This window comes from Oncorhynchus gorbuscha, linkage group LG10 (genome assembly GCF_021184085.1).
Source record: "Oncorhynchus gorbuscha isolate QuinsamMale2020 ecotype Even-year linkage group LG10, OgorEven_v1.0, whole genome shotgun sequence".
In the NCBI taxonomy this organism is placed as follows: Eukaryota; Metazoa; Chordata; class Actinopteri; order Salmoniformes; family Salmonidae; genus Oncorhynchus; species Oncorhynchus gorbuscha.
The window spans coordinates 84,212,565-84,284,653 of NC_060182.1; the positions used below are offsets into that span (position 1 = coordinate 84,212,565).

The 72,089-nt window shown below is 42.9% G+C and overlaps 1 pseudogene; it reads right to left on the bottom strand.

The window, feature by feature from the left end:
• Positions 1-13,982: 13,982 nt before the first annotated feature.
• Positions 13,983-38,848, bottom strand: LOC124046959 (annotated as a pseudogene).
• Between the last annotated feature and the right edge of the window lie 33,241 nt (positions 38,849-72,089).

The window sequence follows — 72,089 nt, forward strand, 5'->3', positions numbered from 1 at the left end:
GTCAACACAATCCCTCCGTCGATCTGTCGTGAGGCTAGGGCGCGGTGGGGGCCGTTCCGCCTCTCGCTGCGTCCTCTGCGCGCTCTCTGGGCCCCATCTCTCCCCACCCTGCCTGTCTGCACCCCCTCCTTCCCTCAGCGCCTGTCATCTGCTTCCGAAAGCTGGCATGGCCCAGCCGGGAGAGAGAGCGAGAGAATTATTTTCTTGTCGCACCACCCCCTTCCCTCTCTTTCTCCTCCTCTTCCTCCAAATATTTTCCTTGGTACTTATCTGTGGCATATTAATGAATCTGCCCTGCCATTCCAAAGCAAAAACTAACTTCAGTGGGAGAATGAAGGAGGAATCTCTCACTCTGTACACTGTTCTCCCCTCACTCTGGAATCTGCTCTCCTCTCCTCTCACTCTGGGCTCTGATCACCTCTTACTCCGGGCTATGATCTCCTCTCACTCTGGGCTCCGATCTCCTCTCACTTTGGGCTCTGATCGCCTTTCACTTTGGGCTCTGATCTCCTCTCTCTTTGGGCTATGATCTCCTCTCTCTTTGGGCTCTGATCTCCTCTCTCTTTGGGCTCTGATCTCCTCTCTCGTTGGGCTCTGATCTCCTCTCTCTTTGGGCTCTGATCTCCTCTCTCTTTGGGCTCTGATCTCCTCTCTCTTTGGGCTATGATCTCCTCTCTCTTTGGGCTCTGATCTCCTCTCTCTTTGGGCTCTGATCTCCTTTCACTTTGGGCTCTGATCTCCTCTCTCTTTGGGCTATGATCTCCTCTCTCTTTGGGTTCTGATCTTCTCTCTCTTTGGGCTCTGATCTCCTCTCTCTTTGGGCTCTGATCTCCTCTCACTCTGGGCTCTGCTCTCCTCTCACTCTGGGCTCTGCACACCTCTCCTCACACACAGTAATGAAAGAAAGCAGATTTTTGGCTTTGCCAGAGGAGGATGTTTGGAGCAGCAGAGCTATGTGTGTCTGTGTGTGTGTCTGTGTGTGTGTTGATCATGTAAGGTGGGAGTTTGCACACCTGGGATTTAATAAATCCTCTTAAATGTAAAGTCCCCATATTTGGGGACCCTACTAGATGTTTTTCATTCAATTCAGTCTGGTATGAAACCTGTGGCCCCTATCTGCAAAAGCAGAGTGTCTGTGGGAAACTCAGTATCTTGGCTATTGATATGTGCCTTCAAATCTTTGGTATGACTTACTACCATATATGGGCATACACATATATAAGGGCAGGCTGAGCCTCATTTCAAGATGGCTGCTACTTACATTCCGGTTAGTGTTGTGAAGTATAAACTAAATAAACACAGAATATGTTGATATACACCGATACACGGGACTCCTCAAATGAGGATATCTTATTTGTCTGCCTGTGACCTACCGTTATTGATCACCAGCCCCAAAAGTCAAAATGCTTATTTTACACAACGTTTTCACCAAACAGCAAACGTGTTACAAGGTAAGCTTCAATTTGGACTGTGTTTGAGGTATAGCTACATGGGGGGTATCAGATGACTACTTATGTTGGTAGGAACAAATCTAGCATATTGCCAATGTTATCTGAGGATGAATTAATTAATGGCAACATCACAATTCAACCAAATGACTATATCTTTGCGCATCAAGAATATGATGTTGCCTGCTTTCGCACTGTAGGCATCCATATCCCCGGTATGTCCCCCAACACCAGCACAATGTTTCAGAGAGGTTGGAGTTGTAGAAATACTTTTTTATCGTGAACTATAACTTTTAGGCACATCCAGTGTGCAAAAACAGTGCAATTATCCCATTCGGACACTTTGGAGAGGTTGAAAGGACACTTGAATGTACCCTGGATACCCCATAACACCACCATGTTGGAGTGAGGTTGATATGGTAGAAATTGTGTTTTTATACTGAACAACATTTAGGAATTTAAAATCTGTAATAGCACTGGAATGATCTAATTTACAGACATATGCCACTTTGGAGAGTTTTAGGGACACTTGCAAACGTCCCATGACCACACCTGACACCACGTACTAAAACATCTGCCCATTTCTAGTTAGGTCCACTTATCCCATTTGTCTCTGATGTTGTTCACATGTTGTGAAAGACATCTGATGTGTTTCCAGCTCTAGTCATCAATCATTTATTTATAGCTTATCAATGAAAGATGACTTTCAAAATAAAATAAATATATTTTTTTGTGTGTGCTTGATCTTGTATATTCTGAACTATGTAACTCCTTCATTTCATCATAATGGCTCAGATAATCACTCGTCTTTCCAAATATACCATGTTTTTGCATGTCAGAACCATGTAATTACATATGAATAGCAGTTACTTTTGGATATGTCTATTTATGTGGAAATCTACATTTCGCCATTACATTTAAGTGGATAAATATACTGTAGCACCTGAGGAAAATGTAAAGTCAAGCATGTTTTCACAGGATAGTGAGTGAGTGTGCATTTGAGGGTAGGAAATGCTGTAAATGTTCAGGTGTCAATTCTTTGGAGAGGGAGGTTCATTTATAAACTCACCTAAAAGACAAAATGACAACAGACAAAGCTAAGAATAAAAACAATGTGAAACAGTATAGCTGTGTTCAAATCAAAGTTTATTGGTCGCCTTCACAGATTTGCAGATGTTATTGCAGGTTCAGTGTAATGCGTGTGTTTCTGCCACAGTGCAGTAATACCAAGCAAAGAAAATACAATTCACTAAAATACACATAATAGAGAAAAATAAAGAAATTAAGAAATATCAGAACAAGCAATGTCAGAGACAGGAATATAAATATATACAAATATAATGGTGTGTATATGAATAGAAAGTGTGTGTAGTTACGTATTTAGAATGAGCCATGACTAGAATACAGTATATACATATAAAGTGGGTAAAACAGCATGTACTCATTATTAAAGTGACCAGTGTTTAATGACTATGTATACAGTGACTTTATTTCAGTCAGTTTGACACCTTTTATACATTTGTATAAATTAGTCAAGCTTGCTCTTCGTCAATCAAAGCAAAGTAAATAGACTATAGGCTACCACTTCCACAAAAATGTCTACTGGCCAAGATGGTGTAGTTCTTAAATGCATTGGGTTCATGCATGGCCTGTAGGTTGGAATGATTTCTCTCTATATTCAGCTATTAAAAAGGCTACATTTTGTTATTACCATATGTATAAAAAGCTGTGGAATATGATCTAGCAATGCAAGTCATTACTCTATTCTTCAGAATTGCATTGTATTAATTGCATTCATTTCTTGTTTCTAAAGTATGTCATTTTGAGAAGATTTGAAGATAGGACACTGCCCCTTTTAGGTGGTGGACCAGAGCCCAGAGTGAGAGGAATGCAGAGTCCAGCTGTTCCATCCCCGTTGAGGGAGGAGCAGATGTTTTATACAGTACAAGTCAAAAGTTTGGACACACCTACTCATTGCAGGGTTTTTCTTTATTTTTTAAAACTATTTTCTACATTGTAGAATAATAGTGAAGATATCAAAACTATGAAATAACACATGTGGAATCATACATTAACCAAAAAAAGTGTTAAACAAATCAAAATAGCCACTCTTTGCTTGATGACAGCACTGCACACTCTTGGCATTCTCTCAACCAGCTTCATGAGGTTGTCACTTGGAATGCATTTAAATTAATTTAATTAATGAAATTAATTAATTTAAGTGTGCCTTGTTAAAAGTTAATCTGTGGAATTTATTTCCTTCTTAATGATTTTGAGCCAATCAGTTGTGTTGTGACAAAGTAGTGTTGGTATACAGAAGATAGCCCTATTTGGTAAAAGACCAAGTGTATATTATGGCAAGAACAGCTCAAATAAGCAAAGAGAAACAACAGTCCATCGTTAATTTAAGACATGAAGGTCAGTCAAAGTTTCTTCAAGTGCAGTCGCAAAAACCATCAAGCGCTATGATGAAACTGCCTCCCATGAGGACCACCACATGAAAGGAAGACCCATAGTTACCTCTGCTGCAGAGAATAAGTTCATTAGAGTTACCAGCCTCAGAAATTGCATCCCAATAAATGCTTTACAGAGTTCAAGTAGCAGACACATCTCAACATCAACTGTGTGAATCAGGCATTCACAGTCAAATTGCTGTGAAGAAACCACTACTAAAGAACACCAATAATATGCTGAACACACTGCTCGTGTTGCAAAATAAATTTACACATACATGTCATTCAATCATTGCACCCACACAGCCTGTGCATGTCAGCGAGCGTCTCAATGGCCAGGTGCTAAAATAGATTTGGTTCTATTTGTGATGCTCAATGCACTGCAAGTCCGGCTTCTCCTCATTGGTTTTTAGGAGCATATATCCACGTGGGTGATTGAAAGATGAACTGAGGTCCACACTCCAGTTGGTAGTGGTAATGCACCTGAATTTGGTTGCCAACCGCCATATAAAGTCCAAAATAAGAAGTAGAAGCCTGAAGAAAGGAGAAGAGATGACTAGAAACTAATTCGGTTTACCGTTTTATCTGTGGATGAATTGTCGGAGTAGAGGACTTTGTGCATTTCAGGTAAAATAACAACCCAATGTTTATATCCCAGGACAAATGAGCTAGCAATAGCAAGCAAGCTAGCTAGCTAAATTGCCATAAATGTTTAATGCTTTTTGACCGGTCCCCAAATTAATATGGTACAGAGTTTGCGTGTTCTGAGTCTGCGTGTCCTGAGCACGTCTGGTGTGGGTGGACGAAATCAACTTGCACGTGATGGCACACACGGACGCATGTGCGCATGCGGTCTGGTCAGCACGCAAGAAGAAGAGACGTGCTTGGCCCAAGAAACACAAGCAATAGACATTAGACCGGTGGAAATCTGTCCTTTGGTCTGATGAGTCCAAATGTGAGATTTTTGGTTCCAACCACTGTGTCTTTCTGAGAAGCAGAGTAGGTGAAAGGATGATCTCTGCATGTGTGGTTCACACTATGAATCATGGAGGAAGAGGTGTGACGGTGTGGGGGTGCTTATCTGGTGACACTGTCTGTGATTTGCATAGAATTCAAGGCACACTTAACCAGCATGACTCCCACAGCATTCTTCAGTGATACGCCATCTCATCTGGTTTGTGCTTAGTGTTACTATCATTTGTTTTTCAACAGGACAATGACCCAAAACACCTCCAGGCTGTGTAAGGGCTATTTGACCAAGAAAGAGAGTGATGGAGTGCTGCATCAGATGACCTGGCCTCCACAATCACCCGACCTCAACCTAATTGACATGGTTTGGGATGAGTTAGACCGCAGAGTGAATGAAAAGCAGCCAACAAGTGCTCAGCATATGTGGTAACTCCTTCAAGACTGTTGGAAAAGCATTCCAGGTGAAGATGGTTGAGAGAATGCCACATGATTCCACATGTGCTATATCATAGCTTTGATGTCTTCACTATTAATCTACAATGTAGAAAATAGTCAAAATAAATAAAAACCCTTGAATGAGTAGGTGTGTCCAAACTTTTGATTGGTACTGTATATATTTACCTCCAAAATTATTGGGGATTGGAAATTATGCAGACAATTCCATTAATGGAAGCCACAATCTATCTGCAAAAAAGTTTCTGTGTTCTGAATTGGGAGTCATTTTACAGCTAGTACTGAAGGCATCACGTTTCTATAACTTAATTGATGGATTACAAATAAATAAAAATACTTGACCTAATAGCAGCTTGTCGGACGGAGATCTTGCTCTAGATGTCACCAGCTGTCAACTACCTTAGATACGAATAATGCGATTAGCAGACGTGATCAGCAGAGATAGTACCATGGATAGTACACAAGCTTTGATTGGTTTACAGTTTAGTACTCAGTGGCTTTTGCCTGTCCAGCTCGTGAACATAAAAGTAAGTATTTTGAGAAACCAAACTGTATTCATAATAAATAAATATACACAATATGTATAAACCAGCTCCTCCCAATACAGAGATCGATCATCTTGAAAACTAAAGCAGAGAGCCTTCTATGGCCCACCACCTATTTAAGACAAATGTTCCAAAAGATATCGACATGGCTACAGTACGGCTAGCCAAGACGAATACTAGGTGTGTTTTTGTAGCTTTTTTTTAGCAGACTATCAATAGTAGCCAGCATATTGGTGGTATGTCCACTACTGAACATTTACTTTTGTAAATCACCTTCCCTAAAATAAATAAGCTCAGTGAGTAGACTGATGGCCAGTTCATTTAGCTCTGGATAGCTCACGTGTGCTGTGTGAATTTATGAATGTAGTCTTCGATGGTTTTCAATGGTAGACTATAACAGAGCAGCTAAATGTAGAACTGGAATGCGAAAATGTGCTGAAAAGTTACTTGCCGCACCTTGAACGTGAAAGAAAATAAATGAATATACCAGAAAAAAAGTAGGTTAAGTGGATTTGGACTCATCGTTACCGCATCATATGGGACATGCTAATTCACTCATATTTTATGGCACGTGCAAATTCATGATCTCTGTGTAGAAATATGACTGCAACCACAGCACACACAACCGAGAGGCAGGACAGACAGCAGACTGTTAAACCAGCAGTGTTATCCTGTCATCACTCACTTTGTGACTGACGGGTGCCTGTTCTATAAATATATATTTTTTCTGACTTAGCGAATTGAAAAGTAGCCTTTTTAATTTAATTGGAAAAAGTACCCGGATAAAAATGACTCTGTAATTGGCTGTATAGCTTATAGGCGGCACTAGTGGAAAACACTGTACTACCACTACCCGGGCAGCAGTTTCTAAGGTACAGGGTAGAGTACCGGGTGTTAGCTGGCTAAGTCAGTGACTAAGGCTGGTGGTGACTGTTTACAGTCTGATGGCCTGGAGATAGAAGCTGTTTCTCAGATTTTTTTTTATTGAATATTTAAAACATACAATCTACTTGCAGTGAAGCCGCTCACATTAGTCATCTAACAGACTCCCATCCAGAGCGACCCACAGAAGTAACCAGGGTCAACTCCCTGCTCAATGGCAAGGTCGATATATCTCCCACAAGGTCAAAAACAAGGATCTAAGCCAGCGACCAATCAGCCACCGGCCCAAGCTTCCAACCGCCAGGCCACCCGCCCTCCAAGGTCCCCCCCACAGTTCCCAGAGAGCTGCCCCTCAACCATCCGAGACACACTCCAGAGCCCCCCCCCCCCCACCGAGGAAAAAATGAATAATTCCGTTCCTGTCCCCAAAGCCCCAATGCATCAAAAACCAACAAAATGAACAAAAGAGAAAAAAGAGAAGACAAAAGAAAACAACAATGCAAAAAAAAAGGACAACAAAAATCATAACATCAAGGCCAACTGAATATGTTGGGTCCCAGCTTTGATGCACCTGTATTGGGGGAACAGGGTGTGGCTCGGGTGGGTGAAGTTCTGGTGAAGGGTGATGATCTTCCTGTGACTCCGGGTGCTGTAGATGTCCTGAAGGGCAGGCAGTGTGCCCCCGGTGATGTGCATCAACCTCTGGAGAGCCCTGTGGTTGCGGAAGATGCAATTGCATTACCAGGCAGTGATACAAGTCGAAAAGATGCTCTCAATGGCGCATCTGTAGAGATTCATAAGGGTCTTAGGGGCCAAGTTGAATTTCTTCAGACTCCTGAGGTTGAAGATGCGCTGTTGAGCCTTCCTCACCACGCTGTCTATGTGAAGGGACCATTTCAGGTCCTCAGTGATGTGCACAGTGGAGAGCTTTTGACCCTCTTGACCCTCTCCACTGCAGCCATGTCGATGTGGATGGGGCGTGTTCTCTATGCTGTCTCCTGAAGTCCACAATAAACTCCTTCATGTTGTTGACGTTGAGGGAGAGGTTATTTTCCTGGCACCACTCCGCCAGGGCTCTCACCTCCTCCCTGTAGGTTGTTTCATTGTTGTTGGCAGTGGTAACCAGTCATTCATTGCAGGTGAGGCAGAGCCCCACCTGTTTTGAGCCCCACCTGCTTAGCTAAAAATAATATATATTTTGGTTGCCTGTTTCGCATGTTATTTTTGAATTTATACGTGTCACATATCAGTTGGTAAACAATGTAATAAAAAAATGAGTTAGTAGTGGTGGAAAGGGTGTATGGTGGAAAGGGTGTATGGTGGAAAGGGTGTATGGTGGATGACGGATCACCACCTCAAGCTGAACCTCGGCAAGACGGAGCTGCTCTTCCTCCCGGGGAAGTACTGCCCGTTCCATGATCTCGCCATCACGGTTGACAACTCCATTGTGTCCTCCTCCCAGAGCGCTAAGAACCTTGGTGTGATCCTGGACAACACCCTGTCGTTCTCAACCAACATCAAGGCGGTGGCCCGTTCCTGTAGGTTCATGCTCTACAACATCCGCAGAGTACGACCCTGCCTCACACAGGAAGCGGCGCAGGTCCTAATCCAGGCACTTGTCATCTCCCGTCTGGATTACTGCAACTCGCTGTTGGCTGGGCTCCCTGCCTGTGCCATTAAACCCCTTCAACTCATCCAGAACGCCGCAGCCCGTCTGGTGTTCAACCTTCCCAAGTTCTCTCACGTCACCCCGCTCCTCCGTTCTCTCCACTGGCTTCCAGTTGAAGCTCGCATCCGCTACAAGACCATGGTGGTTGCCTACGGAGCTGTGAGGGGAACGGCACCTCAGTACCTCCAGGCTCTGCTCAGGCCCTACACCCAAACAAGGGCACTGCGTTCATCCACCTCTGGCCTGCTCGCCTCCCTACCACTGAGGAAGTACAGCTCCCGCTCAGCCCAGTCAAAGCTGTTCGCTGCTCTGGCCCCCCAATGGTGGAACAAACTCCCTCACGACGCCAGGACAGCGGAGTCAATCACCACCTTCCGGAGACACCTGAAACCCCACCTCTTTAAGGAATACCTAGGATAGGATAAGTATCCCCCCCCCCTTTAAGATTTAGATGCACTATTGTAAAGTGACTGTTCCACTGGATGTCATAAGGTGAATGCACCAATTTGTAAGTTGCTCTGGATAAGAGCGTCTGCTAAATGACTTAAATGTAAATGTAATGTAAATGAGAGGGTGTATGGTGGAAAGGGTGTAAAGTGGAGAGGGTGTATGGTTCCAACATGGTCTCTTTTTTGCTTTCTTGAGTAAGGCAGCTCCAAAATGAAGGTGTTTCAGCCTGGCTCAGTGTATTCTGTGGTTGCAAATTCAACAATGAGTGGTTTGGAAGGAATCCGTGGCTAACTGCAAGCATTTCAAAGCAATCACAAGCCTGCTATTCAGTGGAGATGGTGTGTGGTCCAAGTCTGGGTCTCTTTTCTACATTTAAAAGGATAAACATTCACATGCAACACCATGGGCCCAAAAAGGTTGAATACATTGGCCATGCTGTCAACTCAGCATGATTTCTGCTGTAAATTCAGCATGATTTCTGCTGTAAATTCAGCATGATTTCTGCTGTCAATTCAGCATGATATCTGCTGTCAATTCAGCATGATTTCTGCTGTCAATTCAGCATGATTTCTGCTGTCAATTCAGCATGATTTCGGCTGTCAATTCAGCATGATTTCTGCTGTCAATTCAGCATGATTTCTGCTGTCAATTCAGCATGATATCTGCTGTCAATTCAGCATGATTTCTGCTGTCAATTCAGCATGATATCTGCTGTCAATTCAGCATGACTTCTGCTGTCAATTCAGCATGACTTCTGCTGTCAATTCAACATGATTTCTGCTGTCAATTCAGCATGATTTCTGCTGTCAATTCAGCATGATTTCTGCTGTCAATTCAGCATGATTTCTGCTGTGTTAAAAACAACTGTGAACCAGGAGGAAAAAAACGATCTCTGGCTGTGGAAAAAACATTTTGAACGGTCATCCAACTTGGAATTCCTAGTCAGGAACTGTGGAATCTTTCTAGTCCTCCGACCTGAAGATCACTGATGTCATGATTCAACCTTGTTTTTTTTCGAGTCCCCAATTGTCTTCAAAGCACCAAAGAATGCCAGACTTTGATGACAAAGTTTGATGACAAAATTTGCCCACAAGAATGACCACCGTGACACCTTTCTGTTCAAGTGAGAACATCACAACAAGTTGAGTCCAAAAATGTATTGTATGCTGCTGCATAAATTATGTAATATGCCAGGGACATATGTGTACTGTAGCTAAGAATGTAATACTAAGTGTATGTTCTGTAGTAAGTGGTTAGTAGCCCATGTGCCTCACCCTAATAATTTGGTCCCTTTCCTCCTCAGAACTTAGTCTACTATTCTGACTTGTGGTGCATATGTAGCCTATAGTCTGTCTTAGAGAAATTGAATATTGTAAGAGCTTTCATTGTCTGCTTTATATGCCCCCTTTATTTATCATAAAGTTCTGACTTGGTGTACAGGGAGAATACTGTAAGAACGGCCCATGTTCCGAATTCTGTCACTGTACATTTCAAAAGTGCTGAACAAATAGTTATTTTGACTACGTCCGTCTTAGCTCTCTCATTAACGTCTTAATCAAAATGACGGATTGCTTCTTATCTGCTCATTGATCCCTTATGCCATAGTTGGTACGTCTCAATTGATGGTAGAAACCACATTTGTTTAAGCAAGTCAGCCATATCAGCTATGTCTTTTTAAAAGGCAGTAATTGAGGCTGAATGAACTGTTTCGCTGCCAGACAAGGCTTCTTTGATAACCAGGTGTAGTGGTGGTAAGGATTCACTCCATGGTGCTGAAAAGAAAGCTCTGCTGTTGGGACAGATTTATGTAGGCCCTAACAGTTTGTGGGCACCGTTTGTCACCGTTATAGTGCAATTCATGTACTGTTTAGTGACTTTGCTGGCATGCATCTAAAAAACCTTTTTTGAGTTTGCCCCACCACGATTTACATGCTGAAATCACCACTGGTTGTTGGTAATCAGGCTGTTGTGTCGTCAGCAAACTTGATGATTGACTGAGACGTGCATGGCCATACAATCATGGGTGAACAAGGAGTACAGGAGTGGGCTGTGCATGCACCCCTGTGGGCCCCTGTGTTGAGGATCGGCGGTGGTGTTGTTGCCTACCTTCACCACTTGGGGTCGGCCCTTGTGGGAATTCCAGGATCTAGTTGCACAGGGAGGGGTTCAGACCCAGGGCCCTGAGCTTAGTGATGAGCTTGGAGGCCACATTGGGTTCGAAGGCTGAGCTGTTGTCGATGAACAGGATTCTTACATAGATATTTCTCTTGTCCAAGTGGGATAGCACAGTGTGCAGCGCAATGGCGATTGTGTCGCCCGTGGATCTGTTGGGGCGACATGCAAATTGAAGTGGGTCTAGGGTGTCAGGTAAGGTAGAGGTGATGTGGTCCATAACTAGCCTCTCAAAGCCCTTCATGATGACAGAAATGCAACTGGGAGATGGTCATTTAGTTGAGTTATCTTCTTGGGTACAGGAACAATGGTGGGCAACAATGGTGGGCAACAGACTGGGATATAGCGAGAATGAACATGTTTGTAAACACTCAAGCCAGCTGATCTGCACATGCTCTGAGGACATGACTTGGGATGTTTTGGCACTTAAATGACACTGTCTTTTCAGTTGTCCTCATAAAGCAAACATAACAATATTGACTGTAAGCTTGAAGCTGTCCCCGCAGAAATATAATGTCGATGAATTAGACATTAATATACAAGTAGGTGACATGTCTCTCACATACTTTGACTGCCTAGCTCCCTCTTTAATCAATGAAAGCATTTTCCAGGCCTCCTGAGATTGACTGGAGCAGACAAGAAATATTGGCAGAAAAGAAAAATGTGTCATCCTCCCGAATTGAGGGGCACATAATGATATTCACAAGGAGACCACCTGCAGAGACGCAAGGCAAACTGTTCCTAAGCAACAAAACACATTTTCTTTCTGAATGCCGATGAGGCTGGGGTTTACTGGGGGAAATTTCCCCACCGAATTAAGGCCTCGGCTCATGGTGTGTGTGTCATCTGTATGTGTGTGAAAAATACATCCCTCCATGGCTTAAGGGGCTTTGAGGAACAGTGACCAGCATCACTCACAGTGGATCCCATCCACCTGCAGCTCAGCATATTGAATGGACCCTGTGACACAGTAAGCTATACCTTCTTACACTGAGTAATGTGCTGTAATGTGCTACATTTCTTTATGGTAAAGATGTAAATTAATCAATTTATGTTTAAACACATACAGTATGATGTGTTTAAACATATGATAGACAATGTCTGCTGTAAATATCTCTGTATAAACGTATAAATAAAGACTGAAAAACTCCAATGAGCCCATAGCTGAGGCAAGGCTGCCATCTAGTGGTCTAATGCTGACATTCAAAATAAGTAGAGTGACCCATGGTGACACATGGTGGATGATGTCATGAGAGATGCATCTCCAGTCTTTTGTGGCTTTCTCTCATTTCCTCATCTCCCTTTTTCCAACTGCACCAATCGGAATAGATGCAAAACATTGTTTTTTTCACGTTTGTTGGTTTGTCATTTCTGTCAGTTCAGAGGGAATACAATAAAAAGATGGAGGAAAGCCACGTTAACAGAAGGAACTGTACGTATCAAGAATCTGTTTCACTTTTCAACAGACTGTTTGAACACCAAATACAAGTACGTCAATCTGGTTTTGTTTGAGGGTAAAAAAAGGGATTAAGTCCAAGTAAAATGTGTTTTTATACGTCATAGTTGTAATTTGATTTAGGCCTACATATCAGGAAAAGGAAAATATTAAAACAACTTGAAATTGTGTTGCGTTGGCTCGTGCTGATTAAGCATGTACGATGAAATAATGTGGTGTTCCACTGCAACCAATTATGTACGCTTAGAGCTGCAAGTGGAAACATGAGTGACGCAGAGTGAGTTGCCATTTATTTCAATATTTTTTTACATGTATCCTTTGAAATCTACAGACAAATCAAAGTCATTATGATCAGACTGGGACTACTTCTTAGTTACCAAGCGCACCCAAGTTCATTGCTTCAATTAACATGTTAATTAACTGTTGGCTTCAGTCAGGGTTTCATCCCGTTCTCAGGGCTTTTAAGTAATGGTCTACAGAAAAACAGCACAAGGAAAGCTGTGTGTTAACAAAACAGGGCAGGCAACGACAGATTTACTAATCAACCTAATCAGTCTAAGTGAAATGAGGGGCCACTTGAAATGGCTGAAATACTGTCTGCACTCAAACTCAAGGGAGCCCTCCCTGTTCAGTTCACACTTTCTAAGTGTTTAAATAGGACTTTTGAGGTAAACTAACTGTTAGAAGGACATCATGGCTTAAAATGCATCAACTGTTACAATTGTGTTGTGATCACATTATTGGACAAATAATATAAAAATGCCACAACATAACATTATATAAGAGCTCCCCCTAAATATAATCAAAGGGAGAAAAGGCTTTCACTGAATCACTTTTAAATAGGCGAGTACAATTCTGAATTGCAGAGGGCACTAAACTGATGTTAAATCCTGATGACAAGTCCTACTTCACTCCACTTGGGGGATGACCTTGAAGAGATATTCAAACTGAAATACAAAACACATGAATAATATATCAGAGGTGAAGCCATGCTATGAGCATCACTTAGATTTGTAGGATTATTGGTAACTGCAGACATGTATTTTGTCTGTTCAGCTTCATTTGGATGTCCTCTGACTCAACACTCTCCACCAAGGACGCCCCAATTACATAGGTAGACAAGAACTGCACACAGATGGGGGACCTTTAAGGCCGGCAGTCTTACCCAATGGTGTACATAAACTTTGAGACGTGTTGAAGCCACCGGTCGGCCATATTGGCACTCCCCAGTAGGAGCAGTCCTTCATAGGTCCTTCATAGGAATGAACAGTATTTCAATTAAATGTTTCAAGGAACAAATGACATGTATTCACGTATTTTTGTTGTTGTGGGGACAGTAGCATTAGCATCTCAAAAACGGATACATTAAAGAAAATGTTTTATATATTTATTTCACGTTATATAGTTTAAAAGTACACATTAAGTAGTTTTCAATATAATAAATGTGGCAAAAGCAAATATAGACAAATTCTATAGCTTACAAAATATAATACAACGGTGGGGGAGGGCCCCATCGGTCATCTAGTCTATATATAAATGGTTGGTCTTACCCCGTTGTAGCTAACTGTTATTATCATCATCCTTAGCTACCTAGGTGTATTAAACAGCCACACAGCCTATTTCTCCTGGTTTTGAAAAGCGCACAGCAAAGAGTAAGCTAACATTAGCTCGCCGGCAATGAATAAAATAACATTTCTCTGTTTAGCTCGGAGGTGTACAGTTAACCGTTAATCATGACCAAGACATTTTTACCGCAAACAAACACAGACAAACTATGATTTTGCCTCCACAGCAAAGTTGTCAAACTGTGCCAGTTCAAATGAGTGTGTTCCTATGGCAACCCAGCCACTCTTTGGTCCCAATACCACACTATTCTTCCATAGATGATATCCATTCAGCAACCTTGTGGCACATTCCCCCTGAAAATAGACAGGTTTCTATTAGTTAATGTGTCCATATAACACAGATAAATATACAGTATACGGCTATTTGTGTAAAGGAAAAGGCAGGGAGTCATTTATATGAAAAGAAGAGCTGACAGAGATGCATTTTCATGATAATTATCAGGTTTCCATGGAACTAGTTTTCCTACTGTTTCAGAGATTGTAGTTGTGAACATACCTCGACTGTGAGGGATAGAGTGTGCCAGCCGTACGCTCTCGTTCCAGAAAGACCCTCCGCAAGCACAGTCTCTCCAACTGTGAAACAAATAAGACTTGGTAAACAATAGGCATTAATATATCAATGGCTTGTGCACTACACAACAACACATTAACTGATAAGAAGGAATTTGTTAAACGCAGGTGTCACTTCAAACAATTAAAAGGGGTAATCTGCAGTTCAAACACTAAACAAGTTAAGGGCTGGAGAAATGTAACCACTCAGACTCATAGACAGAGCTATGGATTCAAGGACTGTTATCCACGATATCATAATTATAGATTTAACCATGTTTTGAGTCTATACAGTTTTTGTTTATGATTACATTGTTCACAAACATTGGCGTCCCAGCAAAATAAATAGTGGGGGTACGCTGTACTGGTAAAAATGATCCTGTAACAATAATGAAAACAAAATGTCGAAACTGTAGGCTATTACAGCATTATTTATCATTACCTCAAGTCTGAGGCATGAAACATCAAATCAAATTTTATTTGTCACATACACATGGTTAGCAGATGTTAATGTGAGTGTTGCGAATGCAGTAATAACCAACGAATAATCTAACCTAACAATTTCACAACAACTACCTTATAGACACAAGTGTAAAGGGATGAAGAATATGTACATAAAAATATATGAATGAGTGATGGTAAAGAACGGCATAGGCAGTAGACGGTATCGAGTACAGTATATACATATGAGATGAGTAATGTAGGGTATGTAAACAAAGTGCCATAGTTTAAAGTCATCATTTCTCATCAATTCCCATTATTAAAGTGGCTGCATTTGAGTCAGTATGTTGGCAGCAGCCACTCAATGTTAGTGGTGGCTGTTTAACAGTCTGATGGCCTTGAGATAGAAGCTGTTTTTCAGTCTCTCGGTCCCAGCTTTGATGCACCTGTACCGACCTCGCCTTCTGGATGATAGCGGGGTGAACACGGCAGTGGCTCGGGTAGTTGTTGTCCTTGATGATCTTTATGGCCTTCCTGTGACATCAGGTGGTGTAGGTGTCCTGAAGGGCAGGTAGTTTGCCCCCGGTGATGCGTTGTGCAGACCTCACTGCCCTCTGGAGAGCCTTACGGTTGTGGGCGGAGCAGTTGCCGTACCAGGCGGTGATACAGCCTGTAAAAGTTTGAGAGTGCTTTTGGTGACAAGCCAAATTTCTTCAGGTTCCTGCGCCTTCTTCACCACACTGTCTGTGTGGATGGACCAATTCAGTTTGTCCATGATGTGTACGCAGTGGAACTTAAAACTTACTACCCTCTCCACTACTGTCCCATCGATGTGGATAGGGGGTGCTCTCTCTGCTGTTTCCTGAAGTTGATGATCATCTTCTTTGTTTTGTTTTGTTGACGTTGAGTGAGAGGTTATTTTCCTGACACCACACTCCGAGGGCCCTCACCTCCTCCCTGTAGGCCATCTCGTTGTTGTTGGTAATCAAGCCTAGCACTGTAGTGTCGTCTGCAAACTTGATGATTGAGTTGGAGGCGTGCATGGCCACGCAGTCGTGGGTGAACAGGGAGTACAGGAAAGGGCTCAGAACGCACCCTTGTGGGGCCCCAGTGTTGAGGATCAGTGGGGTGGAGATGTTGTTACCTACCCTCACCACCTGGGGGCGGCCCATCAGGAGGTCCAGTACCCAGTTGCACAGGGCAGGGTCGAGACCCAGGGTCTCGAGCTTGATGACGAGTTTGGAGAGTACTATGGTGTTAAATGCTGAGCTGTAGTCAATGAACAGCATTCTCACATAGGTATTCCTCTTGTCCAGATGGATTAGGGCAGTGTGATTGCGATTGCGTCGTCTGTGGACCTATTGGGGCGGTAAGTAAATTGGAGTGGGTCTAGGGTGTCAGGTTGGGTGGAGGTGATATGGTCCACTTCATGACGACGGAAGTGAATGCTTAGGGGCGGTAGTAGTTTAGCTCAGTTACCTTAGCTTTCTTGGGAACAGGACCAATGGTGGCCCTCTTGAAGCATGTGGGAACAGCAGACTGGGATAAGAATTGATTGAATATGTTCGTAAACACACCAGCCAGCTGGTCTGCCCATGCACTGAGGACGCGGCTGGGGATGCCGTCTGGGCCTGCAGCCTTGCGAGGGTTAACACGTTTAAATGTTTTACTCAAGTCGTCTGCAGTGAAGGAGAGTCCCCAAGTTTTGGTAGCGGGCGTGTCAGCGGCGCTGTATTGTCCTCAAAGCGAGCAATGAAGTTGTTTAGTCTGTCTGGGAGCAAGACATCCTGGTCCGCGACGGGACTGGTTTTCTTTTTGTAATCTGTGATTGACTGTAGAACCTGCCACATACCTCGTGTCTGAGGCATTGAATTGCGACTCTACTTTGTCTCTATACTGACGCTTAGCTTGTTTGATTGCTTTGCGGAGGGAATAACTACACTGTTTGTATTCGTTCATGTCTCCGGTCACCTTGCCCTGGTTAAAAGCAGTGGTTCACGCTTTCAGTTTTGCGCGAATTCTGCCATCAATCCACAGTTTCTGGTTTGGGAATGTTGCTGTGGGTACGACATCGCCGATGCACTTGCTAATAAACTCGCTCACCGAATCAGCGTATTCATCAATGTTGTTGTTTGACGCAATGCGTATATATCCCAATCCACGTGACCGAAGCAATTTTGAAGCGTGGAATCAGATTGGTCAGAACAGCGTTGAAGAGACCCGAGCGCGGGGGCTTCCTGTTTTAGTCCCTGTCTATAGGCAGGGTGCAACAAAATGGAGTCGTGGTCAGCTTTTCCAAAAGGAGGGTGGGGGAGGGCCTTATAGGCATTGTGGAAATTAGAATAACAATGATCCAGGGTTTTACCAGCCCTGGTAGCACAATCAATATGTTGATAGAATTGAGGGAGTCTTGTTTTCAGATTAGCCTTGTTAAAATCCCCAGCTAAAATGAATGCAGCCTCAGCATATGTGTTTTCCATTTTACATAGAGTCAAATAAAGTTTGTTCAGGGCCATCGATGTGTCTGCTTGGGGGGGAATATATGTGGTTGTGATTATAAATCGAATTCTGTTGGTAGATAATGCGGTCAACATTTGATTGTGAGGAATTCTAAGTCAGGTGAACAGAAGGACTTGAGTTCCTGTATGTTGTTATGATCACACCACGTCTCATTAATCATAAGGCATACCCCCCCGCCCCTCTTCTTACCAGAAAGATGCTTGTTTCTGTCAGCGCGATGCGTGAAGAAACCAGCTGGCTGTACCGACTCCGATAGCGTGTCTCGAGTGAGCCATGTTTCCATGAAGTAAAGAACGTTACAGTCTCTGATGTCTCTCTGGAATGCTACCCTTGTTCGGATTTCATCAACCTTGTTGTCAAGAGACTAGACATTGGTGAGTAGTATGCTAGGGAGCGGTGCACGATGTGCCCATCTCCGGAGCCTGACCAGAAGACCGCTTAGTCTGCCCCTTTTACGGCATCATTGTTTTGGTTCGCCAGCTGGGATCCGATCCATTGTCATGGGTGGTGGGCAAAACAGAAGATCCGCTTCGGGAAAGTCGTATTCTTGATCGTAATGGTGAGTTGACGTTGCTCTTATCTCCGGTAGTTCCTCCCGATTATATGTAATAAAACCTAAGATTACCTGTGGTACCAATGTAAGAAATAACACGTAAAAAACAACACTGCATAGTTTCCTAGGAACGAGAAGCGAGGCGGCCATCTCTGTTGAGTGAATCAACTTGAAAGCGGGTGGTATAGACTATGTTCCAAAATGCCATGTGGTTCGAGGAAAACACTGACATTTTGCCAAGGCAGAGATGAGTGGCCGAAAACCGAGACTCGCACGGACTGTCACCAAATAGCATGACACTGTGGTGTTTAGTGGAGCCATTCATTCTGTCACCAAATAGCATGACACTGTGGTGTTTAGTGGAGCCATTCATTCTGTCACCAAATAGCATGACACTGTGGTGTTTAGTGGAGCCATTCATTCTGTCACCAAATAGCATGACACTGTGGTGTTTAGTGGAGCCATTCATTCTGTCACCAAATAGCATGACACTGTGGTGTTTAGTGGAGCCATTCATTCTGTCACCAAATAGCATGACACTGTGGTGTTTAGTGGAGCCATTCATTCTGTTACCAAATAGCATGACACTGTGGTGTTTAGTGGAGCCATTCATTCTGTCACCAAATAGCATGACACTGTGTTGTTTAGTGGAGCCATTCATTCTGTTACCAAATAGCATGACACTGTGGTGTTTAGTGGAGCCATTCATTCTGTCACCAAATAGCATGACACTGTGTGTTTAGTGGAGCCATTAATTCTGTCACCAAATAGCATGACACTGTGGTGTTTAGTGGAGCCATTAATTCTGTCACCAAATAGCATGACACTGTGTGTTTAGTGGAGCCATTCATTCTGTCACCAAATAGCATGACACTGTGGTGTTTAGTGGAGCCATTAATTCTGTCACCAAATAGCATGACACTGTGTGTTTAGTGGAGCCATTAATTCTGTCACCAAATAGCATGACACTGTGTGTTTAGTGGAGCCATTAATTCTGTCACCAAATAGCATGACACTGTGGTGTTTAGTGGAGCCATTAATTCTGTCACCAAATAGCATGACACTGTGTGTTTAGTGGAGCCATTCATTCTGTCACCAAATAGCATGACACTGTGGTGTTTAGTGGAGCCATTCATTCTGTCACTAAATAGCATGACACTGCGTGTTTAGTGGAGCCATTAATTCTGTCACCAAATAGCATGACACTGTGTGTTTAGTGGAGCCATTCATTCTGTCACCAAATAGCATGACACTGTGGTGTTTAGTGGAGCCATTCATTCTGTCACCAAATAGCATGACACTGGTGTTTAGTGGAGCCATTAATTCTGTCACCAAATAGCATGACACTGCGTGTTTAGTGGAGCCATTCATTCTGTCACCAAATAGCATGACACTGCGTGTTTAGTGGAGCCATTCATTCTGTCACCAAATAGCATGACACTGTGGTGTTTAGTGGAGCCATTAATTCTGTCACTAAATGGCATGACACTGTGGTGTTTAGTGCAACAGAAGTAGTCTCTTTCCATTCACTGTTGCCAGTCGATAAACATGCGCAGGAAACCTACTAAAGGAGCCCTTTGAAGTGATTGTTGTGTTCATGCCACAATAAAAGGTCATATATAGGCCTACAGAAGCTATTGAATGAATAGGGATTCTAAAGATAAATCTATGATCAGCAGTTTGACCAAGACGCACCTCCAACAACACATAACACCTCACATTATTCTGCCCCAAAACAATGAGAACTTCTCTCACTCAGTGGCATGAGGGCTACTTAAGTGAGCGCTGATGCTGCCTCATGGTAAGATATGCCAAACATATTTATCTTATCCATGTCCAGTGCGCCTCTGCAGGGTGCTGTGGGAGAGATGCAGCACTGCAGGGCTCCATCAAATCAATTTAACATAAATTAGGCCTGTGTAGCCTACAGTAGAAAGAGTAGCCTGTGGAGTTGCCTTTTCTGTAGCCCCAGACTGGAGACCAAATGTATTACAATGTCATGAAACAGACACTTTAAAATCCTTAACTTATTAATGAGGAGAGAGTGAGTGCAGGAGAGAAAAACGGCAAGCAGGCAGACATCAGCTTTAGAGTGGCATAGTCAAACAGACAGACAGGAAATGGTGCTGAAAGTAATTCATTTCAACAATTGTCTTCATTTTAATTTGATTTCATTTAAATACCTCAAAGTCTGGGAACAGCTTGGTGTGTATCAGTAAAACCAGGGCTTAAATTAATTGAGAGTATGCCATACTGTTAGTTTAAGTAAAATGCAAAAAGGACACACATTAGCTTTATATTTTGAACTAAATAAAAGCCTCCAGATAAACATTGTTATAGAACACTTTGTATTAACTCTGTGGTGCCTTACGCTACAAACACGCTTTAAAATGCCCACAAAAGACATGACTGATGCATATGGGATATATCGATTAGTCTCTATGACATTCTGAAGCTGAGCTGAGGAATGTATAGCTATTCTGTGCCAGGCAGCATTTAGGGAAACACTTCTGTTGTTGGGCTAAGCGACGGACAAGTAGTAAGCAGTTGAAGTTTCCATTTTTCTGTGTTGGTCGAGCCGCCTGTGTGGTTGGTTTTTAAAGTGCCTGGTTAGATTCATACTCTAATATTAAATTATTTGCAAGACACTCTGGTTTGACATTGGACAAATATGGTAAGAATGCATATTTCTCTATCCATTCTTCCCTGAAACTTCTATTTTCATGATCCACCTTTCTTTTGAGACTTTCAGAGCTACATTTTCTGTTGAATACAAGCTGTTTTCCCCCAATCAACGCACAAAGAAACATCAAAAAAACAAATTTAAGAGGGATCTTGGTGATTTTATCACAGTACTCAGATCGAAAATATTAGGATATATTATTGACATTGAACTGATTTATATATCCTACTAATCAGATATGTTAAATTGGGTTTAATTTGTAGCAGAGGTCTATGAATTGGGCTGCCATTATGTTCTGTTCTGCCGACTATTAGCTGAGTCCAAACCTATTGCCGACCTCTCCTGAATTCTATTCTAGTTTAGAGGGGATAGGTTGGGGGTGGTAATGTTTTGTCTAGCCTAGGGCGGCAGAACATACATTTACATTTAACATTTAAGTAATTTAGCAGACGCTCTTATCCAGAGCGACATACAAATTGGTGCATTCACCTTATGACATCCAGTAGAACAGTCACTTTACAATAGTGCATCTAAATATTAAAGGGGGGGGTGAGAAGGATTACTTATCCTATCATAGGTATTCCTTAAAGAGGTGGGGTTTCAGGTGTCTCCGGAAGGTGGTGATTGACTCCGCTGTCCTGGCGTCGTGAGGGAGTTTGTTCCACCATTGAGGGGCCAGAGCAGCGAACAGTTTTGACTGGGCTGAGCGGGAACTGTACTTCCTCAGTGGTGGGGAGGCGAGCAGGCCAGAGGTGGATGAACGCAGTGCCCTTGTTTGGGTGTAGGGCCTGATCAGAGCCTGGAGGTACTGAGGTGCCGTTCCCCTCACAGCTCCGTAGGCAAGCACCATGGTCTTGTAGCGGATGCGAGCTTCAACTGGAAGCCAGTGGAGAGAGCGGAGGAGCGGGGTGATGTGAGAGAACTTGGGAAGGTTGAACACCAGACGGGCTGCGGCGTTCTGGATGAGTTGTAGGGGTTTAATGGCACAGGCAGGGAGCCCAGCCAACAGCGAGTTGCAGTAATCCAGACGGGAGATGACAAGTGCCTGGATTAGGACCTGTGCCTCTTCCTGTGTGAGGCAGGGTCGTACTCTGCGGATGTTGTAGAGCATGAACCTACAGGAACGGGCCACCGCCTTGATGTTAGTTGAGAACGACAGGGTGTTGTCCAGGATCACGCCAAGGTTCTTAGTGCTCTGGGAGGAGGACACAATGGAGTTGTCAACCGTGATGGCGAGATCATGAAACGGGCAGTCCTTCCCCGGGAGGAAGAGCAGCTCCGTCTTGCCGAGGTTCAGCTTGAGGTGGTGATCCATCATCCACACTGATATGTCTGCCAGACATGCAGAGATGCGATTCGCCACCTGCTCATCAGAAGGGGGAAAGGAGAAGATTAATTGTGTGTCATCTGCATAGCAATGATAGGAGAGACCATGTGAGGTTATGACAGAGCCAAGTGACTTGGTGTATAGCGAGAATAGGAGAGGGCCTAGAACAGAGCCCTGGGGGACACCAGTGGTGAGAGCGCGTGGTGAGGAGACAGATTCTCGCCACGCCACCTGGTAGGAGCGACCTGTCAGGTAGGACGCAATCCAAGCGTGGGCCGCGCCGGAGATGCCCAACTCGGAGAGGGTGGAGAGGAGGATCTGATGGTTCACAGTATCGAAGGCAGCCGATAGGTCTAGAAGGATGAGAGCAGAGGAGAGAGAGTTAGCTTTAGCAGTGCGGAGCGCCTCCGTGATACAGAGAAGAGCAGTCTCAGTTGAATGACTAGTCTTGAAACCTGACTGATTTGGATCAAGAAGGTCATTCAGAGAGAGATAGCGGGAGAGCTGGCCAAGGACGGCACGTTCAAGAGTTTTGGAGAGAAAAGAAAGAAGGGATACTGGTCTGTAGTTGTTGACATTGGAGGGATCGAGTGTAGGTTTTTTCAGAAGGGGTGCAACTCTCGCTCTCTTGAAGATGGAAGGGACGTAGCCAGCGGTCAGGGATGAGTTGATGAGCGAGGTGAGGTAAGGGAGAAGGTCTCCGGAAATGGTCTGGAGAAGAGAGGAGGGGATAGGGTCAAGCGGGCAGGTTGTTGGGCGGCCGGCCGTCACAAGACGCGAGATTTCATCTGGAGAGAGAGAGGGGAGAAAGAGGTCAGAGCACAGGGTAGGGCAGTGTGAGCAGAACCAGCGGTGCCGTTTGACTTAGCAAACGAGGATCGGATGTCGTCGACCTTCTTTTCAAAATGGTTGACGAAGTCATCTGCAGAGAGGGAGGAGGGGGGGAGGAGAATTCAGGAGGGAGGAGAAGGTGGCAAAGAGCTTCCTAGGGTTAGAGGCAGATGCTTGGAATTTAGAGTGGTAGAAAATGGCTTTAGCAGCAGAGACAGAGGAGGAAAATGTAGAGAGGAGGGAGTGAAAGGATGCCAGGTCCGCAGGGAGGCGAGTTTTCCTCCATTTCCGCTCGGCTGCCCGGAGCCCTGTTCTGTGAGCTCGCAATGAGTCGTCGAGCCACGGGGCGGGAGGGGAGGACCGAGCCGGCCTGGAGGATAGGGGACATAGAGAGTCAACGGATGCAGAAAGGGAGGAGAGGAGGGTTGAGGAGGCAGAATCAGGAGATAGGTTGGAGAAGGTTTGAGCAGAGGGAAGAGATGATAGGATGGAAGAGGAGAGAGTAGCGGGGAGAGAGAGCGAAGGTTGGGACGGCGCGATACCATCCGAGTAGGGGCAGTGTGGGAGGTGTTGGATGAGAGCGAGAGGGAAAAGGATACAAGGTAGTGGTCGGAGACTTGGAGGAGTTGCAATGAGGTTAGTGGAAGAACAGCATCTATTAAAGATGAGGTCGAGCGTATTGCCTGCCTTGTGAGTAGGGGGGGAAGGTGAGAGGGTGAGGTCAAAAGAGGAGAGGAGTGGAAAGAAGGAGGCAGAGAGGATTGAGTCAAAGGTAGACGTGGGGAGGTTAAAGTCGCCCAGCACTGTGAGAGGTGAGCCGTCCTCAGGAAAGGAGCTTATCAAGGCATCAAGCTCATTGATGAACTCTCCGAGGGAACCTGGAGGGCGATAAATGATAAGGATGTTAAGCTTGAAAGGGCTGGTAACTGTGACAGCATGGAATTCAAAGGAGGCGATAGACAGATGGGTAAGGGGAGAAAGAGAGAATGACCACTTGGGAGAGATGAGGATCCCGGTGCCACCACCCGGCTGACCAGAAGCTCTCGGGGTGTGCGAGAACACGTGGGCGGACGAAGAGAGAGCAGTAGGAGTAGCAGTGTTGTCTGTGGTGATCCATGTTTCCGTCAGTGCCAAGAAGTCGAGGGACTGGAGGGAGGCATAGGCTGAGATGAACTCTGCCTTGTTGACCGCAGATCGGCAGTTCCAGGGCGGCAGAATGTAAAGGGCCACTCATAAATGTTTTGGGTGCACGAGCGTGCACACACAGAAGGTCCCGTACCAGGAAGAATTTAAATATACTTTCACCCCTGTATGAGTGTCTGCTAAATGACTAAAATGTAAAATCTCTTTCAATGGATAATCAACATTGAGATGCCTTTTAAGTCCTAGACTAGGCTTAACCTGTGTCTGGAAAAATGTCCATCCATTTACATTTATTTTGAGTAAAATACTGACCAAGGTCATTGGTGACTTTGTAGGAGCCATCTGCAAACACCCAGAAGAAGACTCCTTTAGCGCTGCGGACCGACCCGCCTCCTTTGTCCACTCTGGCTGCGATGAACACTCCTCCAGTCTTCACCGTCTCCATGAAGACATCACAGCTCACTGTCAGGTTCTGCCTGGAAAACATACAGTATACACCATAACAATTCTACACCGTAAAATGCACTCTTTCTTGACCCGTTTTCCTGTCCAGTAATTACACGCACCAGTTTCATAAGACATTTGTAGCACATCAAGGCAGATAAAAGTAATAAAAGCTCTTTCTAATTAATGTTATTATCATGACCTGAGCAGGAGTCTAAGAAGTTACCCCTTGGTACAGATCTAGGATCAGCTTCCCCTGCCTCAATCATAACCTTAACCATTAGTGGGGGAAATAAAAAACTAACCCTAGATCAACAACTAGGGGCAACTTCACCCTATACCTCGCCCCCCACTTCCCCTGCCCTGATTCCTCACCATTTATAGTCTCCGATGACGCTAATGGTCTGTTCGGCATCTGTTGCCCAGGTAACAGGCAACTGTGTGACCACCTGGCGCAGGGTGAAGACATGAGGACCAGGGTCCGTCAGGTTTAAGTAATACTCAAACACCCCCGTCTGGTCAGCAAAGTCTGGGGCCTCAGAGAAGGAAGGGATCGCTGCAGAGAGAGAGAAACAGAGAGAGAGCAAGCACAAAAGAGAACAGCATTAATTTAATCATTTACATTTTAATATGTTTTATGATCATTTGCGGGTTGTTTTTGGTAGATAGTGACATTTATCCTTTAAAAATGTACTTACCAACATTAAAGTCATCCTTGTATACTTTGGGGAATGTGTCAGAGGGGGTGGATCAGGGTACGTCCCTTTCTGCCCAGTGGTTATGGTGGTTAAAGTGTAAACCTCATCTACATCCAGGCTCAAGGTGAACAAACCATCGGAAATCTAGCAAGGAAAGTGTAAGGGAGCCAGCATGAAACTCATGGCAAAGAAAACTGCCCACACCAAAACATATCCAACGTAACCGCTCATAAAAGTTCGTTTGGAGATGTGAAATGTCACAGGAGGAGAAATATCATACTGTGCAAGACTCAAAACACGATCCAAAGACAAGATGACACTAACACTTTAAGATGTCTAACACTTTCAGAAGCTTGGGCACACACCTCTTGTATAAAAAAAATATATACAGTTGAAGTCGGAAGTTTACATACACCTTAGCCAAGTACATTTAAACTCAGTTTTTACAAATTCCCTGTCTTAGGTCAGTTAGGATCACCACTTTATTTTAAGAATGTGAAATGTCTATAATAATAGTAGAGAGAATTATTTATTTCAGCTTTTATTTCTTTCATCACATTCCCAGTAGGTCAGAAGTTTACATACACTCAAATAGTATCTGGTAGCACTGCCTTTAAATTGTATAATATGGGTCATATCTTTTGGGGTAGCCTTCCACAAGCTTCTCACAATAAGTTGGGTGAATTCTGGCCCATTCCTCCTGACAGAGATGGTGTAACTGAGTCAGGTTTGTAGGTCTCCTTGCTCGCATACGCTTTTTCAGTTCTGCCCACAAATTTTCTATAGAATTGAGGTCAGGGCTTTGCGATGTCCATTCCAATACCTTGACTTTGTTGTCCTTAAGCCATTTTGCCACAACTTTGGAAGAATGCCTTGGGTTATTGTCCATTTGGAAGACCCATTTGCGACCAAGCTTCAACTTCCTGACTGATGTCTTGAGATGTGGCTTCAATATATCCACATACTTGTCCTCCCTAAGGAGCCATCTATTTTGAAGTGCACCAGTCCCTCCTGCTGCAAAGAACTCCCACAACATGATGCTGCCACCCCCGTGCTTCGGCTTGCAAGCATCCCCGTTTTTCCTCCAAACATAACGATGGTCATTATGGCCAAACAGTTCAATTTTTGTTTCATCAGACCAGAGGACATTTCTCCAAAAGTAAGCTCTTTGTCCCCATGAGCAGTTGCAAACCATAGTCTGGCTATTTTATGGCAGTTTTGAAGCAGTGGCTTCTTCCTTGCTGAGCTGCCTTTCAGGTTATGTCAAAATAGGACCCGTTTTACTGTGGATATAGATACTTTTGTACCAGTTTCCTCCAGCATCTTCACAAGGTACTTTGCTGTTGTTCTGGGATTGATTTGCACTTTTCGCACCAAAGTACGTTAATCTCTAGGAGACAGAACACGTCTCCTTTCTGAGCGGTATGACGGCTGTGTGGTCCCATGGCGTTTATACTTGCGTACTATTGTTTGTACAGATGAACGTTGTACCTTCAGGCATTTGGAAATTGCTCCCAAGGATGAACCAGACTTGCGGAAGACTACTTTTCTTTTTCCAAGGTCTTGGCTGATTTCTTTAGATTTTCCCATGATGTCAAGCAAAGAGTCACTGAGTTTGAAGGTAGGCCTTGAAATACATTAACAGGTACACCTCCAATTGATATCAATTATCCTATCAGAATCTTCTAAAGCCATGACATAATTTTCTGGATTTTTTCAGTGTACGTAAACTTCTGACCCACTGGAATTGTGATACAGTGAGTTATAAGTGAAATAATGTCTGTATACAATTGTTGGAAAAATGTATTGTCCTGCACAAAGTAGATGTCCTAACTGACTTGCCAAAACTATAGTTTGTTAACTTCTTCGAGATAGGGGGCGCTCTTTTAATTTTTGGATAAAAAAACGTTCCAGTTTTAAACAAGATATTTTGTCACGAAAAGATGCTCGACTATGCATGTGATTGACAGCTTTGGAAAGAAAAAACTCGGTTCTCCAAGGTGTCTGCAGCATTGTGACGTATTTGTAGGCATATCATTGGAAGATTAACCATAAGAGACTACATTTACCAGGTGTCCGCCCGGTGTCCTGTGTAGAAATTATTGCGTAATCTCTTGGTCCATGCGCGTTCCATTTCTTCAGAGGAGAAAGTCAACTGCCACGAAGGATTTATAATCGATAGATATGTGAAAAACACCTTGAGGATTGATTCTAAACATCGTTTGCCATGTTTCTGTCGATATTATGGAGTTAATTTGGAAAAAAGTTCACGTTTTAATGACTTAATTTTAGTTTTTTTTCTTACCCAAACGTGATTGTCATGTTTTGTCATTGATTATCATGTCTTGTCCCTGTGCTTCCCCTTCTATTCGTTTCCCTCTGCTGGTCTTATTAGGTTCTTTCCCTCTTTCTATCCCTCTCTCTCCCCCTCCCTCTCTCACTCTCTCGCTCTCTCTTCTCTCTATCGTTCCGTTCCTGCTCCCAGCTGTTCCTATTCCCCTAATCAATCATTTAGTCTTCCCACACCTGTTCCCGATCCTTTTCCCTGATTAGAGTCCCTATTTCTCTCCTTGTTTTCCGTTCCTTCCCTGTCGGATCCTTGTCTATAATTCACCGTGCTGTGTCTATGTATTGCCCTGTCGTGTCGTGTTTCCCTCAGATGCTGCGTGGTGAGCAGGTGTCTGAGTCTGCTACGTTCAAGTGCCTTCCCGAGGCAACCTGCAGTTCTTGATCAAGTCTCCAGTCTGTTCTCGTCATTACGAGTAGTATTATGCCTTTTGTTTTGTAAAGTAACTTTACTGGATTAAAAACTCTGTTTTCGCCAAGTCGCTTTTGGGTCCTCATTCACCCGCATAACAGTGATGAAGAAAACAGAGCGATTTGTCAACACAAATGATATTTCTGTAAAAACGGAACATTTGCTATCTAACTGAGAGTCTCCTCATTGAAAACATCTGAAGTTCTTCAAAGGTAAATTATTTTATTTGAATGCTTTTCTGGTTTTTGTGAAAATGTTGCATGCTGAATGCCAGGCATAATCCTATGCTAGGCTATCAATACTGTTACACAAATGCTTGTTTTGCTATGGTTGAGAAGCATATTTTTGAAAATCTGAGATGACAGTGTTGTTAACAAAAGGCTAAGCTTTAGAGCTAGCATATTGATTTCATTTAATTTGTGATTTTCATGAATAGTTAACGTTGTGTTATGCTAATGAGCTTGCGGATAGATTTACACAATCCTGGATACAGGTTTTTTTCTTAGCTAAACGTGACGCAGAAAACGGAGCGATTTGTTCTAAGCAAATAATCTTTCAGGAAAAACTGAACATTTGCTATCTAACTGAGAGTCTCCTCATTGAAAACATCCGAAGTTCTTCAAAGGTAAATTATTTTATTTGAATGCTTTTCTGGTTTTTGTGAAAATGTTGCCTGCTGAATGCTAATGCTAAATTCTACGCTAAATGCTACGCTAGCTTTCGATACTGTTACACAAATGCTTGTTTTGCTATGGTTGAGAAGCATATTTTGAAAATCTGATATGACAGTGTTGTTAACAAAAGGCTAAGCTTGAGAGCTAGCATATTGATTTCATTTCATTTGCGATTTTCATGAATAGTTAACGTTGCGTTATGGTAATGGGCTTGAGGCTGTAGTCACGATCCCGGATCCGGGATGGCTCGACGCAAGAAGTTAACAAGGAACTTGTGGAGTGGTTGAAAAATGAGTTTACGTAACTTTCCGACTTTATATATGTACATAAAAAGATCACAGTTGTCAGAGGAGTAAGTTTACCTTTAAGGGACTCAGTTTCTTGAAGAAGAATGGCTTTTTAGTCTTGAAGTCAAACCTCGACTGCCATCCCTGTAATTCCCTGATCGAGGCCTATGAAAGAGACACGTTTACTAAGACAAAGTAGCCTTTTAATCATTAACAGGCATGCGATAACTGTAACAATACTCACAAAAGATCCATTGAGTTGGAATGTTACATTCTGGGGTGTGACATTGAAGGGCAGCAGTGGAGGCCTTACGCACACAGAATGATCATGAGTCTGAAAGATAGAGAAAGAAATATCACATTTCACAGTCACATTGTGTCACAGACAATTTCATCTACAAACAAACTATGGTCACAACACAGTCCTTGCATCAACAGACAGCGGAAGCGAGCTGATAACTCACCGGACTTCCTTCTACTAGCTAAAGCTTAGATCGGAGGCTCCTGGGAAAGCACAGCTTAGTATGATAGAGAGAGCCTGAGGAAATTGTTGACTTTCTCCAAAACCAGCCTTAAAAGTTAAGCTTCAGAGATCTAACAAGAGCTTTACTTGAATGGACTATTCAAATTAGGAAATGGTTCAAAGCACAGTGTACAATCAACAAAATAATGAAGCCTTCTACTAACATTAGATAGCATTACTCAGAATAAATATTCAGTTTAACAGACATAATATACAGGAAGATAAATACCAACCATGGTTTCTATGAAGACGGAGAGGTTTCCCTTGCTGTCAGTCAGTGTAACATAGCTTCCCCCGTTTGCCAGATGCCCAACGGTCTGCAGGTAGGTCCATCCAGGCTGGCTAAACTGGGTGGTGTGTGCTAGGAGACAATATTGTCAAATGTAAATCAAATATTCAAATTATATTTCTACATTAGCAGTTGTCACTTGCTTCAAGACGAAATGTGAGATGCTGAGAGCTGCTTTTGGGGAAGCTTCATATAACAGCGAATCTGTAAGAAGGTCATCAAACATCATTGTGCTAATCTGTACCTACTTTGCAAGTGTTAACAAGTGTAACTCATAACAAAATATATGAAAAACAACAATTTGAGGGTGAGCCATCCATTCCTTTAAGTGCAGAGGGTTACCAGTTGTCCAGATGGGTGATTCCACCACAGATGGGTGATTCCACCACAGATGGGTGATTCCACCACAGATGGGTGATTCCGCTCCTCTGCTGTCATCAAGCCATCTCGCCCAAAGGGAAGATCCTCATAGTAACTGGCTACCAGGTTCCAGGATATGCTGCTGAACAAACATATATTTCATTTTGGGAATGTTTGTTCAAATCGCCACAGGTTTTTATTTTAGCTCTTAAATATGAGGCACACAAACACTGAGTGTACAAAACATTAAGAACACTGTCCTAATATTGAGTTGCTTCACCTTTTGCTCTCAGAATAGCCTCAATTAGTCGGGGCATGGACTCTACAAGGTGTCGAACATTTTCCACAGGGATTCTGGCCCATGTTTTCCACACTTGTATCAAGTTGGCTCGATCCCCGGGACCACCCATACGGGACCACCCATACGGGACCACCCATACGTAGAATGTATGCACGCATGACTGTAAGTCGCTTTGGATAAAAGCGTCTGCTAAATGGCATATATTATTATTATTATTATTATGTCTTTTGGGTGGTGGACCATTCTTGATACGCACAGGCAACTGTTAAGTGTGAAAAACCCAACAATGTAGCTGTGCTTGACACACTCTAACCTGTGTGCCTGGCACCCATTCAAAGGCACTTAAATATTTTATCACCCTCTGAATAGCACACATACACAATCCATGCCTCAATTGTCTTGAGACTTAAAAATCTTTCTTTAACCTGTCTCCTCTCCTTCATCTACACTGATTGAAGTGGATTTAACAGGTGACATCAACTAGGGATCATAGACTTCACTTGGATTTACCTGGTCAGTCTATGTCATGTCCCTAATGTACACTCAGTGTATGCTTCTTCATCAAGGTTCAGAAGAGGGTGAGTAAAGAGGGCAACATAAAGGAGAGTGTGAGCCGTAGGTGGTCCTTCTGTAGCTCAGTTGGTAGAGCATGGCGCTTGTAACGCCAGGGTAGTGGGTTCGATCCCCGGGACCACCCATACGTAGAATGTATGCACACATGACTGTAAGTCGCTTTGGATAAAAGCGTCTGCTAAATGGCATATATTATTATATTATTATATATTACGTAGTGTGAGTGAAATAACATGCTCAGAACGTGATCCGGATCCTTAGCTTTGATAAAGAGATTAAGAAAGATTTCTGTAAGGCTGGGGGCGAAAACTCCGTATTCTCAGCCAGGGCCTTAATTGACAACTAACTCCATTCAGTCTAACAACAAAAGTCAACTATTTCAATCACAGACGGAGTACCAAAATAAAAAATGACACATTTCAGCATCTCTGTGACAATTGACAATAAATGATCTAAGCAGGCTCAACTTGTCTAACTGCTAAGTTCACTTGCCCATGGTCAATAGAGCAACCCTTAATGTCAAGAACGACCTTCTCACTGTTGCCGTACTTAGGCTGATTTTGTGTACAAATAAATAAATAAAATGTACGCAGTCATGAGTCCGTTGACATAGTTCTGGTTGAGAATGCGGGCCCAGCAGCCTCCCCCCACCTCGTCATTGAAAGTGCTATAGTCTTCAGACGACCACAGCTTCTTCTGTGTCTTCCGGGCGTCCATCACTGAGGTGGTGCCTGGGTAGTGGGCCCTGTCAGGCCACACACATGGAATGGTATGAAGGTGATGAACATACACGCGCGCGCATACAAACACATGTTCACACACAACGTATACAGACATACAGTACCAGTCAAAAGTTTGGACACACCTACTCATTCAAAAGTTCTTTATATTTACTACTTTCTACATTGTAGAATAATAATGAAGACATCAAAACTATGAAACAACACTTATACATCATGAAAAACAAAATAAGCACTGTGAATGCAGAATGTAGTCCTGAGGAATACTTCCTGAAAGGATGGAAGAAATGCTTCATGCAGTAAATGGAAGAGGTTGTCTCTTCAAGAGATGACGCAGCATAATTCACAGAAAAACTCTCCTAACCTATCACATCAACTGCTTCGGCCAGCTCTCGATCGACAAGCATTGAGTAGGTTATAGGCTGCCATAGGTTATCACTGGCTATGATTCTGACCTTCTCCAAACCCCCCTTATCCAGAGTGTGCCGCAGCAGCTACCCAGTGACAGAGAGAGAAAGGTGAGTGAGAAGGTGATGAGGTATTGAAGAACCATTCAGGACCATGGACTACATTATTGTATTAACCTTTTACTGTAACATATGCCAGCGCCATGCAATAGATGCATCTTAGATACTAGAGGGGACACATTCTCTATTAGTAGATTATCAACTCCTGGTAAATGCAATGTCTTGGGACTTCCATGAATATATGCACTAAATAAGATTATCCAGATGAATTATGAGGAATGTATTTGAATTTGTACTGGTGCACTGAAATGCACTTAAAACAAAGTTTGGATTACCAGGAGTTGCCTGTAATTGCGTTAGGCATCTACATCTCCTGACTGCTCAGGCATCTGAAGTAAAAACAGCCACCAACATTCAGCTTATTGGCTAGTCTGAACACAACAGAGAAATCACAGTTATGAAACGGGATGGCATCACGCAGACTTCCTTATCGCTTGCCTGCCAAGTGTTCTAGAAGGGTGGAGTGGAATAACTAACTGGTGACAAAAGCGAACTGAAAGACCATTCAGTTCCTCAATCACCTTAACTGGCATCTGGGTTTAATGATGCAATGTTATTTAACACTTTACTTTGGTGAAAATGCATCTGAGAGTATGATTGTTTGGTATGGAACAGTGCATTTATAGACCTACAGAACACTATTGCCTACACCACATCTACAGAGAGAAATACCTGTGAAATGACCAGTCACCGTCAGCTGCGATGATACCCACACCGGTTAAGCCAACTTTATCCAATGTGTCTCAGAGCACCTTGGTCACAAATTAAATGCTCTCAGATGCAAACAGCTGATCTATCTTGATAGGATATTGATGTATTTATGAACAATTGTATACCTCTGCATCTCTCTCTGCCAATTGCATATAGACCTAAATTAACAAAATGGCTGCAATAGTAAAACCAAATGTTAGTGGCTGTTGTTTTCTTCTAAGACAGTTCACATTGTGTAAAATGCTAATGGCTGCTAAAATAGGGAGAGAAAACCTTACAAATACAAACCTTGATGTACTTGCTGTCAAAGTTATTTTCATTCCAGATCTATATAGTTAGAAAACATCAACAGCATATGTTTAAACAGGTGGGTAGATTGAAGGAACACATACAGTATGTAGATCGTGTTTGTATCCAATTAGCTGAAGTTAAGATAACTAACTTAGGAGTCACTGGCTTACTGGTGTTCTTCCATGCCGTCCCTAGGAGGGGTGCGTCACTTGAGTGGGTTGAGTCACTGACGTGATCTTCCTGTCTGGGTTGGCACCCCCCCTCCCATTGGGTTGTGCCGTGGCGGAGATCTTTGTGGGATATACTCGGCCTTGTCTCAGGATGGTAAGTTGATGGTTGAAGATATCCTTCTAGTGGTGTGGGGGCTGTGCTTTGGCAAAGTGGTTAGGGTTATATCCTGCCTGATTGGCCCTGTCCGGGGGTATGATGGGGCCACAGTGTCTCCTGACCCCTCCTGTCTCAACCTCCAGTATATATGCTGCAGTAGTTTATGTGTCGGGGGGCTTGGGTCCGTCTGTTATATCTGGAGTACTTCTCCTGTCTTATCCGGTGTCTGGTGTGTGAGCCCTAGGACCATGCCTCAGGACTACCTGGCATGACTCCTCCTTGCTGTCCCCAGCCCACCTGGCCGTGCTGCTGCTCCAGTTTCAACTGTTCTGCCTGCGGCTATGGAACCCTGACCTGTTCACCGGATGTGCTACCTGTCCCAGACCTGTGGTTTTCAACTCTCTAGAGACAGGAGGAACGGTAAAGATACTCTTAATGATCGGCTATGAAAAGCCAACTGACATTTACTCCTGAGGTGCTGACCTGTTGCACCCTCGACAACTACTGTGATTATTATTATTTGACCATGCTGGTCATTTATGAACATTTGAATATCTTGGTCATGTTCTGTTATAATCTCCACCCGGCACAGCCAGAAGAGGACTTGCCACCCCTCATAGCCTGGTTCCTCTCTAGGTTTCTTCCTAGGTTTTGGCCTTTCTAGGGAGTTTTTCCTAGCCACCGTGCTTCTACACCTGCATTACTTGCTGTTTGGGGTTTTAGGCTGGGTTTCTGTGCAGCACTTTGAGATATCAGCTGATGTAAGAAGGGCGATATAAATACATTTGATTTGATAAGGACTGCTTTTTTTTTACCCTTATTTTACCAGGTGAGGCCCGCTTTTCTTTTGAAGTCAGAAAGAGTCTATCAGCTACATTTATGCCTAGACTATGGTGATATTTTATATATGAATGCTTCCACTCAGTGTGTGAGATCAATTGACACCCTTTACCATGGAGTATTAAGATTTATTTTAAACTGAAAAACTCTTAAGCAACACTGGACATTATAAACCAGGGTTGGCTGCATTGGTGTAAAGTACTTAAGTAAAACTATTTTAAAGTACTACTTATGTAGATTTTTTTGGTATATTTTTCACAACTTTTACTTCACTATATTCCTAAAGAAAAGTATGTACTTTTTACATTTTCCCTGACACCCAAAAGTACTCGTTACATTTTGACAGGAAAATGGTCCAATTCACACACTTATCAAGAGAACATCCCTGGTCATCTCTGCCTCTGATATGGCAGACTCACTAAACACAAATGTTTAGTTGTAAATTATGTCTGAGTGTTGGGGTGTGTGTCTGCTATCCGTCAATAACCAAAAAACAAGAAAATTGTGCCGTCTGGTTTGCTTAATATAAGGAACTTGAAATGATTTATACTTTTACTTTTGATAATTAAGTATATTTAAAAACAAATACTTTTTTTTACTTCTACTCAAATAGTATTTTACTTGCTGACTTTCACATTTTATATCAAGGTATCTTAACTTTTTTTTTTTTTTTTGACAATTTAGTACTTTTTCCACCACTGGTTGGCTGGCCTTCTCTAGTCACTCGTATGCTCAGCCACTGGTATACTTTTATTTCAAAGCCATTTCGGGTTTACTGCCATTTTATTTGGGCATTTTTATTCTTCAAAAACGTGGTGGGTACTCTCTTCATTCTCAGTACTTTATCCTGCTAACTGTTAGAAATGTCCGAACTCAATTTGGTAAAAGGGGTCTAATGAAAATCCGTACAAAATAGTTTTAAAACTGGAAGAACTTGTCCCGATTGGTGTTTTTAAATAATTGCTGACAGATTTTGAGGCTGATTCCTTGACCTGTCAATGTTTTTAAATGTGCTGTTCTATGATTTTGTTATACTCCTGTGATTTTTACTAGATTACTTGTAGTTTTTCATGTTGTCTGTAATTGTGTAATGAATTGGTGCTGCCCATCTTGGACATGACACCCTTGAGAAAGAGATTTAAAATCTCAATGAGCCCTTCCTGGTTAAATAAATTACAATATTCTCAATATACAACCCACAAAAACAAATAGAATACACACCCCAACATAATCAATATCCAGGTCATGGTACTGCTTGGCTCCTAAGATCCAGGACACCACGTAGGATGCAGTTATATCAGGTAAGTCATATGGCCAGTTCTTCCCTTGCCCAACCCAAACTGGGTTAATCAACGGCTACCCATTAAGTGAGATAAGAGGTATTTGTTATCGTTACATTTGTAGCTAATTTACTTCGAAAAGGTAGTCCATTATCTGGCTGCGGTAAGGTTCAGCATAATTTACAAGCAGGCGAGATGTTGCCTAAAACGAAGAGGGAAACGTGTCAGAAAGTGACAGATTAAATTGTAAATGTACTCTTTTGTTACATTGATCTTTCTCGTACAGTCGAACCAGGAAGAAGCCTAGTTTTAGCAGCTAGCATTAGCTACTCACCCCTCCACCGCTCAAACCTCCAATGGCGTCAAACTCTCTCCCTAATCTGATTTTATCATCCAAAACGTAGATCTCAGGAGTGCAGAGATCAAAACACAAACAAACACACAAGGCGATATAAAAATATTATTTATAAATCATCCTCAATGTTTACAAAAGTCTGGTTGACTACTGTGAGTGATGAAAACACAAGAGTTTTCATATAACCACGCCCCAATGTAGATCATGTGACAACAAGGTGTATGATATCGAACTTGTTTTCTTACAATGAGACTAGGTAAAGGGAGGGCTTTATTCCAATCAAATCTAAGATCTCTTTTGACCAAATAATGGTCCAAAAATGTATGCACTTGTTTTGCCTCCAGCAGCCATCAGCTGCCGCCAATGATATACACTAGGTCAACATGGAAACAGGGAGATTTCATCGGTTCCGTGGTGGAAAAAGTACTAAATTGCCATACTTGAGTAAAAGTAAATATATCTTAAAGGGTAGGTAGCATAAACTTAACCACATGTAACATATGAATTTGCATTAGAATATGCATCAAATGTCCCAATGCAAAGTTACACCTCACCTTTCTATTTTTCGAGTTATTACATAAACTCGATCAGAATTCAGAAGAATGCTAATGTCATGTTGGAAAATGTGATGTAATATGGAGGACCCGTCAAGCCAGCCTATTGCTCCTGTGATAGCCCTGTGTGTGGTAGCCCTCTCCTTTAGTTTAGCGCCAACCTCATGTTAATCCAGGGGATTTTGATTGGGGAAGCAGCGAAACTTCACTGTGGGGACAACGTCGCCGATGCATTTCCTAATGAAGCCGGTGACAGAGGTGGTTAGCTCGTTGATGTGATCGGCAGAGATGTCCCGAGACTCGCCGATGACATCAACGAGCTAACCATCTCAGACACCACCTCAGACACCGCAGTCCTGTAGCATAATTTCTGATTCTGTTGACTATTTCTCAATGGTGGGAGTCACGGGTACTTCAGGTTTGAACTTCTGCTTGTAAAATGGAAGCAGGAGTATGGAGTCATGATCTGATTTGCTGAATAGCGGACAAGGGATAGCCTTGTATGCTTGCTTGCGAGTAGAATAGCATGGGTCGAGACTTCCACTGCGCTCGAGTCGGCACACCATTTGTTGTTAATGAAGAGGCAAACCCCTCTCCTTTCGATTTCCCTGACTCCAATGTCTTGTCCACTCAGAGAATGGAGAATCCATCCAGTTGTATCTTGTCCAATAGCCATGTTTCAGAAAAGTAGAGAATATTGCAATTACTAGAGTCCCGTTGCTAGCAAATCCGCGATCGGAGGTCATCCATCTTATCGAGTGACTGGCCAATAGAATGGAGGGAAAAGGTGGTCGGTTTTCCCTTCGCCTTAATCTCACCAGGACCCCCACTCTCTTGCCTCTGTAACGATACCCCGTAAATTGGGTCGGAAGTACAGAAAGAGCCCAGGGCAGATAAGTCGAGTAACTGCCGATCTGATGTTCAACAGTTCTTGTCGGTTAAATGATAGCGGACACATTTCGTGAAAATGAAGTAAAGATTAACGGCAAAAGAATCTCAATCTAATATAGTCGGAACTCGCAAAATAGCAGGCATCCAAAATGGCACCACACCCCTTAAAAAAAGGTGCCATTGTGTGTTGAAACAGTTACTCTTTTAAGTAGGTGGATGCATTCCAACCGTCTCCCTTTCTCTATGTATTTCTTGCTTGCTTGAAGTAATTTTTTTCTCCCTCATTCTCTGTTCTGCTCATTGGGGCTCCTGAGCGGTGCAGCACTTTAAGGCACTGCATCTCAGTGCTAGAAGTGTCACTACAGACACCCTGGTTTGAATCCAGGCTGTATCACAAAATTGGCCCAGTGTTGTCTGGGTTTGACAGGTGCAAGCCATCATTTAAATAGGAAGTTGTTCTTACTGACCTGCCTAGCTAAATAAAGGTAACATTTAAATCAATAAATACATCTGCACCTTCAAGTAGGAGGACAGTCTCATAGCTACAGACTAACAGCATGGTTACCTGTCCTCCTTTATCTCTCACATGTTTATTTTTGCCGAGACACCAGTATGACCAGACCCAAATCCGGGTCCATTGGAGTTGGGTCAGTTTCGCCCTACTACATGTAAAGTGGTTTGAGCACGTGGAAAAGTATCAAATCCACTGACTATCATTGTCATGCCATACTGCAGTAGAGGCCATGATGCCATATAGGTCAAAACGAAAACGGAGTCTGCAAGAAACTACAACAACTGAAGCTTCTGTGCTTCCACAACCTCATAACAAGGAGCTTGTTTATCTCTCATGCAATGCTCAAAGGCACTAATGGAGTCCATTCTAAAAGTTGTCAGAACTCTAAATATATGGCTCAGTTGTACATGATTAAAAAACATACAGTAACAATGAATAATGAAAGAGAGCAACCCGGCTCTACGTATTCTACTGGTTTGTGACTGCCTCCGGTTAGAGGGGAATAAGGCAGCCCAAGAGTTAACACTCAGGGAACTTTATTTAAACACACAAATAGACAAGTACATGAGGATGGTCCTGTAAAGGTATTTGTGTTCACGAATTCCATGCATAAAACTCTACACATGATAACACCGTCAGGGCCAGGGAAATATTTATACCCTTGCAGAAATGTGCAACGGACATGTCTGACCAGCGCAGGGCTGGCTAGGGGCATCTGACCAATCAGAGAATGCGTGATCATTGCATGGGCAGAGTGTGGGGTGCATGGGGAGAATCTGATTGGCTGAAGCCACGAAGTGGAGGTAATAGCATTCTCTCAAGTGAGGGGGAGAAAAGGTGAGCATGGGTGATAGCCAGACTCTGTGGCGCCCGCCAGACAAAGACACACACACACTGGAAAATAGTCCCAGGACCTGGACTGCTTACTTGATGAAGTGACGTTCAGTTATTCTTGGTAAATTGCATCCCCTTTTCTTTTTGGAATATTTATATTTTAAGATATTTTGAGCAGTATAACAATACACACCAACAAAACACAAATCTAAACATCTAGACATGGAGTAGACACAGCAATGATTGCTTTCTATGCCTGTTAACAAAATTCCAGGTGGGAGAGAGGCAAGCAGGTAAAAAAAATGAAGACTGAAGGAATAATCATGTGAAAGATCTAGGCTTACATTTCAAAAACAAATCTTACCAAAAATTAAGTAGCTTATAGGACTACCCATATGGTCCGTGTGTTCCATACAACAGCATGTTAAAGTTGTATTTATTTTTGATTCCAGGTGGAACCCTCTGTGCAAAACGTTGTACATGGAACCCATAATTGCTATACCTGGAACCAAAAGCATTTACCTGGAACCAAAAGGCATTTTTCAAAGGGCTCCCCCATGGGGACAGCCAAAGAACCCTTTTAGGTTCCAGATAGCACCTTTTTTTCTCAGAGTGTGCACACACTTACTAGACAATTTTGAGATTGCAAGAAAGGCATTTACTGTACATGTGACATTAAAAACTTGAAACTATAAACTTGATATACACACACACTCACTCACAGACACTACACTCCCACACAACACTACACACACTACACACACACACACACACACACACACACACACACACACACACACACACACACACACACACACACACACACACACACACACACACACACACACACACACACACACACACACACACACACACACACACACACACACACACACACACACACACACACACACACACACACACCGAGTCATGGCTGAACAATGACATGGATAACATACAGCTGGCTGTGTTTTCGTTCCATCAGCAAGATATAACAGCTGCCTCCGGTAAGACAAGTGGTGACGGTCTGTGTCTATTTGTAAATAACAGCTGGTGCATGAAATCTAATATGAAGGAAGCCTCAAGGTTTTGCAAAAACTAAAGCAGGAAGTACCAGTGACTCGCTCAATAAGGAAGTGGCCAGATGAAGCAGATTCTAAGCTACAGGACTGTTTTGTTAGCACTTACTGGTATATGTTCCAGGATTCTTCCGATGGCATTGAGGAGTACACCACATCAGTCACCACAACAGCATCGATTACGTCGTCCCCACAGTGACCGTATGTACATACCCAACCAGAAGCCATGGATTACAGGCAACATCCGCACTGAACTAAAGGGAAGAGCTGACACTTTCAAGGAGCGGGACTCTTACCCAGACACTTATAAGAAATCCTCCTATGCCCCCAAACGAACCATCAAAAGTGTCAATACAGGACTAAGATTGAATCGTACTGTACCGGCTCCAATAATCGTCAGATGTGACAGGGCTTGCAAACTATTATGGACTACAAAGGGAAGCACAGCCACAAGCTGCCTAGTGACACAAGCCTACCAGACGAGCTAAATAAATTATATGCTCTCTTCGAGGCAAGTAACACTGAACACACGCTTGGGAGCGTCAGTTGTTCCAGACGACTGTGTGATCACGCTCTCCGTAGCCAATGTGAGTAAGACCATTAAACAGGTCAACATTCACAAGGCCGCAGGGCCAGACGGATTACCAGGACATGTACTCCGAGAATACGCTGACCAACTGGCAAGAATCTTCACTGACATTTTAACCTTTCCCTGACCGAGTCTCTAATACCAACATGTTTCAAGCAGACCACCATTGGTGTTCTTGGGCACAGGGACTATCTAAATGACTACTGGCCCGTAGCATTCACGTCTGTAGCCATGAAGTGCTTTGAAAGGTTGGTCATGGCTCACATCAACACCATTATCCCAGGAACCCTAGACCCACTCCAATTTGCTTACCGCCCCAACAGATCCACAAATGATGCAATCTCTATTGCACTCCACACTGCCCTTTCCCACCTGGACAAAAGGAACACTACTGTTCAAAAGTTTGGGGTCACTTAGAAATGTCCTTGTGTTTGAAAGAAAGGCACATTTTATGTCCATTAAAATAATATTAAATTGATCATTTAATGGACATAGAATGAGCTTTTCTTTCAATAACAAGGACATTTCTAAGTGACCGGTAGTTACGTGAGAATGCTATTCATTGACTACAGCTCAGTGTTCGACACCATAGTGCCCACAAAGCTCAACACTAAGCTAAGGACTCTGGGACGAAAGACCTCTCTCTGTACCTGGATCCTGGACTTCCTGACGGGCCGTCCCCAGGTGGTAAGGGTAGGTAACAACACATCTGCCACGCTGATCCTCAACACGGGGACTGAGTGTGTGCTCAGTCCGCTACTGTACTCCCTGTTCACCCGTGACTGCATGGCCAAGCACGACTCCAACACCATCATTACGTTTTCCGATGACACTAGAGTGGTAGGCCTGATCACAGAGAACGATGAGCCTATAGGGAGGTCAAAGACCTGGCAGTGTGGTGCCAGGATAACAAACTCTCCCTCAAAATGATCAAGACAAAGGAGATGATTGTGAACTACAGGAAAAGGACGACCATACACATCCCCCATTCTCATAGACAGGGCTTTAGTTGAGAGCTTCATGTTCCTTGGTGTCCACAGCACCAACAAACTATCACGGTTCAAACACACCAAGACAGTCATGAAGAGGGCATAATAATGCCTATTCCCCCTCAGGAGACTGAAAAGATTTAGCATGTGTCCTCAGATCCTCAAAGAGTTCTACAGCTGCACCTTTGAAAGCATCACTGCTCAAAGGAATGCCCCAAAAAATTCTAAAAGACTCCAGCCACCCTAGTCATAAACTGTTCTCTCTGCAACTACACAGCAAGTGGTACTGGAGCGCCAAGTCTAGGTCCAAAAGGCTTCTAAACAGCTTCTACACCCAAGCCATAACAAATGGCTACCCGGACTATTTGCATTGTCCCCTCCCCTCACCCCCTTTTTTATGCTGCTTCTACTCGGTTTATTATCCATTACCTCCACCTACATATTACCTCAATTACCTCGACTAGCCGGTGCCCCCGCACATTGACTCTGTACCGGTACACCCTGTATATAGCCTCGCCTCTGTTATTTTCTTATTTTTCATATATTCATTTTATTACTTCAGTTTATTTCAGTTAATAATCTCTTTAACACTTTTTTTCCTTCTTATAACTGGCCAGTTGGTTAAATGTTGGCAAGTTTGCATTTCACTGTAAGGTCTGTTGTATTCGGCACATGTGACAAATAACATTTGATTTGATGGTTTGCTGCTGCTATTCTGTTCTTCATTTTACTCTTATTACTATCTATCCATTTGCCTAGTCACTTTATCCTGCCTTCATGTACATATCTACCTCAAATCCCTCAAACACCTCGTACACCTGCACATTGATTTGGTACGGAGACTCCCTGTTACAGCCTCATTCTTGTGTATTTTATTTTATTCTTCGCACTATTTTTTTAAATGATCATATAATTTTTACTCTGCATCATTGGGAAAGGTTCATAAGCAAACATTTCACTTCCAAGTCCACACCAGTTGTATTCGGCACATGTGATAAATACAATGTGTTTTGATGTGAATACTCGATGACAATTTTATCAAGAAGCTCAATGGTCTTTGAGGGACTCTGAACTTAATTGTTAAATACATGATATTGCCCTTGACATTTCTGAATTAGTTTTTGAGGGTCTGGAATCCTCGCCACAAATTCCTCAATTGGTTGTCCCTTGAGCCTGTTTTCATGTGTGAAAATTAACGTTGTGTATGTTGACTCTTCACAAAATGTGGTCTCAACTTTTCTTACATACACTCTTATCCAGAGAAATGTACAGTAGTGAGTGCATACATTTTCATACTGTTCCCCCATGGGAATCATACTCACAACCCTGGCGTTGCAAGTGCCATGCTTTACCAACTGAGCCACACTGATTACTTTTCTTCTTCTGTGAAACTGCCCTAACACTCCATTGCAATGATCTTTTTTTATCACGCAGTAAAGAAAAGGCCAAGTACTGACCTGAATACCATTCATATTTCACAACGAGGAAATGATTCATCTCTTTGCTTCATCTGTATTAAAAAAAACATGTTATCTGTAAAAGTCATGTGCTTTGTGTTCATAGAATAGAATGATTATTTTTTGTTTTTTTACAAGGGGAGTGCAGAAGCTTTTATGAATTTACTGCACACATCTACAAAATATGAATGACACAAGCTTGGCATCGGGTGTGCTTGATTTCTCTACACAACCGCTTAAAGATGATTCAATTAAGCCCTCATCATAGACCAGTAAAGTAAACGGTTATCAAATGATTTATGATGGCAAACACTTATAGCTTTAGATAAAACATGTATGAGTCATGTCTTCAGAATTGAAGTTAAGTGTACTGTAGGCCTATGTTTACTGGTCTGGGTGTTCTAGCCACATATCCAGAGGTACAAGAAGCCCATCAACGATCAGGAACATCTCTAGTTTATTTTCATGTAGACACCAACATAATCTCTCAGCGCTTTCAATGGAGAATTTCCATTGAGAATGATTTTTAGTCCAGGACTTAATCTGTGTCCAGGAAACTGGACAATAGTGTTTTATTTCTTTGCACGGTCGGATGACTCGTGTCTGAGACTGATGTTGATTGGCCAGTGTGGAGTGGGGTAGAGCACTGTGGGTAACACCGTCCTAGGCAAAGAGGCATTTGAATATGGACTGCGTTGGTCTTTCCTCCCTGACCAACGACTTTTGGAAAGCAGAGGCAGTGTGTGGGAAAGGAGTAACAGGGGGTGAGACTCCATGCTTGTTCAACAGTGAGCCTTCTGGAGAGGCTCAGATGTATAAGGCCTCGTCTCTGTATGCCCCTGGACCTCATCCCTTCCTTCTGGAGAGGCTCAGATGGAAAAGGCCTTGTCTCTGTATGCCCCTGGACCTCATCCCTTCCTTCTGGAGAGGCTCAGATGGAAAAGGCCTTGTCTCTGTATGCCCCTGGACATCATCCCTTCCTTCTGGAGAGGCTCAGATGGAAAAGGCCTTGTCTCTGTATGCCCCTGGACCTCATCCCTTCCTTCTGGAGAGGCTCAGATGGAAAAGGCCTCGTCTCTGTATGCCCCTGGACCTCATCCCTTCCTTCTGGAGAGGCTCAGATGGAAAAGGCCTCGTCTCTGTATGCCCCTGGACCTCATCCCTTCCTTCTGGAGAGGCTCAGATGGACAAGGCATTGTCTCTGTATGCCCCTGGACCTCATCCCTTCCTTCTGGAGAGGCTCAGATGGAAAAGGCATTGTCTCTGTATGCCCCTGGACCTAATCCCTTCCTTCTGGAGAGGCTCAGATGGAAAAGGCCTTGTCTCTGTATGCCCCTGGACCTCATCCCTTCCTTTTGGAGAGGCTCAGATGGAAAAGGCATTGTCTCTGTATGCCCCTGGACCTCATCCCTTCCTTCTGGAGAGGCTCAGATGGAAAAGGCATTGTCTCTGTATGCCCCTGGACCTAATCCCTTCCTTCTGGAGAGGCTCAGATGGAAAAGGCCTTGTCTCTGTATGCCCCTGGACCTCATCCCTTCCTTTTGGAGAGGCTCAGATGGAAAAGGCATTGTCTCTGTATGCCCCTGGACCTCATCCCTTCCTTCTGGAGAGGCTCAGATGGAAAAGGCATTGTCTCTGTATGCCCCTGGACCTCATCACTTCCTTCTGGTCCTTCAGCTGAGACAATTCACACTACAAGAACAGAGAGTGATGGAGACTACATCTGACGAGGTCAATGAGTACACTGTTGTTCTCTCCACAGGGAGGGAGAGACTAAAAAACATTAATAGATGAGTTCATTCAACAAGACACAATCCTGACTCCGCTTGTTCAGAAATGTAACGGTCGGATATGTGTTCAGCAGCAATGCCATGGCAACAACAATCAGATCATAGAGCTCTTAGCTAGACGAGAAATAATGTCAGGAAACATGGAGCCGTTCACTCTCAAAAAAGCCCAAGGTTATTCAGGTGACAGCGAACAAGGACAACAACCAATGAGAGAGTGAGAACTCAGGGCTACCTCAAAATTGCTGGTGTGGGGCTTGTTGGTGATGGTTCTTTTTATTATGCTATGCCTGGTGGGGGTTGTGGTATGGGCATTGCTTGGGGTGAAAAATGGGGCCATTGGGTTTGGTATCTCCATCACCCTATCCATTATGGTTGTAATGATCAAAAGGCAAATAAAATACACGTATTATAGATTTTAGAGCCTGACAGAAAGCCGACTACACGTTTCACTCCAAACTCTACACTGTCATCAATTAACTAGCACTTTTGTTTTCAAGAGATCCTGCTAATGACACAAAACAAACTTTAAAAAAGAATAAATGTGAATACCCATTATCATGTGTACTGTATATGACTGTTACACACTAAGGGTTCTATTTCAGCTGGCTCTAAGGAGTGGCAAGTGTCAAACGCATGTTAGTTTGGTCATGTTAAAACTGTCGCACTGGCATATATTCGGCAATTTACCTGTCTATCAGCTAGCTTCTGCTGAGGGGGAGGGGTGGCAATATTTGAGGTGTGTTCTTAAAAACAAGCGCAAAAGTGACAATTTCATGCAGTGCTAATGGGAAGTTAAGACTTACAAAAAGCAGGTCTTAACGGTAACGGTAACGCAGTTGATAAAGGCATGGATTTTGAGAGCAGAAGCGCAGCCTACCCATTCATTACACACAGTGCCCATGGAAGAGAGATGTGCCTTTTGTGCCTGTGAATTGCCTATTTAGAAATAATATTTTTGGAGAATATGCCTTACACATAGGCAACGATACAATTGACAGGAGATCTAGTATTTTTTATAGATGTGCGAATGTTATGCATTAAAACATTTATACCTGTGCACAAAGTGCCGTGGAGTGAGAGAAGTGATTAATGATATCATGCTTCTGACCCAATCATTTTTAGAAATCTAATTGTGTGTTTAAAAAAATGTTTAAACATTTTAAACCGGGGCGGCAGGGTAGCCTAGTGGTTAGAGCGTTGGACCAGTAACCAGACAAGGTACAAGCTGACAAGGTACAAATCTGTCGTTCTGCCCCTGAACAGGCAGTTAACCCACTGTTCCTAGGCCATCATTGAAAATAGGAATTTGTTCTTAACTGACTTGCCTAGTTAAATAAAGGTAAAAAAATAATTTTAATTAAATTTAAATTAAATTATTAGAACGATTCATTGTTCATGGGTTTATGGTGAGAATGTATGTAACAGGGTTATATTGGTGATTCCCCTTGCCACTTTATTGTTAAGCCAATGGGTTTTTGGTTTGAGTTTGTCTTGCCTTCACCTACTCAACATGGCATCTTATTGGCTGGTTTGCGTAGCTTGCTTACAACGGTAAGATGTTGGTTGCAAAGCACTGTATGTCAAAGGTGATTTTATACTCCCAAGTGATGATTTAAATGTACAATTTATATCAATTTGTTTGCAAATGTTATTAGAACACCACACAAAAGATTTAGCCGTTTTTGGTGCATATTTGTTATGCATTTTGTTGTAGAGAATTCCCGCCAGTACTAGCTAGCAACTTACTGTGTCTGGTGGGGGGGGTTCATATATTTTGTACAGTGCGTGAGTGCAGAGTTGGATGGTGAGCCGTGCGTTGCATGACGTGCAATTTTGTGCTGTTTCTATCAGAATAAATCTCCATGACTGGAGCTACACGTTGGAGTTCGTGTCGATGATTGATTGTACACAACGCAAGAAGAGTACTGTTACATGTACATGTTTCGAATGCAATGCAATTTCATCTGCTAGGCCTATTTTTGGAGAAGTGCAAATATGATCTTACAATATTACATTTGCAAGAAATATAACAGCGAGTGAACATTCCCCATTTATCTTTATATTGGATATTTATCCAGCTCCTGTGAAAAGTTTGGATGTGTGTAAAATTTCATGGTCTAAACTGGCTTTATTATGTGCCCACATGGAGCAATTATTGTGTCTTTAACTGTATTTAGGAACCTCATTGTTGTTTCGTTTTATTTAGAATTTGATTAGAATTATACACTATCTTTTAGTTCTCATTAATAGCCTAGTGAATTTAATCTTGCTTATTGACTATGTTTGGCATGTCCAGATGACAATTTCCATAAGGCCCAGCCCCTATATCAGTGTGAAGGCTATAGCCTATGTTTAACAATCTATTTCCATATTGAAGAAATGAAATTAGAACAAAGTGGACTGAAAATGTTCAACATATTTAGCAAATATTAACGAACTTGGCTACAAAGGGCTAACATTTTAATTGAAATTGATGACAACGCAATACATAAAAGACCGTAAATAGACAAGCAACCACATGTTTAACCAGGGAGCACGTTCTGATTGTCCAGTGAGGGGCCAAGCGTCGACACACCCACAAGCCACCACCAGCTACAGTATTGTGCCCATAATTATGGTTGTGAAAATAGCAAAAATATTTCTGACACACCCCCGAACCTATAACACTATCGCCAGCTCTAAGATTTACCATTGAGTTAGGTTGTTGAAATAGAGCCCTACATTTTAAATCAGATTTTCTATAGATGTCTGTACATTTGTAAACACTCAATCATCTCTCAGTTATATCTAATTAATTCATTAGTTCATGATCACCTTAAGCTGTTGCAGTACTCCATGTGATATTTCTGGTTCATCAGGAACGTGTTCTTGTCAACATCTGTCATGGTTGTGTGTAGAGACGGACCACGGTGCAGCGTGATTAAAGTTCCACATATTTATTTACGCGATACTTCCAAACAAAAAGAAACAAACAACGAACCGTGACACCAGAGGTGCCACATGCACTAACTCAAAACAAGATCCCACAAAACACAGTGGGGAAATGGCTGCTTGAATATGATCCCCAATCAGAGACAACGATAAACAGCTGCCTGTCAGGACTTCCAGAAATAGTGGGTGGAGGAGTCAGGCGCAGAGAGCAGGGTAGTTAGATACGTGGATATATTTATTCCCAAAGCAACAGAGTATCGGTCAACGCCACACTCACGGGCGCTAAAAGACCCAGTCCAAAACAAACAGGACGAAACGGTTTGGGAAATAAAATCCACAAAAATCACACACCAATAACAGAAAAACAAGCCCGCACAAAAGCCGGCGGGCCTACCGGGTTTAAATAGCCCAAAACCAAACCTAAACAAGAAACAGGTGCAACTAACCAGACAACACTAAATGAAACAGAAAAGGGGATTGGTGGCAGCAAGTAGGCCGGCGACGACGACCGCCGAGTGCCGCCTGGACAGGAAGAGGCACCATCTTCGACAGGATTTGTGACACTGCCTCTGATTGGAAACCATACCAGGCCAACATAGAAATAAAACACCTAGATAGGAACACCCTCCCTAACCAAAATAGACAATAAAAAGCCCCCCCCCAAAGGTGCGGACTCCGGCCGCAAAACCTGAAACCAACTGGGGAGGGTAGGTAGGGAGGGGGTGACTAGTGTCAATTGCGGCTCCGGTGCGGGTCTTTGCCCCCCGTACAGACCACGAGTCGGGCCATGGAGCCGGGTTGGACGCCGTGCCTGGACTGGGCATCGGCGCAGAGGAGGGCCCCAGCCATGGAGCTGAGTTGGCCTTCGTGCCTGGACTAGGCACCGGTGCAGAGGAAGGCTCCTGCCATGGAGTGGGACTGGACGCCGTGCCTGGACTGGACACCAGCGCAGAGGAAGGCTCCTACCCTAGAGCTGGACTGGATGCCTTGCCTAGAAGCTCAGGACAGCTGACCCTCGTTGGAGGTTCTGGAACATTGACTGTCGCAGGAGGTTCCAGAACGCTGACCATCGCAGGAAGTTCCGGACCGTGGACCGTCGTAGGGGGTTCCGGACCGTGGACCGTTGCCAGAGGTTTCCGGACTGGGGACCATCGCCGGAAGCTCTGGACTGGGAACCGTCGCCGGAAGCCTGGTGCGTGGAGCCGGCACAGGTGGCACTGGACTGGTGACACGCACCTCAGGGCGAGTGCGAGGAGCAGGCACAGGACACACCGGACTGGGAAGGCGCACTGGAGGCCTAGTGCGTGGTGCGGGCACAGGTGGCACCGGACTGGTGACATGCACTTCAGGGCGAGTGCGGGGAGCAGGCACAGGACGTACCGGACTGGGGAGGCGCAATGGAGGCCTGATGCGTAGAGCCAGCACAAATTGTACCGGAACGGTGACACAATCCGCACGGCGAGTGCAGGGAGCTGGCGCAGGATGTACTGGACTGTGGAGGCGCACTGGAGACCTGGTGCATAGAGCCGGCACAAATTGTACCGGAACGAGGACACACTTCGCACGGCGAGTGCGGGGAGCTGGCACACGACATACTGGGCTGTGAAGGCATACTGGAGTCTTGGTGTGTAGAGCTGGCAGAGATGGTGCCGGGCTGAGAAGGCGCTCTTCAGCACGCCTGCGCTGCAGCATTCTCCTTGCCAAAACCTCTCTCCGGCATCTCTCATTACCTTCCTCTATCGACTCCCACACAGGCTCTGGCCCTCTCCGCTGCTCGACTACTAGCTCCGGCACACACCCAGTGTGCCCCCTCCCAATATGTTTTCGGGCTGTCTTTTGGGCTTTCTCTGTGGCCGCGAACCCTGGTGTCGTCGCTGTCCTCCCTTCTCTCCTTGCGTCTGCTTCCAAGGAAGGCTTTCGTGTCCTGACATGATTTCCTCCCAAGTCTGGGATGTCTTCTCATCCTTTATCTCCTCCCAAGCCCAGGATACCTTCTGCTCCCGGGCACGCTGCTTGGTCCTGTTGTGGTGGGATCTTGTGTCATGGTTTTGTGGAGAGACGGACCAAGGCACAGCGTGATTAAAGTTCCACATATTTATTTACGCGATAATTCAAAACAAAAAGAAACAAACAACGAACCGTGACATCAGAGGTGCCACATGCACTAACTCAAAACAAGATCCCACAAAACACAGTGGGGAAATGGCTGCCTAAATATATATCCCCAATCAGAGACCACAATAAACAGCTGCCTCTGATTGGGAACCATACCAGGCCAACATAGAAATAAAACACCTAGATAGAAACACCCCCCCCCCAGTCACACCCCAACCTAACCAAAATAGAGAATAAAAAGTCTCTCTAATGTCAGGGCGTGACAACATTGCTATTGTTTTGATCCCCCTCAGAAGGGAACATCATACCTACATATTTACTGCGCTCAGAGTTTAACTGTAAAGAACAATTAAGCAATAAGGCCCAAGGGGGTGTGGTTTATGGCCAATATACCATGGCTAAGAGCTGTTCTTACGCACAATGAAAATCGGAGTGCCTGGACCCAGCCTTTAGCCGGGGCATATTGGCCATATACCACAAACCCCTGAGGTGCCTTATTACCATTATAAACTGGTTACCAAAGTAATTAGAGCGGTAAAAAGACATGTTGTGTCATACACGTTGTATACGGTCTGATATACTACGGCTGTCAGCCAATCAGCATTCAGGGCTCGACCACCCAATTTATAAAAAGGATTATAAACTCGGTGGTTATACCACACCCCCTCGTGCATTATTACTTAATTATATGATCGTGGTAACAACATGTGCTCCATCCCGTCCCTGTCAATTCAACGTCTATTCCACGTTGGTTCAACTCAATTTCATTGAAATGACATAGAAACAACGTTGACTCAACCAGTGTCTACCCAGTGGGATGGCTCTGGTGACAAGTATGATTGGTTGCTTAGAGTTGTTTGAGGAAACAGCAACCGAGTATGGTATGTGTGTGTAAATAGGATGCAAGACATCCCACTACTTCCCCGTATAAGAGGTTGCTGTCCTGTTAAGGGTTATACTATTTTGGTCAATATCAATACCCGGATGTATGACCTGTATCTTTACCATATTATCTGCCCACTAAACATGTTAACTTGACTCATGTCTTTCTGCATTACAGTCTTGTTGTCAGTCAGTCTTATGCAATGGTAGCAAGCTGTCACTTGATGTCAGTGTTGTCCAATGATAATACAAAACTTGAATTGTTGTTTTGTGCCTTGATTCTCTCATCAGTGTCATCCTCTTGGCTACTATGGATACATTTTAATTTAGCACAAGTTGGATTCACGCATGCACACACACACACACACACACACACACACACACACACACACACACACACACACACACACACACACACACACACACACACACACACACACACACACACACACACACACACACACACACACACACACACACACACACACACACACACACACACACACACACACACACACACACACACACACACACACACACACACACACACACACACACTTCAAGTAGAACCTACAGTAATATTTTCAGTGTTAAGTTCAATGCTTGTCAACATACCCAGTGTTATTAATAAGGATGATCTTTTTAAATTGTATCACTTTCTATTTTATCATCTGAAACACAAAAATATATATATTTGTTCTTATACTTGGGGTGCCCAATGTTCTTACACCTACTATCTGGGGACAAAATTAATTTCAGAGGCTTTGATTGTGGAACTATTTACTTTCTAAATGTGCATATTAAGCCCAATCACAAAGTGGCAGCCACTTAAAAGGAATTTAATTTGGGTGGCGCTTTGCTCCATTGCCTGTCACTTATTAGTGAAGCTGCCAGACAGAAGATTTAGATTTAAACTGTCCTCTATTGGACTGCCAAGAGCACGACCAGAATTCAAATTACGCTGCTTGTAAGAACCTAGCTTAAAAACTGCATGCTATGTTGTAAAGTTAGAATGAATTGAACTATACAAGCCTCCTCGTCATGTACACAAGCAACCTCTTTAAATGCAGTCGGAAAGGTTTAACACCAGTGAGTTAAGTCATTTGTGAAACATTTGCATACTGTGACATTTTCTAAATGGCAGGTATAGAAAGAGGCAAATGATCAAGTAGAAGTTTGCAGTGTTTGTATACAACTGTCAAATATATGCTGTATATTACATACTTTAGACAGCCAAAAGGGAAGTGATTTGATTACTTTAACTTTTCTGTATTTTCACACCTCAGTGTCACAATGTTGGGTGCACATGTGCTATTTATATACTGTAACTGCACAGCAACTAACACATCATGACTAGTGGGCAGGTATGTGTCATTAATTCAAGATTGGTAAGGGAGTTGTGATGCCAGATTCATAGGCATCAAAAGATATTCCACAGTAATGGTATCATGTACTGTATGTTTTCTCCAGTGTTGTGGTGCATCAAATATTTATTTCCCTCCAATCTATGTGAAATCATCTTAGGGAAATACCTTCATCTTATCTCACAGGAGATTTATAATTATTAACAATAATTTATTTAACTTCTATAGCACTTTTCATTAAAAAAACGTAACCGTAATCAAAACTGTAACTTCCCAACTCAGTGAATGTTCCTGTCTTCTTGGTAAGAAATTCCAGTGTATATTTGGCCTTGTCTTTAAGGTTATTGTCCTGCTTTAAGGTGAATTCATCTCCCAGTGTCTGGTTAAAAGCAGACTGAATATTTTGTATTCTGTACAGGCTTCCTTCTTTTCACTCTGTCAATTAGGTTGGTATTGTGGAACAATGTTGTAGATCTATCTTCAGTTTTCTCCTACCACAGCCATTAAACTCTGTAACTGTTTTAAAGTCACCATTGACCTCATAGTGAAATCCCTGAGTGGTTTCCATCCTCTCCGGCAATTGACTTAGGATGGACACCTGTATCTTTGTAGTGACTGGTTGCATTTATACATCATCCAAAGTGTAATTAATTACATCACCATGCTCAAAGGGATATTCATTGTCTGCTTTTTTTTATTATTTTTACCCATCTACCAATAGATGCCCTTCCTTGCATGGCATTGCAGAACCTCCCTGGTCTTTGTGGTTGAGTCTGTGGTTGAAATTGACTGCTCGACTGATGGACCTTACAGATTTTTGGGGTACAAAGAGGACATAATCATAAAAACACTATTATTGCACATAGAGTGAGTCCATGCAACTTATTGTTACTTGTTAAGCAAATGTTTACACCTGAACTTATTTAGGCTTGCTATAACAAAGGGGTTGAATACTTACTGACTCAAAACATTTCAGCTTCAATTCTTTTAAATTAATTAGTAAAAAATAATCAAAACATAATTCTAATTTGACATTATGGGGTATTGTGTGTAGACCAGTGACAAAACATCTCAATTTAATCCATGTTAAATTCAGGCTGTTACAAGGGGTGTGAATCAGTGCTTAATTTGTCATTCGGGAGGTGCCGGAAGAAAACGTGAGCATTAGAGGGTGACCTGGGGAGAAAATACATTGGAATTTAAAAAATCACTTTTAGAATAAATCATTGCATGCATATCATTACATTTACATAGTGGCATAGAGCAGTAGAGTAAAGGCACTTACAGCAGTTGCACATATGGGAAAACAATATTGTGGCCTAGGGTTCCGGAAAAAAGACTTCAGACTTCAGTGTGTTCAAGACAACTGGGAAGTCGGAAAAAAACGAGCTCCGACTAGGACTATGAGTTTTGAACAGTCATTCAACTCGGAATTCCAAATGGGAAACTCTGTCCTCTTTCTAGAGCTCTGACTTTCTGACCTGAAGACCACGACGTCATGATTCAACCTATTTTTCTTTTCTTCTAAATTCCCAGTTGTCTTGAAAACACCATAATACCACACAAATGACCGAAATGACAGGCTACTTTGACACTGACAAACTGAGAATCTGAGATCAATGAAAACGGCCCTGTCTTGAATCCATCAATAGCCTATGCCTAGGTGTGTGGAGACATATTGCATGCGAGAATATAAAAAAGCTTTCCAGTTTCATTGACTCACCCAATGATAAGCAGCTCACTTGCTAGTGATGCCATATGCGCTAGTGCAAAAAGCCTCTCTCTCTCTTGTTTTACTTTGTAAAACAACATTTGGAAGTCAAGTTGATCAAGTATTTTGGTATCCTACAGCTGACAGATTAGAGTCTTCTCTTTTCAGTAGGAGCCATTTGCTTTCCAACCTATGTTTTCCCGCGATTGTAGACTTTTTGAAATATTGCGGAAGGCCAGTTTTGTCTGCATGCTGTTTCTTCACTGACAGGTTTGCCTTGTGTTCCCGACTGTAGGCTATGCCTTGTTATTGGCTTACACTCCACAGCGAGGCTATTTTTAAAATAAGCTCTTTGTACTCTGTGGCAAAGTTTTGTCTTTCTCATCGTGCACTAGGCTATTCTGAATTATTTCATTTCTTTATGAACAGGCTGATAGTCTCTATAACTTTGGAAAATGTATTTCAATTCATCAGGCGTGCTGCAGCTCCTCCAGAACCCTTCGCGTGGCTCTATAAGGAAATAAATTATGAAGTGTAATGCTGGAGAGATGAGAGTTGCAGGCTCATTTCTATCAGAGCAGAGAAAGGGAGAGAGATCATAAAAAGAGAATTAAAGAAGAGGCAACTCGAATAAACTTTGATCGCTTTAATTAGAATTAGAATGAGAACTGACACTGAGAGGTACAGGATCTGGCTCAAATTTAACACTGGTGTGAATACTTTCTGCACATCGATTTGACTCGGTACCGGTACTCACTATTGTACTGTATCTATTATTACTTGTAATATTAGGTGTTTTAGTTTTGTATTTTTTATATTTAAACATGTTCTTTCTCTCTGCATTGTTGGGAAAGGCCCATAAGCATTTCACTGATAGTCCACACCTGTTGTTTACGAAGCATTTGACAATTACAATTTTATTCGTTTTTACAGTGTTTTGTGTTGTAGATCAAAATGATACATATTATTAATCTTTCTCAGATGATGTTAAGTAATTTGACATCAGAAAGTGCAGTCCTTTCTGTGAGTCACATTGTTTATTATTTACTTCCTGAGTCATCTTTGAGGGCAGCCAATCAGTCACTGTGCTCACGACATGGTCTGTTGCATTCAACCAGATGTTGAAACCCTGATGTGTACAACTACTGCTCCCTTCCACTGCCATCTCACTATACTGTGGGGAATACCAGTGAATTCATGTAGGGTCTCACAAACAGCAGAGGAATACCATTGTGACTGAGTAGTGTCTGGAACTGCATTGTTTGGCCAGCATATAGTAGCTTCGATATCGACTGCTGAAGAATAGAGTGTGAGAGTCAGGGAATACCATTGTATGGTTCTCAGACAAGATACAGCTCTGCGTTGTTTAGCCTGTATACAGGTAACTAAACTTCCAGTGGTGACTGGTGGCAGTTTAAGTCGGAGGACAGGCTCGGAATGAAACCATTCCATTAAATCCATTTCAGCCATTATTGTGAGCCGTGCTCCCTTCACAAGCCTCCTCTGGCATAAGTAGCTTCAGTAGCATTGGGGCTAGCTGATTGAAGGAATGACAGTATCTGATAGCGGATGAGGGGTGTGTGTAGGATTGTGTGTGACAGGGCCCGTGGGAGGTGGCAAGCAGTGTGTTGTCGGCTGATAGTCTATTCCCTCAGGGTGGTACGGGTTATGGGAAATAACTCCACGGTAGGTGTGACGACTGTTTCCCTGGCGCTATGGAGACGCAGAGTGATGAGCTGTACTTGATAAACCACGCACACACACACACACACACACACACACACACACACACACACACACACACACACACACACACACACACACACACACACACACACACACACACACACACACACACACACACACACACACACACACACACACACACACACACACACACACACACACACACACACACACACACACACACACACACACACACACACACACACACACACACGATAGCTCTGAGCCTTAAGTCCCAAGCTTGGTGAAATCTATCATCCAAAGGTTATTGAAAGACATCTGGTCTCTTGGAGTTGATTATTTCAGTACCAGTAATACTTGATGATAAATTATTACTGCATACCTGTGTCCTTCATGTATGAGCCAATATGTCTTCTTAGCTAGAAGGACGATTGGTAAGAGACTAAACATCCTGTTTTTTGCAACACAGAAGTCTACAATTGAATTTGTCTCCTCAATGTTCTCATAAATATGCCTTTTCTGTTTCAACAATATATATTGCATTGTCAGTATAGGTGCTCAGCAAATGCACAACACAATAGGGCTAAGATTTAGGGTCTAAGTTCTTCTGTTGCCACTAAATCAAATCAAGTCAACTGTTACCTTACAGCGAAATGCTTACTTACAAGCCCTTAACCAACAATGCAGTTCTAAGAAAATACCCCCCCCCAGAAAGTATGAGATAGGAATAACAAATAATTCAAGAGAAGCAGTAAATAACTATAGCGGGGCTATATACCGGGGCTACCGATACAGAGTCAATGTACCGGTGTCGAGGTAATTTAGGTAATGTGTACATGTAGGTAGAGTTATTAAAGTGACTATGCATAGATAATAACAGAGAGTTGCAGTGGTGTAAAGAGGAGGTGAGGGGGGGGGGTGGCACTGCAAATAGTATGGGTAACCATTTGACCAGATGTTTTGGAGTCTTATGGCTTGGGGGTAGAAGCTGTTTAGAAGCCTCTTGGACCAAGACTTGGCGCTCCGGTACCACTTGCCATGCGGTAGCAGAGAGAACAGTCTATGACTAGGGTGGCTGGAGTATTTGACAATTTTTAGGGCCTTCCTCTGACATCGCCTGGTATAGAGGTCCTGGATGGCAGGAAGCTTGGCCAATGTGATGTACTGCGCTGTTCGCGCAACTCTGTGGAGTGCCTTGCGGTCAGAGGCGGAGCAGTTGGCATACCAGGCTGTGATGCAACTAGTCAGGATAATCTCGTTGGTGCAGCTGAAGAACCTTTTTGAGGACCCATGCCAAATCTTTGAAGTCTCCTAAGGGGAAAATGTTTTGTTGTGCCCTCTTCATCACTGTCTTGGTGTGCTTGGACAATGTTAGTTTGTTGGTGATGTGGACACCAAGGAACTTGAAGCTCTCAACCTTCTCCACTGCAGCCCTGTCGATGAGAATGTGGGTGTGCACAGTCCTCTTTTTCCTGTAGTCCACGATCATGTCCTTCGTCTTGATCACATTTAGAGAGAGTTTGTCGTCCTGGCATCTGACCTCCTCCCTAAAGGCTGTCTCGCCGTTGTCGATGATCAGACTACTGTTGTGTCAACGGCAAATGTAAGGATGTTGTTGGAGTCGTGCCTGGCAGTGCAGTCATAAGTGAACAGGGAGGACAGGAGGGGACTGAGCACGCACCTATTAGGGGCCCCTGTTTTGAGGATCAGTGTAGTGGATTTGTTGTTACCTAACCTTACCACCTGGGGAGGGCTGTCAGGAAGTCCAGGATCTAGTTACAGAGGGAGATGTTTAGTCCCAGGTTCCTTAGCTTATTGATGAGCTTGGAGGGCACTATGGTGTTGAACGCTAAGCTGTAGTCAATGAATAGCATTCTCACATAGGTGTTCCTTTTGTCCAGGTGGGAAAGGGCAGTGTGGCGTGCAATAGAGATGTCCTCGTCTGTGGATCTGTTGGGGTGGGGTGTAAATTGGAGAGGGTCTAGGGTTTCTGGGATGATGGAGTTGATGTGAGCCATGACCAGCCTTTCAAAGCAGTTCATGGCTACAGATGTGAGTGCTATGGGTCAGTAATAATTTAGGCAGGTTACCTTAGTGTTCTTGGGCACAGGGACTATGTGTCACGTTCTGACCATAGTTATTTTGTGTTTTCTTTGTTTTAGTGTTGGTCAGGACGTGAGCTGAGTGGGCATTCTATGTTTGTCTAGTTTTCCCGTTTCTATGTTTGGCCTGATATGGTTCTCAATCAGAGGCAGGTGTTAGTCATTGTCTCTGATTGGGAACCATATGTAGGTAGCCTGTTTTGTGTTGGGTTTTTGTAGGTGGTTATCTTCTGTCTTCGTGAGTCTGCACCAGACAGAGCTGTTTGGGTTTTTCACATTTGTTGTTTTGTATTTTGTAGTGTTCACGTTTACCATCTGTATTAAACATGATGAACACTAACCACGCTGTGCTTTGGTCCTCTCCTTCGTCCACAGAAGAAAGTCGTTACACTATGGTGGTCTGCTTAAATGAAACATAAGGCTAGGGGGCACTATTTTCACGTCCGGATGAAAAGTGTGCCCAACAAAACTCCCTGCTACTCAAGCCCAGAAGCTATGCATATAGATTTGGTAGATTTGGATAGAAAACACTCTAAAGTCTCTAAAACTGTTAAAATTATGTCTGTGTATAACAGAACTTATTTGGCAGGCGAAACCCCGAGGATAAACCATCCAGGACATTTGTTTTGAGGTCCCTCTCTTTTCAAAGGGGTTTCTATTGGAATCTAGAATTCTAAGGAAGTTGTTTGCAGTTACTATCGCTTCCACTAGATATCAACAGTCTTTAGAAATGATTTTTCCTTTGAGAAATGAAGAAGTAGCCCTGTTCCGAACAAGGGTCGAGTGAAGTGTACTATTTGTTAGAGGCGCGTGACCTGAAAGCTCACTCCACTTTGTTTTCCTCCGGTATTAAACACAGTTTATTCCGTCTTAAATTTGATAGATTATTTACATTTAAAAATACCTAAAGTTGGATTAGGAAAGTTTGTTTGAAGTGTTTGGATCAAGTTTACAGGTAACTAATTAGATAATGTGTAGTCATGTTGAGCGAGTTGGAACCGGTGTATTATCTGAATCATACACGCCAAATAAATTGACATTTTGGATATATAATAACATAATTTATCGAACAAAAGGACCATTTGTGATGGTTAATGGACATAGGAGTGCCAACAGAAGATCTTCAAAGGTAAGGGATGAATTATATGTTATTTCTGACTATCGTGTTGTGCCTGGTGGGTTGAATTATGATTTTCATGTGTATGTTTGATGAGGTCCTGCCCTCAGATACTAGCATGGTTTTCTTTCACCGTAAGGCCTTTTGGATTAGCAAGAAGTTAATCTTTAAACCCATGTATAACACCTGATTTATGAATTATTATTATGAGTATTTCTGTTTTTGACTCAGACAAGGAGAGGTTGAATATTGTCAATGAAGACACTTGGTCAGCGCATGCTCGTGGTACACGTCCTAATAATCTGTCTGGCCCTGCAGCCTTGTGAATGTTGAACTGTTTAAAGGTCTTACCCACGTCAGTTGAGGAGAGTGTGAACACACAGTCATCCGGAACAGCTGATGCTCTCATGCATGTTTCAGTGTTATTTGCCTTGAAGCGAGCATAGACAGTAGTTTAGCTCATTTGGTAGACTTGTGTCATATGGCATCTCTCGGCTGTGCTTCCCTTTGTAATCTGTAATGGTTTGCAAGCCCTGCCACATCCGATGAGTGTCAGAGCCGGTGTAGTACGATTGGAACTTGGTCCTGTACTGACGCTTTGCCTGTTTGATGGTTCATCGGAGGACATTGTGGGATTTCTTATAAGCTTCCAGGTTAGAGTCCCGCTCCTTGAAAGTGGCAGCTCTAGCCTTTAGCTCAGTGCGGATGCTGCCTGTAATCCATGGCTTCTGGTTGGGGTATGTACGTACGGTCACTGTGGGGACGAAGTCATCGATGCACTTATTGAAGAAGCCTATGACTGACTGATGCTCGGCCTCCGACCGCAAGGTGCTACAGAGGGTAGTGCTGTCACGATTGTCGTATGAGTACATTCTCTTTTTATGAATGAAACACTTAACTGAAACCAACGAACGAAATGTGAAGCTATACAAATTAGTGCAGACAGACAATTTAACATAGTCAAGATCCCACACCAGAAAGTGGAAAAAGGGCTGCCTAAATATGATCCCTAATCAGAGACAACGATAAACAGCTGTCTCTGATTGGGAACCATATCAGGCCTACATAGATATACAAAACATAGAATACCCACCCCAAATCACACCCTGACCTAACCAAATAGAGAAATAAAATGGCTCTCTATGGTCAGGGCGTGACAAGTGCGTACAGCCCAGTACATCACTGGGGCTAAACTGCATGCAATCCAGGACCTCTACACCAGGCGGTGTCAGAGGAAGGCCCTAAAAATTGTCAAAGACCCCAGCCACCCCAGTCATAGACTGTTCTCTCTACTACCGCATGGCAAGCGGTACCGGACTGCCAAGTCTAGGACAAAAAGGCTTTTACCCCCAGCAGTTTTTACCCCCAAGCCATAAAACTCCTGAACAGGTAATCAAATGGCTACCCGGACTATTTGCATTGTGTGTACCCCCAACCCCTATTTTATGCTGGGGCTCCTCTCTGTTTATCATATGAATAGTCACTTTAACTATACATTCATGTACATACTACCTCAATTGGCCCGACCAACCAGTGCTCCCGCACATTGGCTAACCGGGCTATTTGCATTGTGTCCCGCCACCCACCAACCCCTCTTTTACACTACTGCTACTCTCTGTTCATCATATATGCATAGTCACTTCAACCATATCTACATGTACATACTATCTCAATCAGCCTGACTAACCGGTGTCTGTATGTAGCCTCGCTACTTTTATAGGCTCGCTACTGTATATAGCCTATCTACTGTTATTTTTCACTGTCTTCTTACTGTTGTTTTATTTCTTTACTTACCTATTATTCACCTAATATATTTTTGGCACTATGGGTTAGAGCCTGTAAGTAAGCATTTCACTATAAGGTTGTATTCGGTGCACATGACAAATAAACTTTGATTTGATTTGTATTCCTCAATGCCATCCGAGGAATACCTGAACATATTCCAGTCTGTGCTAGCAAAACAGTCCTGTAGCTTAGCATCTGCTTCCTCTGACCACTTTTTTATTGATCTAGTCACTGATGCTTTCTGCTTAAATTTCTGTTTGTAAGCAGGAATGAGGAGATTAGAATTATGGTCAGATTTGCCAAATGGAGGGAAAGGGAGAGCTTTGTATTGTTCTCTGTGTGTGGAGTATAGGTGGTCCAGAGTTATTTTTCCTCTGGTTGCACATTTAACATGCTGATAGAAATTTGGTAAAATGCATTTAATAAGTTTCCCTGCATTAAAGTCCCCGGCTACTAGAAGCATTGCCTTTGGGTGAACATTTTCTTGTTTGCTTATGGTGGAATATAGCTCATTCAGTGCTGTCTTACTGCCAGCCTCTGACTTTGGTGGTATGTCAACAGCTACAAAGAACCCAGATGAAAACTCTCTCGGTAGGTAGTGTGGTCTACAGCTTATCATGAGATACTCTACCTCAGGCGAGCAATAGATCAAGACTTCCTTAGGTATCGTGCACCAGCTGTTGTTTAAAAAAATACATAAACCACCGCCCCTTGTCTTACCAGAAGCCACTGTTTTATCCTGCCGGTACATCGTATAACCAGCCAGCTGTATGTTGATATAGTCGTTGTTCAGCCACGACTCCGTGAAGCATATGATACTACGGTTTTTAATGTCCCATTGGTAGTTTAATCTTCCCGCGTAACTTGTTGATTTTATTCTCCAAAGATTGGACGTTTGCTAGCAGAATGGAGGGAAGTAGGGGTTTATTTGATCGCTTACAAATTCTCAGAAGGCAGCACGGCCTTCGACCCCTCTTTCTCTGCCTCTTCACGCAGATCACGGGGATCGGGCCTGTTCTCGGGGAAGCAGTATATCCTTCGCGTCGGGCTCGTCAGAGTCATGAAAGGAAAATAAGAATTCTGTTAACAGTGGTGAGTAATCGCAGTCCTGATGTCTAGAAGTTATTTTCGGTCATAAGAGACGGTAGATACAACATTATGTACAAAATAAGTTTCAAAAACAAGTTACAAACAACGCAAATAAATGAACAAAAAAGCACAATCGGCTGTGGGCAAGTAAAACGTCTGCCTTCTTCTCCGGCGCCATCTTTTATCTATTTGTCTGCCTGTTTATCTCCTGATATATTCTGCTGAAATCCACTATTAACCCTTGCTGACCAAACAATGGCGGCTGGCTGCCATCTAATCTGTAACCTCCCACGAAAAGTGTCTACTCTGCCTAAATCACTCTCACAATCCTTCAGGGAATGTCCCTCTTGTTTTGCACAGTTTCTCGAGAGCGTGACCTTTTCAAATGTTAATGTACACAAGGGTACAGCTACCTGAGACATGCTACCCTGGGCCTAAAATATAGACATTTTATTTGATTTATTTTTTATTTCACCTTTACCAGGTAGGCAAGTTGAGAACAAGTTCTCATTTACAATTGTGACCTGGCCAAGATGAAACAAAGCAGTTTGACACATAAAACAACACAGATATACATGGAGTAAAACAAACATACAGTCAATAATACAGTAGAAAAATAAGTCTATGTACAATGTGAGCAAATGAGATGAGATAAGGGAGGTAAAAGGCAAAAAAGGCCATGGTGGCGAAGTAAATACAATACAGCAAGTAAAACACTGGAATGGACACGTGGCGTGCAGGGATGCCACGTCAGCTGATAGGTGCATGTCGGTTTGCAAATTAACTTCTTTGAGGAAAATATCATGATTATTAGAAAGCAAATTACAGACTCCTCTTTAAAAGTCGCTTTGGATAAAAGCGTCTGCTAAATGGCATATATTATTATATTATATAAATCTGCATATTCCTTCAAAGCTCAGTTGTCCTGAGTCTGCACAACTCTGCCAGGACCTAGGATCAAGAGAGACGCTCAAGTGTTTTAGTACTATATCTCTGGACACAATGATGAAAATAATCATGGCCTCTAAACCTTCAAGCTGCATACTGGACCCTATTCCAACTAAACTACTGAAAGAGCTGCTTCCTGTGCTTGGTCCTCCTATGTTGACATAATAAACGGCTCTCTATCCACCGGATTTGTGCATGTGTTTCAGACATAAGGAAGTGGATGGCTGCAAACTTTCTACTTTTAAACTCGGACAAAACAGAGATGCTTGTTCTAGGTCCCAAGAAACAAAGAGATCTTCTGTTGAATCTGACAATTAATCTTAATGGTTGTACAGTCGTCTCAAATAAAACTGTGAAGGACCTCGGCGTTACTCTGGACCCTGATCTCTCTTTTGATGAACATATCAAGACCATTTCAAGGACAGCTTTTTTCCATCTACGTAACATTGCAAAAATCAGAAACTTTCTGTCCAAAAATGATGCAGAAAAATTAATCCGTGCTTTTGTCACTTCTAGGTTAGACTACAGCAATGCTCTACTTTCCGGCTACCCGGATAAAGCACTAAATAAACTTCAGTTAGTGCTAAATACGGCTGCTAGAATCCTGACTAGAACCAAAAAAATGTATCATCATATTACTCCAGTGCTAGCCAACCTACACTGGCTTCCTGTCAAGGCAAGGGCTGATTTCAAGGTTTTACTGCTAACCTACAAAGCATTACATGGGCTTGCTCCTACCTATCTCTCTGATTTGGTCCTGCCGTACATACCTACACTTACGCTACGGTCACAAGACACAGGCCTCCTAATTGTCCCTAGAATTTCTAAGCAAACAGCTGGAGGCAGGGCTTTCTCCTATAGAGCTCCATTTTTATGGAACGGTCTGCCTACCCATGTAAGAGACGCAAACTCGGTCTCAACCTTTAAGTCTTTACTGAAGACTCATCTTGTCAGTGGGTCATATGATTGAGTGTAGTCTGGCCCAGGAGTGGGAAGGTGAACATAAAGACTCTGGAGCAACGAACCGCCCTTGCTGTCTCTGCCTGGCCGGTTCCCCTCTTTCCACTGGGATTCTCTGCCTCTAACCCTATTACAGGGGCTGAGTCACTGGCTTACTGGGGCTCTTTCATACCGTCCCTGGGAGGGGTGCGTCACCTGAGTGTGTTGAGTCACTGATGTGATCTTCCTGTCTGGGTTGGCGCCCCCCCCCCCTTGGGTTGTGCCGTGGCGGAGATCATTGTGGGCTATACTCGGCCTTGTCTCAGGATGGTAGGTTGGTGGTTGAAGATATATCCCTCTAGTGGTGTGGGGGCTGTGCTTTGGCAAAGTGGGTGGGGTTATATCCTTCCTGTTTGGCCCTGTCCGGGGGTGTCCTCGGATGGGGCCACAGTGTCTCCGGACCCCTCCTGTCTCAGCCTCCAGTATTTATGCTGCAGTAGTTTATGTGTCGGAGGGCTAGGCTCAGTTTGTTATATCTGGAGTACTTCTCCTGTCCTATTCAGTGTCCTGTGTGAATTTAAGTGTGCTCTCTCTAATTCTCTCTTTCTCTCTTTTTCTTTCTCTCTCTCAGAGGCCCTGAGCCCTAGGACCATGCCTCAGGACTACCTGACATGATGACTCCTTGCTGTCCCCAGTCCACCTGGCCGTGCTGCTGCTCCAGTTTCAACTGTTCTGCCTTATTATTATTGGACCATGCTGGTCATTTATGAACATTTGAATATCTTGGCCATGTTCTGTTATAATCTCCACCTGGCACAGCCAGAAGAGGACTGGCCACCCCACATAGCCTGGTTCCTCTCTAGGTTTCTTCCTAGGTTTTGGCCTTTCAAGGGAGTTTTTCCTAGCCACCGTGCTTCTACACCTACATTGCTTGCTGTTTGGGTTGTTAGGCTGGGTTTCTGTAAAGCACTTTGAGATATCAGCTGATGTACAAAGAGCTATATAAATACATTTGATCCAAGCTGTGCAGTTTGATGCAAAGTGTTTACAACCCAAAGCGGAGCAGGTTTAGGGTAGGGATGCTGTTTGGTGTGACCATCCAAGGAGGCCACACAGTTTAACTCTTCGAGATTTGGGAGAGTGTTAGTTTACTGGGTTTGTGCCAATTTGCTGCATCCTTAAACCCTCTTTGATCGTATTCATTAACAACAGTAGGATTTGACTTGAATGCCTCAGAATGAATATAACTTACAACAGGACACATGCAATATGTGTCAATGTACTTCCAGTGTGTTACATGTGTTTCATGTTGACAAAGAGATGCAATATCCTGTGGTCACAGGCCTTTACCATATCTCCATTCACAAAGATGTTTTGCAATGCTTTACAAACAGTATGATTTTTTAATATTATTTACATTTACCAAATTCTACTCTTATATAAAAAGAAGGCCATTAACTGAAATATCATGATTTTAACTCAAATTGTGAGCGAGAGTCACACCAATTCCATCCAAATGCTAACTTTACACTTAGAAATTACATCATTTATAAGAGCACCACTTTGTACACCACAATCTTTTCTCTTTAAAACCTTGTCTGCTCCTATCTTTCAATGAACCCACAAGGCCTTTTTAAATGAAATAGCTCTCTCAATCAGGAGAGAAAGAGGAAGCTGATTAATGGCACAGCGTGAAAATGCTTTCAGGCTTCAAGGTTTATCAATCAGCTCCATCTCTCACAGTTGGAGCTCTGGCACCCACCGCTGAAAAAGTTTCTCTTACAATGTGAATGAGTTTGAGGAGTAGAAGGGTGTGGGGGGAGGTAAAACCTGACATCTCACATGGTTTCTTAATGTTTAATGGACTTATATCCTAAGATGTAAACAACAACAGTCGCGGTTTTAAAAGCAATGAAATTATTCTTGTATGTTTATGTTCCACTGATTGAAGGTAGCTTCTTATGTGTTCCTCATTTGATCCAGAGAGGCGCAGCGGTTTAAGGCACTGCATCTCAGTGCAAGAGGCTCGAATCCAGGCTGTATCACATCCGGCTGTGATTGGGTGTCCCACAGGGTGGCACACAATTGGCCCAGCGTCGTCCGGGTTTGGCCGGGGTAGGCAGTCATTGTAAATAATTTGTTCTTAACTGACTTGACTAGTTAAATAAAGGTTTAAAAAATCATGCATTTCCTCTCATTTGAAACAGGTATAAATGTCAAACAGATTGACACAGAAGATCAAATGGCAAAGATTTCAATTTTCGTTCTCCCCGTATGTAACTATGTGGTACTCTACCTTCTTGAGAGGAAAAAGACAATCCATGTTATTGTAAGAATATGTCAAAGATAAATGCACAATGCAAAGACAGAGTTCAAGAATAGAACAATTGATCAATGGAAATAGTGTTATTTCCGTAATAGGGAATTATTAATCAATGTTTCAAAGACATGGGAGGAATATGTCTTCTGAAATAGGATACTAGGTCAACCATTGGTCAACCACAGGCTAGGGCTGGGTTATAAACTACATACTGTCTCTGTTCTGTAGAGAGAATCACTGGAGAGAACCACAGGAGAGAATCACTGTGAGAGCATCACTGAGGACAGAGGAGAATGACCATCTACCTCCTGTATGATTTGTTATCTTCGAGTTAACCTATTTTCCTCCCCCTGATTTGCATTCTGGTTTGAGTTATTGAAGAGTAACATAAATGGGAGAGTCCTCCCCCTGATTTGGGAGAGTCAAGTCTTAATCTCCTGATTGATGGCATAATTGCTGGGTGAGTCTAGAACAATATAATTTTAAAAGAACCAAATCATGTTAAAATAAATGCATGCAATGAGTGATATGTATCTGTGATGTATAAGGGTTCAAGTCCTTTGTTCTATTAATACTTACTTTGTTCTCTATGAAAAAGTTGTGTATATATAAACATATAAACATAGAGATTTATATTATACAACTTTTGAAGTTAATATAATGCCATTGTTTAGTGAGAAAACCACTCTGGAAAAGGGTAGAACAGCTCCTCTGGATGTGAGCATGAAAAATATTTTAAATTCACTGTCTAGTGACATGAAGAATCATTTCAAAATAGAGAAGTGTAGGCAAGAGATAATAAAGAAATATTCTGTCATTGTCGACAAAGATGGAATATGGAATCTGTCTGATTTATACATAAATCTTGGGGGAAAATACAGAGAACGTCTAATTCCTTGACAAAGACACTATGGTCTTTAACTCTATTAGCCGAAGTAAGAGAACGGGATGATAAATTATTTCGGGAGAATCATGACAGGACATTGCAGAGAGATAAGGAAATCAAAACCTTGAAAGAAGAATTTCAACAATTACAGGCAAGGGTTGTAAAAACAGACTTGGCTCCAACATGTGGAGGACTATTTCTTCCTTCAATCCAGACTCAGGCTGAGTTGTGCAAGGATGATCGCGTTTCAAGCATCTGGTCAGCATTGCCTGGGTTTGAGTCAACAGACACTGACAGAGGTGACAAACGATGTCTTAGGCCAATCAGAACACACCCCTGGTGACAGTAATCACACATAAATCAGCATCTCTGAAACAGTTGGCTGAATAGTTGAAAACTTTGAAACATCCCAGAGAAGTGGGTATGAAAACATGGGACCATTTGAAGCGTTATAAGAAACTCTACAATCCACATCTTTATGATGGGTTGCAGTTGATAGCCTTTGTTTTGAACAACAATGAACATGGTGTACTTGAAGAAAAGGTTTATAGAGCTGTGAAGAGCAAGATGTGGTCAATGGATGGAGAGCCATACATGTTTTCCTTAAAGGTCTGGCCAATATAACCACCAATTGGGGAGAGATAACCAAATGTGTTAAAAACCAAAATAAAAGTTTGTTGAATTTGAAGAAAGATTTAGAGCAGAGGTGGTTAGACACACTGGGTTACCTGACATGGAAGATGAAGATGCACTCAATTCCATCCAGAAATGGGGAAATCACTCATCAGCTGTGGCAATCCATATGTGATGATTTACGAAAAATATTTGTTTCCACAACTAATGACTGGGAGAGACAAAACTACGGTGACATCATCGACAGACTGTCACGACTGGACAGAGACACCAATCAACATAATAAACTGTCTGTTATCAGAGGTGTGCAGGTTCAGAGTGAAACCAACAACATTATCCGTTCAACACAAGAGAAACCTGGAGTATGTCATTATCGCGGGATTTCTGGTCACCGGCAATGAGAATGTCGGATAAGTAAACATGATTTTATGAGAAGTGGCCAGGAGAAGCAGAATCCGTCTCAGGGAAAATGGAATCAAGAGAACAGCCCCAACGACACAATGCTGATGCAAAAATTTAAGAAGCTCTCTCCGTTTCAGCAGCAGAGTTTTCTGGATGCTGTTGAGGGAAACTAATAGACCCTCTCTTACGTCCCATCTCAGCTGGTGTACATATGATCGGAGGGAATATATGTGAACTTTGCAGTATATTTTTTTGTAGATATGGGTGCTGAAGTCACTGTATGTCACGCCCTGACCTTAGAGAACCTTTTTTTTTCTCTATGTTTGGGTAGGTCAGGGTGTGACTCGGGTGGGAAAGTCTATGTTTTTTATTTCAGAAATAGCATTAGAAATATTCACTTACCTTTGATGATCTTCATCAAAATGCACTCCCATGAATCCCAGTTCCACAATAACTGTTTGATCTGTTCCATAAAGTCCATCATTTATGTCCAATTAACTCCTTTTGGTTTGCGCGTTCAGAACACAATCTAAACTCACGACTCGCGGCCAGGTCCAGGCAAAAGTTCAGACGAAAAGTTCCGTTACAGTCCGTAGAAACATGTCCAACGATGTATAGAATCTAATCAGTTCTGTTATACTCACAGATATGATACAAACAGTTTTAGAAACGTCAGAGTGTTTTCTATCCAAATCTACTAATGGTATGTATGTCTTATCTTCTGGGCCTGAGTAGCAGGCAGTTGAATGTGGGCATGCATTTCATCCTGACGTGAAAATACGGCCCCCTGTTACCAAGAAGTTAATAGTTTGGGTCTAGAGTGTCTCCTCCTTTGAAGAGGGGGATGACCGCCGCTGCTTTCCAATCTTTAGGAATCTCAGATTATACAAAATGAAGTGAGGAAGGCAGAGAAGGTCCTTTATCGAGATTAAACATACATTGGCAATATGGTCAGGGATTCAGGATTAAACAGCTCTGCTTCAGAAATGTATTTGATAGCTTCTATAGGTTCATCCAATGTTTCTGTGTGTGTGTAATCTTTATTTCACTCATTTCAGTCATCTCATTGGACACTTACTGTACTGTACCAAAGTACAAGAGGCCTTTTGCAGTCTATTATTTTAGATTTGGTATAATCAAAAGAGAAACATGATGGACGTTCCACCGTAACTAACTTCATTCATTGGCACGGTAAACCCAATCATCAACAGTCTAAGAAATTCATTCGTGGTGAATTTCATCTTCATGGTCAGTCACGACTGCATGATATGTTGTTGTGTTCAAGGCTACCGATAAGTGTTTAAGTCATAATGTATGTCTGCCACTGGGGGACTGTACTGCTCTCAGACCGTTGTTAAGGTCAGTATTATTTCCTGAACAAGGGACCTGAACAGGAAAAACTGTTAAGAGCCACTGTTTGCCTCCCCTAGTGGCTCTGTGCCCTGGTGATGACTATAGACTCAGAGTTTTCCTGGTCAGGGCCGGTGGTCTCTTAAAATGTGGTATCAGAATATTTTGTCAGCTGACTAACTCCTTGATCCTACGTTGTAGTCTAGGCCTCAGCACCGGAAATCCAGACAAGGTAACTACCACAGGAGGGTTACAGGACAGTAACTACTATCATCACTAGTTGGTGGTGAAGCCAGAGAAAGAGAAGCTGTCCTTTTCTAACCTTGCTCCAATTGAATGTGTCCCACTGGAACAAAGCCTCTTTCATAATCCTGTACCAGGCAGGGAGGTTAAAGTTGTGTCATAATAGTGTCACAGGAAGGACCTCAGCCACCAGAGCCACGACCTCTTCATCCTTCTACCACCTGGAAGGAGGAGACAGTACAGGTGCATCAAAGATGGGATCGAGAGACTGATAAACAGATTCTATATCCAGGCCATCAGACTGTTAAACAGTCAACACTAACCTGCCTCCGCCCACTACCCTGCACTGAACCTTAATGACTGTTACTAGCTGGCTACCACCCAATACTGCACCTTAGAGACTGCTACCCTATGTACATAGTCATTGAACACTGGTCACTTTAATAATGTTTACATGCTGTTTTACCCACTTTAGATGTATATACTGTATTCTAGTCATGGCTCATCCTATATAACTACCGCTGTACACACATTTTGTATTCATATACTGTCCCTACTGTCTACACACCATTATATTTATATATATATATATATACTGTATATTACGGACTCTGACATGGCTCATTCTGATATTTCTTAATTAATTTATTTAAATTTTATGTGCATATTATTTTATATTGCTAGGTCTTATTACTAGTATTATTACTGCACTGTTGGATCTAGAAAAACAAGCATTTCACTGCACCTGCCATAACATCTGCAAATCTGTGTAGGTGACCAACAAACTTTGATTTGAGTTGTTGAGACCGACATCTTGGATTTGTTTACAGCCCTTTAGCAATGCAGTGCTATGCTGGCTCCCACCGGGTGCTGACTGACCTTCTCTCTAAGATGCCACTGCTACATTGGTAGGAAATAATTATGTTGATAACTGTGTAACTATCACAGTAGTAGCCTTTCTCTCTCTTAACCAATGAGAAATTCATGATCCATAGTCCATGTTATTGATTTAATAATATTCACCACTGGACATTTGGCTGCATTCCTACTCCTTAGGAGATGTTACTGCCTTTTACTATTAAAGGCTTTTGATCCAAGCCAAGGGATCAAGGTCACATGCTATATGGAATTTTAGATCATTTATAGGGGTGGCAGGGTAGCCTAATGGTTAGAGCGTTGGCCTAGAAACCGGAAGGTTGGAAGTTCAAACCCCTGAGCTGACAAGGTACAAATCTGTTGTTCTGCCCCTGAACAGGCAGTTAACCCACTGTTCCTTGGCCGTCATTGAAAATAAAAATTTGTTCTTAACTGACTTGCCTAGTTAAATAAATAGAAAGATACAACCTACTCTCATCCACAAGTAAAGCTTTAAACCTCATGGATGTGTCATATGACCCAGTTTATCAGACTTGGTAGGATATTAATTATAAAAAGAGCAAAAACAACCACAATGAAATGATCAAATATTAAACTTCAATCTTAAAAAAGCAGTATATAGTTTAAAACCAGGGGAGTAAAAACATCAACATGAATCCCAGCACTTAAAGCAACGCTTCACTGAATCTGATTCTTCTCACTAACTCCAATGAATAATATCCTCTCGATAAACAGGTTGTATGACTGAGGGCTCATTCCCATTCGGAGTAGACAACTTATGGGTTTCTTTATTTATACAGGTTTTTTCTCATTGAGATAACATCTCTTTTCCAAGAGAGACCTGGTCCAATAGCAGCAGGGGGAACAACCTTTCAGACAAAACAACTTACATACACTAACACAACATTAAACAAAACTATAAACACACAACAATTACATATTACATTAAAAACACAAACATCTTGACGAAAAACAGCTGGCCTAAAAACAGTTACACTCTTCTATGATATATACATCGATTAAGTGTTTAAACTCCACCAACGAAACTAGATCATCACATTTTAAAATGTTCAGGAGATAATTCCAGGACCATGGTGCTAAGTAACTAAAACTATTTCTACCATGACCTGTTCTAATTTTTGGTACTGTTAGAAGCAAATCAGAATGGGACCGTAATTGATATGTATTTACTGACTTGACTAAAAAAGAACAGAGATAAAATGGCATTTTACCCAATATGGCCTTGTAAATCAGTGTATACCAGTCTTTAAGCCTACGCAAGGTCAATGACGACCAGCCAACAGCTCTGTAGAGATCACAATGATGTGTTAGACGTTTCTGATTTGTAATGAACCAGAGGGCTGCATGATACACTGAATCAAGTGCTCTCAGGGTAGTGGCTGAGGCCTGCATATATATTATCATCAATATAAAAATAATTTAACACTGACACCTGGATAAGAGTGTGACATGGGCTGGGGTATCAGAGTGCATGCCCCTAAAGCCATGATCTGTATGCTTATCAGTGTCATTCTACAGTCTGTCATTGTACTACTGCCTGCCCCATGGTCTGTTCTGCAGCTCTGGTACAGTGTAGTGGTATGCACCTGTGGTAGTGGCCACTGGATCAGGTATGAAGGGAATACTGAAATTTTAAAGCCATAGTCTGTGTTGGGGATGAAGGACAGCTCCAGTTGTCCCTCTCAAGGTCATTCCACACTCTTCAGTGGTGCCCCTGCCCCACAGCCTCTCTGGTGCAACTGATAGAGTAACCTACATCATGGTCCAGATGACAATCGTGTATGTTGTTATGTACAAAGTCTCAGGTATGTAAGAATGACAGAG